A 72,089-nucleotide genomic window follows, 5' to 3' on the forward strand; every position below is an offset into this window, starting at 1 on the left:
ACGGTACAGAATAAATGGATTTTTATTCCAATTAGTGTTATCTTGATTTTGCAATGTCTATTTTTTATGAAGTACAGCACATTTCATAAAAACCCACAGATTTATATAATAAAACGATTATTCCGCAATTGAGCGAATCTCATCTAATTTATGAGTGTGACACATACTTAATTAATAGATATAAAACATATAACGTTATTTGTCAATAAAAATACAAAAACTATTTACGTTATACACAAAAGTTTATTTCGAATATGTTTTATTTAATCTAAATGTAAATATAAATAGTATAAATATAAAATCATTTTTAAAAAAATAAATAAAATAGCAAAATCATCAATATTATTTAAATAGATTTCTCAATATAAACATGTTACGTTATATTTAGCAATTTTACTAATAATTGCGTTAATTAAAAATATATATTGTACCTAATATACATATATATTGTTTATTTATTACGAAAACAGTGTTTCTTCTCAGAATAATATCTCAGTTAAGAAACAATATCTTAAAGTTGATATAAAACGCTTCGTTTCTATGATACTAATTTCGCGAGAAAGAACAAAAAGTCCGAAGATCGAAGGGCGCAAATGGCAATTTAATTAGCCGTGGCACTACAGGAGACGGGTCGGCGCGAAGGAAATTCCTTTTTTATGAGCTTAAGGAGGGGCTGTCGCGCATCTGCCGCCTTCGAAGCCCATGCATCAACAGAGCGAAATCATGATTTCTTCATTAGAACGTCGTTGCTCGCGTTGGAGCAGGTCGTGATAGATATTTCATGAAGAACGGGGTAAACAGATGCGGCACGAATATGAAGGAGAGGGTTGCGGATGAAGAGAAAAGAAAAAAGGACGAGCGGACATCCAGCGCACCTGACGATATCTTTTTATCCTTCGCGTAAGGAACATTATACAATTCTTCGTATAAAATGAATGTATAATTTACAAACCGAAAAAAAAAATTATTTCAACCGTAACGCGAAATGCTGAGCGAACATCGATAAATCAGCGCGGGCTTCTTTTGCTACTCGAAGGAAAACAAGCGTAATTTATTATTTTATTATTTCTCTCGCGATATTTCTTTCCCGCTACGGCATACCCTTTTATTGAGATGTATTTCTGATTTTAGCAATTTCGCGGAACTTTGTTCTTGAATGTAATTGTTGCTGGAAAAGAGGTAGCGGTAATTGTTTCAAGAAATAATTGCCGCTGACTCTTTAAAATCCTTTCTTCCGAGCATTCTGTATACCATTTCATATACAAACTCAGATATCTTATATACGATTCGAATGTCGAGACTAAATACAGATTTGGATTGCAAAACAAAATTTTGGGAAGCAGAAAATAAATAGTAACTAAAAAAAAACGTTTAAATTTGAAGTTAATAAATTGTATCAACATATATTTATAAGATGAAAAAGCTTCAAAGGAATAAATCTAAAGTTTCAGAATAAGCCAATGTATACAAGCGTTTAACATCTTGTACCACACATACTATCGCTACTTGAACTACTAGTCTTTATCTCGACTTATTTGTAAGTTTTTAATTAACTTGTATTATAGATTAAGATGATTATGTTGTTCTGTTTTGTAACGGTTTAATTTTTGAACCACGAATTCTACTAAAGTATTCTACTTAATACTGAAGACGTTTACCGATATAACATACACCACTTACATTTTACAATATTCTATTAAATGTAAATATAAAGTTATTATACCTATATACAATATGTGTGTGTATAATATTCGATTTGTTAAATCATCGTGCTTCATACTGAAGATGACCCAAAAGTAAGAATCAAAACGTCTATTCACGTTTATTCATAATAAAAAACTTTTTACATATCGATATCTTTGTGTCGACTTACATCTCAGCTTATTCTGGAACTTTATAAATAAAATGTAAAGATATTAAGGTATTCTGCTCATTACAACACTGTGATATGTATATCAATTTTTTAACGTTTAAATCCAATCGATTATTGAGGAAACTTTGTATGTGCAATATTTACCCCGCGATTATTTTTCCAGCGCGTCGATTACTTAACGAAAATTTAATCGGAACCCATGTGGGGGTTATATATTCATTAAACGGCCACCAGTAGACGTTCCCTGCGCTAATAATAATCGCAAAGCCACGGAAAGCTCTATGCCGCGAGGGTGCGAACGGGGTCTCCACGGTAACCGCGGGCAGGTCGACCGACGCAAATTTAATATCTGGTAGTTCATAATGACACCCCTGGAAAATGAGCCCCCAGACCAACACGAACTCGGCGGGCGCGCGCGGTTTATTTCGCACGCGCGTACGCACACGAGCGTGAAACGCGAACGCAAATTCCGTCGGGCGTATGTTACGAGGGAGAAGCGATGGTTTATTGGGGTCTACCAAAGTGAAGCCGTAGAAGGGTGGCGCCGAAAAGGCCGTTTCAGAGGAGCGGGGTATGAAGCGCCTGGCAAAGAAATCATCGCGTTGGGATTTCGCGCAATTAAAATCTAAATCGGAAGAAACCCATTTGGGGGTGCCTTAATCGCGTCGGCATTCACGTCGATTTCTCTCCGCGGCAAAATAACAAGCCGAGTTCCGAGTATTAGTATTTTGTCGCGCGGAGTGTGCCTCTTGAAATCCCGAATGAGTGCGTTCGAGGTCGAGAAACGCTGCGAGAAACGAGAGACGCGAAGTTTCACGGTTTACTGCGAGCTAAAATTGCAGAAGCACCGGGGAAAGGAGACCGGGCGACATAGGGAGGGATTGTACGTCGTCGTTTGTTACGACGAAGACGCGACGCGAGACTTCAAAGAGGACTTCTCTCGCACAATCGCTGCCGTAATGATTTCGAGCGCGATCGCGAAGATACCCGAAACCGCCCGCTGTGAATGAACACCCCTCAGAATTCGCCTCGGCGTAATTTGTGCGCGGAACTTCTCTGCCTCTTTCCCAGCGTCGTTTCAGTAATTATTATCATCCAATAATTATTATCGTTACCATTAGTTTTACTTCTCTTCCTTTCTGCATGGAATATTCTCAACAGATGTAGCTTTTATACGAATCGTTAGGCGGAATAATGATAGAAGTTGAGAAAAATATCTGCGTGTACTAGTCCCGTGTAATTATTTTGTGAGTAAAGTTTATACCCTTTTTGTAAACTTACAAAGTATTATAATAACATCGCCGGATTCTACATCAAGTAATTTCACAAAGTGTTTAGTTTCGCACAAAAAAGGGAGAAACATAATATTACTCCACTAAGTAATTGAAATAAAAGTTGAAATAAAAGATGTATCATGCAAGAGATTTACATCTTGTTTACAGCTTTTGTATGTTTTTCATGTTGCATAGTTTTTAAAATACACAATTAAAATATAAAATTTCTAAAAAATATAAAATTTATTCTCTCTTTAAAAGAAAATTAATTATTTTTATATTAGAATAAAATTAAATGTTTCAACGAATTTTTGTTTGCTCGTAAACCCTTTCTCTCTTTATTATTAATTATTTTTAATACATATTAGTGAGTTTTTCTTATAAAATTACTATAATAAGTATGTGTTTTAAGATTATTATTAGATAACCCTTAACTTACAAGAAAGAAAGTAAATTAAGTAATCACTTTTCTTAACAACAGAACGATATTTTTCTGCGTGCATAAGCATCGGTATAATCAATTTTACTGCACTGTAAAATGATACTGGCGCAATTAATCCCTCTGCGAAAGATAATACGAACAGAAGGTAAATATTTGCTGTTTCAAAGCATCTGTCTGCGATCACGATCAATAAATAACGCGCGTATGCATACGAAATATCAACATCGGCGGGCGATTCGAAATACTCGCGTTATATAACGTCGATTAAACGACGGCATAGATGGCCCGTTTTTCGGGCCGGCCGAATGCGTAATTACTAAACGGCCGCGTGCGCTTCCGAAACGCGCGCGTATTCGCATATTTGCATCGCCCAGGCAACCGGTCGTTCGCCTATTGCCACGAGAGAGTGCATCAGGCCGGACATAACGTTCGATTAGATTAGCTTTGTGTATACGAGGAACGGTATTCGCGGCTCGCATATTAGCGTAGGCACGCAGTCACAAGCGCAGACGATAATACGATGAGGCCTCGCCAAGGTATTTCCTTTCGAGTGCGGCCCGTCAGCGACCCTTGCGAGTTAATCAACGAGATGCATTTAGAGGGAGAGAAGGAGAGAGAGAGAGAGAGAGAGAGAGATCACAAACGAGTCGAAATATTCGCGTGATGGATGTACAGGGTGAAACGGTACAATATGCACGCGCGCATAAACGTACGTACGACCGCTGAAGTTCGAACCGAACGATGACAGGGCTTCCTGCAACTAGTTGCGTGAAACATAGTCAGAACCAATGTTTACGCGCATTGACGCGAAACCGACATCGCATCTCGAATCTCTCGAGAAGTTCTCTCTTTCTCTGGAAAGCATAATATAGCTTTGCACGTGCAATTTCAAAAGTTTTCAAATGTTGAATGAAACGACTATCGCACGATTCTGCGGCGCAAAGTTTCCACGCAGGATATCGTATTAAGTGGGAAGAAAGAAGTAATTTTTCGAAATTTTAAATTTAAAATTACTAAACTCATCTTTATGATATTCGATACAACGAAATAAATACGTGAAAAGTTATTCGGAGCATCGTTTATTGATGAGCGTATTTTTTAGAAATTATGTACGCTGTTTCTCCTTCGTGTGTTAAGAAATTTTCTTTTTATAATAAATCGCCGCGTATTGACGAGATTATTTTTTATTGGAAATTATTTATTTATTCGAAATTAAAATAATTATCTCTATATTAAAATTTATAGAATATTATTTTTTCTTGTTAAATGTTAAAATTAATATTGAAACAAATTTTTCTGAGAGCATTAGTATTTCGTTAAAGCGAGAAAACTTCCAAATTATTCTATATCGTAAAGTTATCTCATCTATTTCCACTTTGAAAAGCGAAACTAAATCTGAATATCGCGTTGAACGATCTCAAGCAAACTTCGAATGTTCGATGTATCGAGAATTGCATTAAATGCATCGGAATCCACGCTGAGTCGTGCGATTCGTTCGCCATCGATGTTTGCCGCTTTTATATACGAAAGCGTTCGATTTTAATTGAGCGACGAGACGAGAGAACGCGCGCGCAGAATTTCAGATTTCAGAAAAAATCAAGTTTCCGCGAATTGCGGAAGCCGCGCCGGTGACGTACCGGGGTATATCCCGATGGAGTTTCGGGGACAGCGCGGGGGTTTGAAATCGAGTGAATGTACATACCTATATAGGAATCCTGCATTCGCAAGAACGACAAATAGCAACACGCGTTCTATAGGTATATAACGCCGCTTAGTTTTATTTCATTTTCAGTCCCCGTCGACACGCAGTAATCCCATCTCACACACATATCGACCGATCGACCTGTCTCGTCTTAATAAGACTGTTTTGTGCGTTTCAATTAATTCCGCTAAGAGAAAGACAAGCGGGAAGGAGTGGGATGGCACGACAGACTGATACGATACGTAGCCTCGGGGTATGGCAAGCAAGAGGGATCATTTCGCTGGGTTATTTTCCTCGTGAATCACAGAATTAATTAATACCCGTTATACCGATACCCGCAACTGTTCGGCGACTTCCGCCGGGATTGCTGATACGACCCGAATTGTATATAATACGATACCGTACCGTATCGAGGATTCTATAACGCAAAGGACTACGTACGCACGAATCAGATATCATCGGGTATTGACCCAATAAAAACAAAATAATTGGAGGAAATCTCAATATCACATAAGCAAAATACCTTGCCATGTACAAGACACGCGGAACTTTTTTAACAATGCAAATATTTTGTTTATTAAACCAGATTGAGATATTAAAAACTTTGAGTAATAACGAAAAATGCAGGAAAAAATCAAGTTTAAATAAATAGTAACTGAATGTGTGATCACACTAATTTTATTTTAAAAATCGTATGCAAACACATTGAATGTTAGTACAAGTTTATATGTAAAAAGATATATTAATGTCGTTCAAAGCATCAGCATGACACGATTTTACGCGCCTGTCTTATAATGACCGGGAGATTTACAGTGTGCGAATCGAATTCTATTTCATATCCCATAGATTGAAATGAAACGATGCGCGATATGAATTACGCCGACAATCGTAGCATTAAATCACGTGATGGCATAAAAACCTTTTACCTGTTCCGCCCGATGATATTTGAATTGAGCGGCCGGATATTAATTATAACTACATGAAAGCGAGTATTGCGATGAAAGCGCGCCCGCTTTTCCAACAAGGGCTTCAGATTAATTTCAGTTTACTGCGCTTAATTCCTCCGTAGCCACAAATCGACAATTATGAAGGAAGTATCGATCACTCACATTCACTCTACAAAATTTCACTTGCACATTATCATTCTAACTCACACTTATTTAATTCATAGTCACATTACAATTATCATTGAATTTATTAAATAGAAAAATTTAACGCGTATCAAGCATTTGATTTTTATCGACTTTTTCAAAATTATACAATCTATAAAAATGCTGTAAATAACTGACAAATGTTTTATCAGTTATTATTTAAAAAGGCAAAAAATTAGATAGTTCCTAATGACGAAATAAATCTGTGAAGTTCACACAAGGTGATGTTAAATTATTCAAAATAATTTTAACGCATGTGATATTAGAAGCGACTTTTCTTCATCAAGGATTAGGACTCGCGAAATAATATTAAACCACAAATATGACCACATCCTATATTGACTATGATACTAAAACAGGTGAAGAATTTCGGCAATGGTCTCGGTGTGAAAACACCGACATACCTTTCACGTATAACGAAGAGGGGCTCACTCACCTACCAGTCGTCAGACAAGATTCGCTAATTGGGATTAATTCGCGCTAATTAATTAAATCACGGTATACCCGTCTGCCATACACGCTCGTTGCGCTCGCTTCGTGCAATTTCGGGCGATATATTCGTCTCTGGACATTCTGCGTATGCATATACCTAACGCAATGAAACCTGACTTATACGAAACAGGAATAATAAATTCATTAAGCCATCGCTACCGAAATATTCATGACACTTGGTTGTTAAGGATTAAAATTGTTACCATTTTAGGGAATTAGATTTTCAGTATTATAAATTTCAGTAGATACGTATATGTCACGTTAATTATCATATTTCTATCGTCACAGCAATTAGGCACAATTCTCGCTTATTTTATAATGCGAAAGAATCGATTGATAGTCTCTCCCTCTCATTAAATTTAATTTAATTTCGAAAGAACGCTAATGCACCGAAAAAAATAAAATACGTCGATCAGTCCTGAAAAAAAAGATTCACGAAAAATTATTGTTCGCAATTTAGAAAAAGTTGTCAAAAAATATACGTATTTCTCTCGCGCCCGTATTTGCTATCAACCCGGTTTCAAAGGCACGCCCGATGAATCGCAATTGAAACGATACTGCCCCGTTTTAGAGGACGGCATACTATACAATGTCGCACCGAATATTGCGCTGGACGAAAACGTATCCCGATATTATTGAAGCCTTCCGCGCTTTTGATCGTATACCCTCGCTGCCTCTCGCCAAATGGTCCATTTCGGTAATGTAAGTACGCAATAACTGTGAGATATATTTCCTTCTCTCTCTCTCTTCCCCTTCCCCTCTTTCGATCTCTACTAGTATTTCCAATTCTCGTTATTATCATCATCATACTATTACGTTTCCCTGTAATTCTGCAACGACAACAGGATTTACAGCAATATGAATGATGAGATCCATTCCGCATAGATTCTCTATTATCTCTCACCGTGCACTACTCCAATTTTGTAATCATTAACGGTGCGCAGTGATCACATTATCGCACAGTTTTTTTTACAATAGACATACAATACCTGCACAACGACAATATTAACAATCTCGACACTATTATTAATCGACGTTAATCTTTAAGTAATTATAAGTAGTTAAAAGATGTACAAGTTGATAGATAGAGTACTCAGAACACCGCAAAAAATTTAATTTTATAATTATATTTTTATTAATATATATTAAGGGCCGATTGTTCCATAATCAGTCCTCCATCATCTAATTAATAATTTTTTAGTATCATTGAGTCTAACATGATAGACTTTTGCGCGACTTTTATTAATATAAAAATTTTCAGTTGTAGCCACCTCGACTATTCAAACGTTAAAAGTTAAGAATTGTAAATTCAAGAAATACAGCATACATTATCTACGTAATTCTGAGTATAAGATCCAATAAAAACACCGATTACACTGTTACTTCGGATATCATTCTAGGAACGTGGTGATCTCGTTCGTTTCAGTTTGTAGATAACGCAATATCACGTACCATTGATTGCAAGGAGTATAACTGGAGAGAAAAAGCGTGTGCACGACCGCGGACAGGAGATAGGCGCGATAATTAAATCTGTCGCTTTGGAAGCACTCTCGTGTGGACAAAGCACGAGCAAAAGGAGCGCGAAGCGCATTCGACGAAACCCGGTGGAAATAACGCGGCGAAATGACTCGCAGATGTTAACCCCGCGATGCTCGAAAAGCAAAGGTATTTTCCGTCCGCCGCCGTCGACTTTGCGCGCGCTGAAACTGTCCGCTTGAATGTGCACTTTGCCGCAATCTCGGAATGTACACGGTGTGCAATATTAGATTAGAATGCAAACGTAAACGAGATTCATAGTCGGCTTTGCATTTGCATTAGTTAATCTTCGCGTAGCGTAGATGGTTAACGTGTGTGTGTGCTTTCTCTGCTTGGTTACTTCAGTATGCATTTAAATACAATCGCTACTCCCACTCTCTTGAATAAGCAACTCCTTCGAATGCCTTCGGAAAAAGATACTGAATTAAAGACGGATATGTTAATAATACGTTCTACACATAAAAGGAAAAAGAATTTACTTTAAAACTTTAAAACATTTTGATTGCAAAATATAAGGTTCCTTTATAAGATTCCTTTATAAAGGAAATAGCACTTATATTTTAAAATTTATATGAATATAATTTGTTCGAAAACATAGAAGAATCGACAGTCAAATTACAATGCTTAAATAACGTCGGAGTTATTAAGTAGCATGCTCTACTAATAATTCGAAACACAACAATTTACTATATCCAAAAAATATTAAAAATCCAATTTTTTCTAATCATTTATTCGCAGAGAACTTCATTACGATGGCAGCACCGGCCGATTCTCCGACTACCATGTAGAAACACGAGGCGACGTTTTCGCGCGGCGATCTAAATTTAAGCCGCAGATTTATACGCCCTCACTCGCCGGGCATTGACTTTAGCTCCGACGAACCCGACTTTCAACCCCCTTCTCTCCCATCTACCCTTTCTCTCTTTTTTTTTTTTTTTCTTCTCTCATCTCCTCCTTGCGTCGTCTCCTTACTCGTGACTGTCCAACTTGCGGCTATTCCCTCTTACCCGCTTATTCCCGTTGCTGTTTATTACCGTCACGCGATACTCGCGACGCTGGTATCCTCGCAAATATAGAACGTACAGACTGGCCTTCGCTAAGGACGTCTCGAAAGCGTTACCAAACCGCCAGACTCATCAGGCCCACGGTAGGGTTAAAGGGCTCTCTCCGGTAAGAGCCAAGGAACCATCTACGTTGGAACTTTGGAGGAGAAACGTATAGTAGGGACGAAATCCCTTGCGAGAGTCCACTCCGACGGAATAGCCAGAGCAATTTGTTCTGGATGCAACAGTATAATCTAACGTTTCGACCATGATAAAATCTAAAGGAACTCGAATCCCAGGTCTCTTCATCTTACCCCCCTTCTCTTGCACAATTCTCTTTTATTCAAGCCCTGGTGCACATTGAATTTTCGAGTGCATCTCTAAAGGTTTTATCTCCATAATAGGATTTTCTGATGGACAGTATTGTAAAAGTCTTCCTATGGTTATATTCTTTAATCTTCATTAGCTAGATTACGCAGATGCTAATGAGAATAAATCTTTCAATCATTACTACTATAATAACATTCATTTCAATTACGTAGATTCCTAAACAGAAATATTTATTCTACCATAAGAAACAGTTCATGTAGACATTTATGATAGTAATCATAGAACTTGATCGTCTATTTGTATAAATTATATAGATTGTATCAATTTTCCATCCTATTTTCTTAAATATATTGTTGAAATAATTTATAACAAAGTGTGTTATAAAGAGCAATAAGCATTTAAAATATATCGAAAAATTTGTATATTAAGAATGAAAATTAATTTACAATATATATTAAATATATGATTAAGTATTAAACTTCGTATTAAAGTTTTCTTAAGAGGAGTAAAATCTAAAATTAGCAAGAAAGTTTTTAATTTCCCAGACTTTAATTCGTCGTAATATAACTAATATGTATTCGAACTTCTAATTAACAAAATATTATTAGGCGTGACATTATAACACACTCGATTGTTTTTCCAAAAGTGCATTGCAATCACGATTCGTTTATAACTCTGTTGTCAGAAGCAAAGGAAAAATATTATTTTTAGACCTAAATAAAAAAATTATCAGTTTAAAGCTATTACAGCATAAATCAATTGAAATATTATGCGTTGCGTCCTAACTTCATGTTAAAATTACAAATTATTACCAATGTATCAATCATAATGGCCATTAAATGCATCGAATAGATTAACACGTTTAATTGAACAGTTGAAATAAATTGCATAAATTATTATCTTCGCGAGACACAAAACTGGACGGCCTATATCTATATTTATTGTATTAATTAATACAAAAAAGAACAGATAATAATCTAAAACTGTTAATCAAAACATTTTAATCAATACGTGTACCTATATATTGTACTCCTAAAGAAAAGCAAAGTTGGCAATACCTACGATACTGGTACAACTACTGCCAAACTTCTTTCCTTCTAGATCCGTTTTTCTTAAAAATTTCTAAATCCAGCAACATACAAATGTTTTTCTTGATACTTGAATGAAACCAACGTCGATAAAAAGAGACATTGAGAGAAGTCTTAACTTCATTAGAGCAATAAGTTCTACAAGAACAATAGTTCTACGAAATGTACCTACCATCATGCAATACAATTTCCTTCGAGTTAGTGATAAAGTACACCGATATTTTAGTGACGATATTTCGAATTTATTTCATCCCTATGTAGGCTACGGTTCTTTGTGCGATCGCTTCTATTGTGTGCGATATGGACAGCATGAGAGGAAGAATTGTGAAAGAAACTCTTTCTGGAGATTTTCGCCAAATTTATGACTCGGTATAATGACTCAGACTTAATTTTAGTCTCTCCAAAGACTCAACCATTCTGTGATAATTGAACTTAAATGTCGACCTAATGTATTTATACAGTGTACATTTATGTCGCACTTATAAAAATGCATTGTTTTTTCACGTTAACCTCTAAAACAATTATTACTAGAAACTGCATGTTATTAAGTACATAAACAAGAGATCTCTACATTTCATTATAATTAGAAAAAAAGCAATTCTATAATTTTAAAATTTTTATAACAATTTTATAATTTTAGCAAAAAAATAATATTTTATTATAAAAATTAAAGATGATATAAATACTCGTTCTGTTTAAAAGGATATTTTTTTGTTAATTTATCTTTCTAATTAGAAAATGATAAACAGATGCTCTTCAATATGCTTGTAATTTAAAAAAAATGCAATACACGTCTATTTAAATCTATGAATTATTTACGATTAACAATTGTGTAGCGTCCAACATTAGACGATGTTCTTTGTCTATGATTATTAGCGTGAAATGATAATCTATTAAAAATACATGCGGGTAGGGATGCAAGAGAATTCGTAATCTCCGAGGGAACCTTTGCGCGGGATCAACGCGATAATTCGAATTTTCATCCCGTGGCTAACGGTCCATACATATTTATAGTTTAATTAAAATCGATACGAGCTTACGGGGGTGGCTTAAACGGCGTGACGCACCGCTCGTTTTCTTTTGTGCGTGAATTTCAACACCGCCACGATGAAATGCGTATCAATGAATATGTAGTGCTAAAAGACTCGTGAAGGCAAGCAGGGAGAAAACAGAATCGCTCGATTTCGCTCAATATTGTCTACGTGAATATATGTAAATATACATTTATATGTCTCTAAAAACATGTTTATAATAAAAAACACAAGAAACAATTATGACAATAAAAAATGATATTCAAGTATTCTTCACCACAAAATATTTTCAATATATATTCAATACTTTAATTTTCAATATTTAATATTTCTTTACTTTTGTTTATTTCTGTCGTAATACAAATCTTTTTTAACAAATAAAATCTTAATAAATTTCACTCGTTTTTTGCAATGCAAATTAATTAAGTAAACGGTCTAAATCGAGCTAAATGGAATTGTTATAAGACAACATTTTACCAATCCAAAACGACACAAACTTTACGACGGTTCGAAAAAAGTTGCAGAGGTAAGAATAGAAGAAACAAATAATAGCACGATTCGCGATTTATTGGACGATAAGTCATACTTGCGAATATAAGCGATGTATGTACGATCAACCGAGCTTATCGATCATTAAGCGCATCAATGCCGTGAACCGACGCGCGTTTAATATACGATGAAAAACAGTCGCATAAATTACTCATCCTCGCACCCCATAGAAGCGAACACACTCCTATACATATACTAGTCCTCCCGTGTAAACGCTTCTCCACAATGCTCGATACAACGCGATTTACCTCACGGATGTCGCTTGGCTACTATTTACGACCGCAAAAAGTATAAAGAGCTATACGAATCGTTACACGCTCCTTTCGCGAACTTGTTCCTTATTCTCGCTTTTGCCTGTCGACATTTCTAACACGTACATCACTGCTCTGTACTCACGCCAGTCAAAATCGAGGAATAAATCGTTAGTAAAAAGTTAGTTTTTCTTTATCATATTTATTTAAATATATATCAGAATATAAAATAATAATTCATTAATTAATAATATGCAATAATATATCGAAATATTAAAGAAACGCAGCGTTCTCTTATTTTTGCCTCAATCTTTTTTTAGTATAAGAGACTTGATAAAAGTTGTAATATATTCAGCAGCGTATTGTGTGAAGAAATGAAATTCGTTACAATATGCTATTATATGTATATGATTATTTTTAGATCATACATTGCACGTACAAGCATTTACGCCACATTTCAATGTTATTATTTATATCATATACTGTTTCGTATCCTAAAATAAACTTGTCAATAATAAAAGGGATAAAAAAGAATAAAAAAGAGTTTCAATGCTTGCTCGAAATTAGGTCGAATGCTCAGATACATTCCTATTCATTTTTTTTACATTCATATTTTTCATTCACTTTTTATCTATATATTTAATGTACCTGTATTTCAAAGAAATTTAATTTCTTTTTATTATATATATACTTTTAAAAATTATTAAAAATTGAAGGTGCCTCTTATAGAAAAATATTTTACTAAATTTAGAATCAATTTCTCTTTTCCTTTCTTAAAAATTTATATTAGTTCAACTATGTATTATTTTATTTTGCATAATAATCAGTGACATTTACAAGTTAAAATAAATTAGCACATTTGTTCGCATTGAGAAAAAGTGAAATACATTGCGGGTAAAAATAATGAGACGACTCGGCTGCTAATTACTGACAGAAAAGTATTAGCATAGAACTCCCGTAACTTCGCGAACAGTGACAATAGCTCTGAGGGAAACTTACGAGTTTCTTCACCCTTCTCCAACACGTTTGTTTGGCATCATCAATGTGATATTTCGTTGTGCCGTCACGTCTCGCGCTGTTCCCTTTGAGCTCTAAATAACGTCCGATGGAGTCCTTTAAACGCGGGGATGCGTCGCCGCGCATAATATCCGTTATTTACAAGCCAATATAAAGTCGCGCCTCTCGAAACTTGAACGCATAAATAAGTGGTAAAAGAAAAAAAATAAATAAGAACTCTTTCGCCATGATTTTAATGATCATGGTAATAATTTACATATTTAGTGCGCATTGTAATGTTAAAAGAATTTTTATGAACAACCTTCTATTATATATAAATTAATTCGATTATAATTATAAGAAATTGTCTAACTGAGAGTCCAATTTAAGAACGTATCATAGAACTGTTCGGAATGGATTCCGATTGGAATTCTTTAATTATATTCCTTATATGGAATGAATCCCGGCTTTGTTGAAGGATCTAAAAATTTAATTAGATATATATAGATCTAAAAATAATTTTGTTGAATCATCAAAATTATCTAGAATTCTTAAGCTAATTGATAGAATGTCAAAACTTTTTTTATTATTATTTACTTATCGTACGTAAGTATTTTATAATTATTTTGATGGCGAACAAAATTATTTTTTATTTTCAAATATGTATCTAAATAAACTTTTAGATATTTTAACAAAATTTTTTTCTGTGTAAATTATTTCTATTGTAAAGAAAATGAAATAATTCCAATCGGAATTCATTCCAAACTATTCCATCGTACCCTGGATATTAAAATCCACTAGTTTATCGTATAATATATTAAAACGGTTCTTTAAAATTTAATAGCTGTGTATAAACACAGTTATAATATTATGCAGAAATTCAGTCATCCGTAGCGCTAATTTCATTAAACGCTATCGCATTATTGAATCGATAGGGTGTATACGGTACGGAAAAAAATTTAATGTGTGCATGAGCAGGTCTATATATCGTTTCCTTTGCTATTTTTAACATTTAATGAATATTCACGAGATTGTAGCGTTTTTCATGAATACGTTACTACATGTTTTCTCTTTTAAGTTCATGAACCAAATGTATTATATATATATATATATATATATGTGCTTGAAGAGTTTTTAAATTATATGTTCCATGCATTTAAAATGAAGATAAATAATATCATACGACAATCTTTTAAAAAATGGACAATGACAATTATTCATTGGCGATGTCAATTAGTATAATATCGACGAAAAAACTTTTGAAAACATCAATAGATTGTAATTTTTTACATTGTGCTTTATGAAACACACTATAAAAAAGCAATCTTGACTTTTATACGGAAAAAAATGGAATTGCAAAATAGAAAGAAAAAGACGCGTTTACCAGCCCTCGATTAATTTAAGCGCACAAATATTCTGGGAAACGCGTCGAGTAAATCTATTAGCCTTGGGGGTAGAAAATAAGGCAGGAAAAATTGGTCCAGAGTCTTGTCGCAGAAATTCACCTCTCACGAGCGGCAACCATCGATAAACGAAAAGCGTTGCCTGTTACGCGACCAGAGTGGGTGTCAAGGGAGACGGTAAGAGTACATTAGACGGTAATTAAAAGCGAGCCTATTACCGTGGCTAACGGAGCATGAAATGCTTTAAATCGTTTACAAATTACAACGTCTGCGAGCGATGAAACGTTTGCTGTTACGTACACACGAAAATCATGCAATTCAAGTAACAATAACTCAATACTTTATTGCAAAATACTGATGTCTTAACAAAATAAATAATCCAAGTGCCTTTTCCACTCGAGAAACTTTTAATTCTTTAGTCAATAATTGATCGTGCTCGTTTATTTATGAATGTTAGTAGAAAAACCGAACACTGCGATTATTGGAATCTGTCGATTAATATATAATACAAATCTAGTAATTTGCACGTAAAATGGAATTTATCAGTCAAAAAGGTAGAAATATTAAAAAATATGAAATTGTGGTTTATGATGTTGATTAGTACGTTAAGGATCGATGCAAATTAAAATTTCAACAAACTATTGCATATACAATTAGTTGACTTGCTATAATAAATGTTACATTAAAATTGATGATATCTGCCAATTAATAATTAATTTCATGTTGTAAAATAATTTACATACCGTTGCATTTCACATCTATGTACATATTTAATTCATAAAAGGTCTACGTGAAACGCGTAAACACCGCACGCGTAACAAGGAACATTTTGATCATTGTAGTATTATACCCGATATTTTACGACAGGAAAAGTCCTCGCGGAGTTCGAGCGATTTGAAAAGCTCTCGTGAACTTAACTCGCACGAACCAGTGGACCTGTCGCCACTTGTTGAATGTTTATGAAGAAGAACAGAAGTTGAAAGTACTCTCAAATCGTTTCGACCAATCGCAAATTTCGAGTGGAGATTAAACATTTGCTTTATCGCATGCTTCAAGAACTCTTTCGATTAAACTCATGATAAAGCGGATGATAAAAGATTTGGAGACAAAATAACAGCGTTAATATTACTTAATATGTATATCGTTAATGTATCGTTAGTGAAAAGTTTCAGTTATTATCATACTGAAGTGTATGCGAATAAAAATGGTATATTTTTCACTTTCGTTTGGAACGATCGTTTGGGAAACCGTTATACTGTATAAGATATTTCGAGATTACCACGTTGCTCCGATCCGTTTTTATACTCAAGGCAAATCGGTCGGATAAATAATATTGTCAATCGCGTCGAACGAATACTTGGCGCGAGAGATTGTTGATCAATGAAGATGAGAAATTAAGAATAACAGAGCGCGACTTTTAGACGACTTGAAAGGAATTTCAGCTAACTGAACGCCGTGGATTGGAGACGAGATTTCGGCACTCTCGCGTTAGTCGTTTTGTTCAGTCAGTTAAATCTCGCTATTCCCTCGCGGATTCGGTAACGAGGTAATGTTACACCTCGGTTATCTATCTTTGATATCGTCAGTGATCTACGTTTTTGAATTTTGACTGTAATAATCTGTATGAACAGAAGTGAAGTGAGTGAAATAAATATTCTCGTTTATTGTACTTGAACTTTCATTCCGAAGCCGGCTCCATCCATCCCGACAACCAACACCACCGCACGCTTTTAAATAGTAAGATCTCACCTTTATCTTACAACTGATATACATTTTCTTATATATTTTTTTTTTCATAGAAATCGAAAATTGTTATAATCATTTAATTTAGAGTTATTGATCTAACTCTCTGTCTTAATTTTTAAATGATTGAATAACCCCGACAGTAATTTCGTAACGATGTAAATAAGGATTTTATTAATTTTATCTCATATATACACAATGCACTATTTTTTATTAATTTTTTTTTTAAGTGTTATTATTATAACTTTCTCTTTTCACAAACAAACAAAAAATACGTAAGAAAAATGCAGAAATAAAACAATCCTTGAACGATCGCGGCAAAATTTGTACTCTCTTTTGTGACGGTATTCGGAAAACATTAAGATTATTCGAAACAGTCTAAATAATAATACACGATTGCAAAATATATGTATTAAAAAGTCGATTAAATGAAAAAAATTCAAATTTAAATAGCTGGTATAAAATTGAGCATAATTACACAAGCGATTATACGTTAAGAAAAATTAATCTCGATCGAGAAACATTTTTAGAATTCCGTTATCATTGCATTAACAGATAAGACACGAGCTAAAATACACTCTATTAGCTCCGTCGGATAATGGGAATTTGAACCCGCGAACATCACAAGAGACTCACCTTTCAAGATGCCCGCGAAGAGGAGCAGGAAGAGCAGCATGAATAACTGGCGATGACCTCGGCGTGACATGTTGTCCCACGGCGAAGCGCACAAGACAATGGCACACAAAGAGTCAATTGTAGACGCGCGCGGAAACGAGGAAGCACATGAATCCCGCCGTGGTATACATACTCGGAGGAACAGTCCCGAATGTACACGTAACCGCGTGAACGTAGCTCCGAGCGCAAATTCGTTCACTCGCAAAATTTCAAATTCTCAAAATGGAGCATGCGCGAGCGCGCGCGCGCGCGCCGCCGCCGTACGGCGAATCAAACCGCGACGTTCCGTCGGCGTCCACGCGCGCGAATTTCCGCGAATCGGAGTTTTCGGGAAAAGCACTTAACACCGACGATTCCGATTTCTGTCCCCCCCCCCCGACGCGGTTAATAAGCGAGCAAAAAGTGCACGATGCGTATCGGCGACGAACGATGATACGCGAAAAAATGCGATGGCCGCACTAATCACCGCGATTCTTTCCGCGAAAGAATTCGATCGTTCCTTCTTCGAATCGAAGAACCTACAACGTCACTCTATACGATCCGTTACGGATAGAAACGTCGCGCGAGGCTCGCGAAAGAGGATATTGTTCGCACGAGGCATCCAACTATCACGCGTCGCACTTAACAGTTCTATTGTCATCGGTTGCGAAACAGCGAACAGCACGCGCGGTTTTGTCAAAACGAAGTGTTCACGTCCGTTTTACGACGCCCTCGCCGACCGTTCGAATTGTACCCGTCCGTTCGAAAACAGCTCGATTTGTCTAATTTCGTTGAGCCGGTCTCGCGACGCGTGTCACTCCCGCACGTCTCTTCACGTACTACACAGGACGCAACGAGTCAGTCGAGATGTCGCACGAGACTGCCGGCCGGCTGCTAACTTCGCGCGGTCTCGGCGTCGCTCGAAAGACGCGCATGCGCGTACAAGATGGCGCGCGTTGGGGGGGACGTTGATAAAACCGCCGCGCTGCTCCATTTTCCTTACTTCCACGCCGCCCGGCGTTCGCGTCGCTCGTACTCGGTTTTGTTCGCAACAAGTGTTGAATTTTACTCGCGTATTTCATTGTAACTAACCCCTTTTTGGTCGGAAATCCATCCAATCCGATTTTGTGACTCATAGACGCGGTTCCATAAATTAATCTCAATTTAATTTACTCTTTTTAATTTATCTTTTTCCAAGAATTATGTCCGTTTCTGTGTTATCGTAATTTTAATCTTGTTTTCAATCAACTTTTCATCTTTTTTTAGTTCTAAGAATTAAAAGAAAGGATGAAAAGTCAGTTAAACCGAGATCAGAGTTAATTTCTGGGTAGAAGCAGGAATTAGAAAAAGGGGTGTAAAGAGAGAAAGTTCCCGCGCATACTGATAGATGGCTGTATGTATGCGTCGAAGGAAGAGTTGGTTACACACATTGTACCATTCATTTTGTTTTAAGAAAGAAAAATTGTTTTAAAAAAATTCGCGAAAACTTTCTCTCTACATAATAAAGTCGAACCGAAATTAAAGTTCATTTTACTATTTATGAAACCGAGCCTTGACGACAGCTCGGTATCGTTAATCATTAACGACGAGTTAATGATATTATTATTATTATTTTTAAGTTTTTTTTCCAACTGTGCAATAACAATGGCTGTTTTCCAGCTAGGACACAGAAACGTTACACTGTGCTCCACTGTGTAAAGACTTGTTGGAACGATAGAGCTCTAATTGGTAACACTGGCATACTCTACACGTTCGTACTTAGCTTTTTACAGTGTCGAGCAGTGTAACACTGTGTCACAGTTGGAACACTTTGTGTAAGACACAGTGTTACACTGTGTCATCTGTGTACGTTGTTGGAAAACACCCAATATAATGATATACCGATGCTGTCGTTAAGAGTCGTAAAATTAGGATACGGAGAATAAGAAAAAGTTACTGAACGCGCACGCGATCGCGGGAAAGAGAAGCTGGGAGCGACGGAACATCAGGGGTGTGTTTTCGGCGCGGTCGACTGTAATGCAATTAGATTAATGGCCCGACAGGGCGTGAAGCAAAACAATCTTCGCGTTTCTTCTCATGACTACCGCACGTACCGTGCAACCATGCGAGATTAGAAAGTTTCGCGTGTCTATTGAGGTGTAATTTTTATTAAATAATAGAAATATTCTAAAGTTAAATGGTACATCTTAAAGAAGTAATACAATCCTTTTATATCTTCGTATCCAAACGTTCAAAATCGTTATTTATTTTCTAATTGTTACCTTAGCTTGGCTGGACTATCGGAATAGGTGGTTGATCCTTCGGAACTATAGCAAACGCTGTGCTGTGGATAAAATTCGTAATTATATGCAAATTTCGTAATTATATAAAACGCATAAATATTGCACAAAATAGATAGATATTTATACAGAGAAAAAACAGTTCTGCTGAAGTACCTAAAAACTTAGGTACATACAAATTTAGAAAATAATTTTGTTTAGACCATCGAAATAATTATGTATGTTTTAACATTCAAACTGGAATGTTGAAATCTTTTTGCAGCATTATCATAAATTATTTTAATGATCTAAAAACTTATATTTTCTAATTGATATCTATATTCTATATCCCAGACAATACAGTAATGTTTGAAAAATGTATTTAAAAAATACATGTTGGACGTTTGGACATTTAAAAATATCCAGATTAGATCCATGGATATTTTAAAAACGTTCCAAAAACATCCAGTGTTACCATTTTGGACTCCAATGGACTAAAACTGAACTAAATTAATATATTAAACAAATTTTAGACCACAAATTTCCAGACAAATTTGCACGCTGGAAGCAAAAGATTCCTAACTCTTATCACTGTGAGCAGCAAGCTATTGTTGCTTGATGTTTGCGTGCTGTCTGAACTAAGCTTTAATTTACAGAGATAACAAAAATAAAACTTCTCGTGCGATCTTAAAAAAATTTTCACTTGGCTAGTCAGCGAAAGCAACACGTCGCGAGCAGACTTAGAAAAATTTTTGCATGAGATAAACATTTTTTAAACGTTCAAATGTAAACATACTTTGTACGTTGAATGACTTACGTTTTTAAAACATTCGTACTAAATCTACGGACGTTTGGGCCAGATTGAAACCAAGTCTAGATGTCCAATGGATGTTCTGTGTTGTCTGGGATATAATACAAAAATTCTTTATCAAAACCATATTCTTTCCGTATAAAATGATATTAATTTTAATTTCTTGCTATCTATTCCGGTATGAAAGAAACACTTTGAACCATTTCAGCATCATTACTGCATCTTAAAGTGCTCCTTGCTTACTAAGCTAATAACTAATAATAACACAATTAAAAAGTTTAAAAACACACACATTTGCTTATGCACTACTTACTACTATATTAGCTATAAATAAACTAAAAATTATAATCATTTACTTTGAAAACCGTGCGACTTCTGGATATTCCTAATTGTGGAGCTGATGTAGATTTAGTGTATTTCTTTCTCCTGTAAATATATATCAAAGTATTTCAATGTAAAATTGAAACTTAAATATTATAATATACAATGCGATATAATTGATTCGAAGATCAATACAATTACAAACTTTCTGTTCTAATATTACTGATAAAAAATATTCTTTTAATGCAAATAATGCAGAGTAATGTGGTAAAATAAAAATAAGCTTACGAATAAATTTTGTTGCTATCGCTGACAATATCTTTGCTGCCGTAACTGATTTCAGCCAAGCAACGTTCCTCGTCCGCGTGCTCCTGGCATCCTCCTGGGCATCGTCCAAACCTATCTCTCCACCATTCCTTCAATTTTTCAACCACGCCCTTACGCAACTTCGAGGGGCACGTATCCGGCTGGCAATAGTCTGAGTTTTCATAGAGAACTGCGAATCTAAAAAGAAAAGAACGAATTGAATATCACTGCAGGGTTTTTCAAGCAGTCGTTCTCTCGCAGAAGAAACGTCACAAGAAGATTCAAAATTTAAATAATGAATTTGAATATTGTGTAATAAATTTATAATATTAAATGAAAGAATAATACATATGTTTATAGTGTGTAAAATTAAAACATATAATAAGAATGGATAATTATTTAAATCATAAAAAATAATTTTAACGACTTAAGATAAATCAGTATAGACAATTCCAAGGAAGCCGCAGGTATAATAAGCGATGCAGAAAAAAAGTGAGTAGAAGAAAGCGATGCTTGAACGTACGGTGTAGTTTTTGATTCGCAAGGTGAGCAACCTTCGGGAGGTTTAGTGAGAAATCTGTAGCACACTAAGCTCAAACCCACCAATAACCATATCACCAGGACGGATACTATCGCTATGATCACGAGCTCCGTAGGTCCAAGCGTCATTGTACTCTCTGAATTGAAAATTGGCATAAATTTCATTATTTTACAATTTAATTATGCTTCGAGTAATTAGAAAGTAATGTTATTAAGGTGATACAGATGCCAAGGCAAAAAAAATTGTGTTGTCTCACGAAGGAGTAACCTACTTTCTCCCTTTCCTTTGTAAAGCAACGACGCACTCTCGTCCGTTTGACTCGCACGTTCCATACCTACTTTGGGCATAACTTGATAAGTACCACTTGTTCTACTCTTCATAATACCGCCTCCGATATCTAATTATAAGACATTAAGTTACAAAAAAATGTGCTGTAAAATCATTTGTAAGAAAAAACACAAAATAACCGTATTTATATATGCTTTTTAAAAAAAAAACTGGTGTATCATGTTATTGGCGTATAAATATATTAAGAATTACAGCTTTTAAATCGATCATTTCATTAATTAATTAACTTTCTCTCCATTTTAATATTTTAAATATAGGACCTAGAGGAGACTGTTAATGTTCTCACATTTCATGACTATGAAATAAAGCGAAACATTTCGGGAATCTATATGCGTGATAAGAAAATTATGCGAAGCAAAATACACAGAGGGTCATTTTGATCTTCGAAATGCATCAAAGGGTTAATGGACATGCGTTTATATTTTAATCCCCTTGAAAGCGCACGATGAAATCGCGCGTAAATTTGCGCGAACACGGTCAGAGAAATGTTGCAGAGGGCCCTGCAGTTTCTTAGCTATACAAACGCTTAAACGGAATAACATATTGGTCTCGTTAATTTTCAAACGCGGCGAATCGCAGGCAAACGGAAGACCATCATAAAATATTACCCGTTTCTCGTAAAGTAACCAGTACTCGAAGGACACCACCGAATGCTGGATACCATTTCTCGTCATCTAAGTGTCGACGTACCTGGAATGCAAAAATATCTGTTTTTTTAGTTGTTTCTTATTCAAAATTAATCTCAAGCAACAGCGTCAACAGTTTTAAAATAGAAAAGAGAAATAAAACGTGGTGTTCTTTTAACGTAATGATCTACAGATTGAACTTTAGAATTTTTTCTACATAAATATTGTATTTTATATAATGTATACTATTATATCATATATTATATATATATATATATATATTTCGTCATATCAATCTTTTGCTCACAGATTGTTGCAACCAGGCATAAAAGTCCTTGTTGAACGTTCGCAATCGCGTTTTCGTGCTCGATCGCGAAGTGATGCACTTCACGCTGGCAATGTAGTACTTGACGAGGGCGAAAGCTGATTTTTCCGAGTATAATGATTGTAGGCTGTCAGTTTTGAAGGGCAATGCGATGCTAGATAGAAAATAATGTGTTGAAGCTGTTTGAATGCCGTCAAGGCATTCTTCAAGATTACCAGTCAATAACTACCTATTAGGCTCTGCTTCATTATCGAGAAATGGGAGGGGTATCATAACTTCGCTTGTCGTACCCTCGTTATCGTAACCTTGATAAAATAAAAAATTGTGTAACGATTAACATTAATCTGTGGTGTTTTAAAAATAAATTATGATATAGAACAGCTTAGCTGTCGTAAAGAATGTTTAGCAAATTTTGTATAAACAGTAATAGTTTCAATTTCATCTTTACTCTTTTTACAGAATAGGCAATTATATTAATTTATTGTGTGTAATATATTATATTTTTTGTAGCGTGGAATGTATTATTTTTTGTAATTTTTTATATTTAAATTTAATACATTTATATTGATTTAATTACGGAAATTTTTTATTGTTTTTAGGTTCTTATAAGCCTTGTATATCATACTATTGCATTTTTAATATTAAGAGTTCTGTAATTTTTTATCTGTTTTTAATTTTTTTATATTAATTTTATTTTATTTATGTAAATTACAAATTTTTATATACAAAAATAATTTCTAATTTTTTTTTAAATATTCTTTGGATGGTAATGGCACTACTTTTAGCTTTCATTTGTATGTCAGCCACATGAAATACTGAAATGATATACAAATGTCGTTTAAAGTTAAGCGCGTTTTTTTGTTCTTACCATCGACTGCACGCCTCGAATGTCCCTGCTTCATTGTAGACCTTTTCTTTTTTCTGAACGTGAAGCTTCGATAATTACCATCGTCATATCCTAAAGCTATTCTCATTTATTCAAGAAAGTAACAAATTATTAGACTGATATTTTTACAATTTCTCAATTAAGTTGATTTTCAATTTGCAATTAGATTTGCAAGCAGATATTTTCTCAATTAACAAAAAACCATGACTATGTTTACCGCTTTCATAAAATATTATACTTATTGCTTAAAAAATTAAGTATTGAAATAATATATATTTAATATGCATCTTGTTTTTATTTCTTTGAACTGCGAAAGATTAACGTAAAGTCTACCGAGGAGGTAACCACCAGCCGAAATATTGTCTCACAGGCTATAACATAGATTTCATTCGATTTCATACGGTTTCATTTGATAAACAACAATCCTTTTCACTATATATGAGGTTATTTGGTTTAATAAACGATTTTACTTCTTATGACAAATTATATAAATTTTATTAGATTGAATTTACTGTATTGGATTAACTTTTACATGATGGACTACAATTTCAAGATGCGAATAATTTCCTGACATTATCTATTGATTAGCGACACCGAAATTTTTATAATTTATTTATGTTTGTTACACTGAAGATGACCCGATCGGAGTCGAAACGTCTGTATTAAAGTTTAAATTTTATATTATACTTAATTTGAAAAATTTTTCTTGCGTTTAGTATTTGGCTCATTGCCCTTATTATTACTCATAATGATTTTACTTAATATTATACGATTATTCCTCGTAGTTGCACATGCAATTATTGGATTATACATAAGGATTTGGTATGGATTTTATAATAATTTCGAGGACTCTGCCCCATGATTACATTAGATAGTTATCTCTTCGGAGTCTACAATAGAAGTTATAGCGATCGTAAAGTCTTAAGTTGTAAAAAATTAATCAATCACAGTCGAATATGAGAAGAATAATTAACAACTATAAATAATCAATTTATTACAACCGTCACGACTTCTATTGTAGATCCCGTATAGCAATCACACTTACACGACGAATACGTGATAAACCCATTACAGGCAACCGACGTTTTCGGTGGTGTAATTACAATAGGAGGAATCCTGACATTTGGAATATCTTTGCTGGGATTTGACCAACCGGCGCCGTTGGACCGAAGAAATACCTTCAGCTCGTCAAAAAGCTCGAACAGCATCTTCGCGTTACGATACTTAATGTTACCCGCGTAATATGAGTGCCTCGTGACGGGGAGGATGTAGACTCGCAAATAACCGCCCAAAGTATCCGCCAAAGCTTTCAGCATCAAATGCTTCGTTTTGCCAACGGACAGCCTCCGTACGCTTTCCAAGCATATGTGAAAATAGTCCATAAGGTGCGCTATGTACTGGTCATTCTGAGGATCGATGACATTCACCTGGCGGAAAGGAAACTCTTAGAGTGCATTCCGTTTCACGCATGATACGCATGATGTGTCATCTTACTTTTGTTGTTCAGTGAACATTAAATGAGAATAAAATAATACGTCGTGCATATTGCACTTAAAATAGAACGCACCCTTAAAAATTTATATGTATGCTTATATCTTTAAGCGGGACACTCATTCTTCATTATATAGAAGATTAAAATTCCTTAAACATTCTTATTAGAATTCTACCAAAATATATCGATCTTTTATTACAAATCAATTTATAAATAAATTACAAAAAATTAAGAAATGCATTCTCTTTGAATCGAATTCTTAAATTTTTTTATTACTTTCAAAAATGATAAAATACTGTTTCAATTTTTATAATACAGTTTGAATGGATATATAGAAAATTCTTAGAAAATTTGAATCTTACATTAGGTAAAATATCTTGAAACATTCTCCGGCTACTAAGAATAATAAATTCCTCGCTTGTCCAACATTGCTTTCCATAATCGTTTCTTTCAAATAAAACGGTACCAGTTTTTTGACCATGTTTAAAAGATTTAACCTCGATTACCCTGTCACAAATTGTATAAAATAAATAATAAAAATGCATTAAAAACGTCAATTCGTAAATACGCGTAATAACGCGATTGCGTTTGATATAAATTTATCAAAACGTCACTTAAGTATTGGTAAAAAATATCCATATTCCACAAAGTTAAATAAATTTAGACATTTCAGTTAATTAAATGACTCTTGTACATCTTTATTAAATACGACAAACCTTTCACAGATGCAGCCTACAAGTGCCAAGAAAAACCATAAAGAACATTTGTTCATACTCCAAAACAAAAATTCCAATGTTCAACCTCGTGATTTATTTTCACGGGTTTTTTTGGATATTCCTGACAAGCCTATAACGGCTTGCGCCCATTATTCTATCACAACTATCAATCTTCTTTCTAAACGCGTATTACTTCATGGTGGGATTACGTAATTTCACCCATGGTAATTTCTACCATGATTTCACCCATGATGTAAATCTTTTTACATCATTTCACCATGTATTAACTTCGTGTTAATAAAGCAGTAACTTCAGACATGATCCTTTACTTCATAAAAATAAGTATATATAATAAAATAGATACACACATGCATATATAAATATATACATTAAAAAGATATATATTACAAAAAATTCAAGAAAAATCTAAGGATATGATAAATGAAATATGGCAAAATATGGGAGAGAATAAAAAAATGTTACACAAAATAATATATACACATAATTGTTTATATTCACTGAATTGAATCGTACATAAATAAATTTTGCAACAATACATGATACATAGCATTAATTCGAATCTATTATACATAACATCAATTCATATGTATTACAAAATATTAGTTATAATTTAATTGTCAATTTAATAAAAATAGTCGCAATCATGTCAGTATTCAGTAATAATCAAATATCAAAGAGAACAACGCTTTCCATTTTCGACTGTAGTCAATTCTCTATAAATTATAATATTATAATAAGAGAGAGAATAACCGTATAAAGTATATGTATGTAATATACAATCGTCATTTATTATTACTATATTAAATATCTAAGCGCGTTAGAAAAGCATGCTATCAACGCTATTGCGGTCATTCTATCCTTGTTTTGTGTCTTTCATTTTACACAAAAATCGCAATTGTAAGAATTTTATCTCATCCGTATTAAGTTTTACCACTCCCTCTTGATTGTCAATTGAAAGTAAAGTACCGACGGCTTCTCGGTCTTCACCTAGAATCACTTTGACCCGATCGCCACGTGATGGTACCACAGGCTCTAATTGTTCACACACTAAGTTCACTACTCGATCCTCGGTAGGTAGATAAACAGTGCACATACCACCCTGCCACAAATAAACGTGTTACTCTTGCAAAATCAGTACAGTCATAAAAAAAAATACAATATAAATTATTGATATCATGACAATATCTTACTTTATTTAAATATTAAATCTTATATGACCGTACATGTGAGAAACACAACCAATAAGAAATTCAAGCTGGATCTTAGATGCTATTATAATTCTCCGTATGAATTTATATACTACATATATAATCTTTTCAATTGCGCGCTAAACAATTACCTCGACAGTCTAACTGGTAAGACTCTCACACGGAATGTAAGAGATCCGGATTCAACTCCCGGCCGAGGTAATATTTTTCGCAATTCGCAACATAAATTAATTGTTTACAGATTTTTAATATGTCATTCATAGATTTTAATATATCATTCAACATTATTAAGATCCAAGATGCTATAAGCATCAAAATTGTTAAATAGATAATTTATAATAGATAATGATAGATAATTTAACTCGTGATATTATTGCGGTATAGTTTCGTAGAGTGGCGTTTCAAGATCAAAAAATTATTAACACAGTTTAAAAGACTACATACATAGTATGTAAATTCACACGGAATTATAATAGCATCTAAAATCTAGTTTCTTATTAGTTGTGTATCTTACTCTATATTCTGAATTAACAGAATTTTATTACTTACTGAAATTCCTCGGATGACTGCTTGCTGTCCAGCAAGCGCAGGATCATCATGAGAATCGCGAATGCGAACTTCAATATCTGTCGTATGCCATTCTGAACTACCTATTATACCAGAACCGACACCTGCATCTATTCCTGAACCAGGTGTTTGTGGATTGTATGGACTACCTGGTATACCTGTAAGAATTACAAATTACGCTACATGTGTATTGAGCAAGTACTGAATCTTCATATAGTCCATAATTTTGTTACAACTAAAAATTTTTCTCTAATTATTAAGCTAATTCTGAATCTTATCTCACGTATATTTTGATTTAATAAAAGATTGGTTTAAAAAGTTAAAGATTGCGAGTAAAATGCAAATAAAGTTTCAAGAACTCACATTTCACTTATTCACAAAATTTGTTTCTGCATTTCAAAACAATTATACAAAAAAACTAATTGAATAGATTAAGATAAATATAAAAGTAATATAATCACACATAGATCTTTATCTAAAATTAATATTTTTTAACGCGAGAAAAAAATAAAAATCAATCATATTACAGCATTAAATTATTGCGATATCGAGATTCTATAATAAAGATTATAAACTTAGATCTATCTTTACACACTGAGATTTTAATATATTACTTAATAAAATAATTAATAAAATGTATTACTTACCAGGTGTCATAGGACTATAACCCATTGGAGAAGGCGTTGCAAACGCACCATGTGGGCTAGTGGTATATCCTGTACCACTTGGTGATGGAGTAGCAACGTAGCCTGCAGGACTCGGGCTTGCGGTAGCACTGCCTGCAGGACTAGGACTTGGCTGATATGAACTGAAGCTTTGTTCCGAACCATACATAGTGCCCGGAGTTTGTGGAGTAAATGGTCCTCCAGTAGGAGGATATCCAGGTCCATAACCAGGCGAGCCACCTTCTTCAATGCTGTATCCATCAAAATCGTTCGTCCTAGCGGGTGTGTTAGTAACTGTTGGATCCCAAGCCCCAGACTGACCTGGTGTCCGTGAGCCATCGTGAGATGGTGTCATTGAACCATAATGCGGAGTACGAGAACCATCTATAACGTTAGAATTTAAAAAAATTATGCTTTCCACATAAAAAATTCGTCCTATATAAAAATATTTATAAAAAGATGTTGTCGATTGTGGCAGAGCGTAGCGCGACTGCTCCCTGTAACAAAGGTCCAGCGTTCAAATCCATCTAGAACATCAAATGTTATTTGATCGCCACCTCTCGGAAGGCAATGGCAAACCTCCGAAAGTATATTTGCCACAGCCGTTCGGATTCGACATTACATGTAGGTCCCATATATCAGTGGATATATGCACACTCGCCAACACGCAATGATAAGCATGGCGTTTTAATGCCAAATTCCTTTCTTCTAAAGACCACGTAAAATGGAAAAAAGCTTGGAAGAAGCTGATATCCAGGAATGGATAAAGAAATAAGACTAATATAAATATGAAAAGATATACTCACTTTCGTACATCGGAGTTTGAGAACCGTGCATAGGTGTTTTTGATCCATCTCGTGCATACATTGGCGTCTGTCCACCGGCTCCATAAGCTGGAGTTCTGTTGTAGCTACTAAAGCCACCATCCTTTGACGGGACGCCGACATTCGCTATGTGAGAACGATCGACAGAGATCGTCTGGCAAGTTGAATGCAATTCCACGCGTGCTGTTGTTTCCGTCGCATCTTTTACGATACCCACATTTCCTTTGTATGGTCCGCCTGTTATTTTAATAGTGGTTCCTATTAATTCTCGGTCGCGTCTTGCACCACTACCACCGCCACGACCTCTTCCTCGTCCACCTCCGCCGCCACGTCCAAAACTACCTCTGCAATATTGAAAACATATAAGTAAACTTCGAATTATGAACTATGTCAACAAGTATAAAACGAGAATTAAAAATACCCGCTGGGATGCATCGGGGATGCAATTCTAGGTGACATAAATCCTGCCACTGGTGACATAGAGTTAATAGAAGTCGTTTTATTTCCACCGGACAACTGTAAATGTCTAGTCTTGCACACGAATATTCCACCGTTGTCGACAAACATTCTCGAGTGCAAAAAGGCAAAACTTCTGTAAAGATGCTTAATTTCACCGCCTCGACCCGCATGCGGTCCGTCAACTACTTTAACAATGTCTTTTTTCTGTATCGTATTCTGTTGAGAGTCTAAAGCAACAGCATTTCTATTTTCGCGGCGTTTTGTAAGACCTTGTGGTCTTGCTTCGACTACTTTTCCATGCATAGACAAGACATGGAAATTCTCACGTTCCAACCGAACGATAACACCAACTGTCTGTGCATCTAGCTGCACCAAGTCACCCCATTGGAATTGGCCCAAACTGTCGACACCAGTTGCCATATCGGAACACAATTGTAGATCCCTTGGAAGAACCTCGAGTTCGTGCATTGACAAATCAGAGAATAAAACTACTCTATTTTGTTCTACTCTAACAATTAAACCTGTATCACCTTCATATCTTCCTGCTACGACCTACAGATTGATTAAAACAATATATTATAGTATTGTACGAAAAATATAATTTTTCTGGAATATAAAATATAATTTCCTAACGCGCTAAATTTACCTTTACGTGATCGCCTTGCGTAAAATATTTTCGTAATTCTGAAGCTTGGAATTCCAAAGCTTCTTTAAGTTCTTCATGTTTCGGCATAACCATAATCATGTTGCCATCAATGGAAACAATTTTTCCCTGTAGATTTATAAGTTCACCTTCACACACCTCTACGTTGTCTCCATTGCTAAAGGAGTGAGCTACAGATTGATCTTCTTTCCCAGAAGTTCCAGTTCCCGGCGTACCACTTAAATCTATTTCAACACCTTCTGGCGCTTCTTCAAATCTTTCCAATTCGGAAAGTGTAGGTTTAATACCCTCCGCGATAATAGCACTTGTGGTGAAATTTTTATAAAGAAAACTGCATAAATATGAAATAATTTTGAAATTATGTATATGTAAATATTGTAATAATATACAATAACAATATATAACAAAACAAACCCTTTACGACTATATCTATTTCCTTCAAAAATGAGGAAATCTCCGTCGCTAGTAACCTCTCCACCAATAGCACGAATTGCTTCAGGATCAAATGGTTTCGCTGGTGGCCGTCTTTTCTTCTTACGTTTCAATGCTTCGGATTCGCTCTGCGCTGTTCTCAAGGCACCGCGAGGTCTAGTGTAATCGATTCTTGGAAGTAATTTCAAGTGAACTTGATTTTGTGCCAAGTCCACATAATCAACCTGAGCTATATCATCTTTATAAATGCCTCGTTTTAAACGGACCCATTGTTTAGCTTTCAAACCCGTCTGTTCTTTAACTACTCGCAATACATCAGTCATCTCTTTAATAGGTACCATTTGTTGCTTCCATACACCCATTCTGAGGTTTCCAACATTTTCAATAGCAGCTTTTACATGTGGCTGCTTGTAAGCTTCTATATATATGTATCCCTTAACTCCTTCCGGGGCCACAACGGATTTTATTTGAAGAGGTTCATCTGAAATTTTTAAAAGACAAAGGGGGATATTTGAAAATATACAATAAAATATAATCGAAATGATACAATCTTTCAAATTTATATTTCTTACTCGAAAATTGATAAGTAATAAACTTTCGCATCAATAATAGTACTGTAGCTTTTTCTTCTCCTATACGACATTTTACCATCCATAAATTTGGATCTTTCACGCCTGGCAATAAAGTTTGCTGAGTGATTTCATCACTCATTTCTTCGCCACCGTCGCCAAAACGACGAGCAGCAATTGATTCGTCGGCATATTTTTTTCGGAGGTATTCCTCAATTTCGTCTTCTTTTTGTGAACTAGAAAATATATTTATTAAGGAATTATTTTCGTTAAAACAAACATAAAGTACGTGAAATTATTTTTAAATTTTGAGTACTTACTCCCAAAGATTTGTACCTCTACGTCGTCCTTCAATCTCACGCGCAGTCGGTCCTAATTCGTCTACCTCGTTTCCCACAATACCAATTTCTTGGGCGCCTTCCTCCCATTCATCGTCGTCTTCTACTTCATCATCTACTTCAGCTTCATCTATGATAAAGCCGCCAAATCTATCTTTCTTTTTTTTCTTTCTCGGCCTATCATCATCTTCTTCTTCCTCTTCCTCATCATATTCACTGCTATCATCCAAGTCTTCTCCTGCAACCATAAAAAACAAATAAAATTTAAGTGTTTTTTAAACAATTTTTACAAATTGTTTTATAATTTTTATACATATATGTGTACACATTATGTTTTTAGAAATTGTCTGATTTATTATACCTTCAGGTTCCTCTTCCATTTCCACAATTTCTTCATCTCCTGATCTGACTTCTTCTGCCTCATCTATCTTCGCATCTCCATCTTCCGAGCTGTGAGTAAAATAAACTTTATTATAATAAAGTAAAATAATATCTAAATAAAATAAAATACGCACACGCACACATATATATTTAAATCTTGTTCAAAGTCAAAGTAACATTGATGCAATTAGACCTTACAGACTTTAAGAATTAGCAAAATATTAAAGCTCAATAATAAATTTGAATTAATTTAATGTTTCATATATTTAACATTTAAACAAATACTTACACTGAAGATAGTTCAAAATCAAAACATTTATGTTCAAACATATGTTGATTTCAAATTTATTATTGCAATATATAATATAAAATAGCTCAAGTAATATAAATTAATTAAAATAAAATAAGGATTGCAAGCCAAAAAACAATCAATTTAATGTTTGTTAATTTAAAAATTACAAATAAAAATAAAAAATATGAATGTTTCTATTGAGTCATTCTCAATGTTAATGTTTGTGATATTAAAACAAACGAGAAAGTGAATTGTGGATATTTCATATATAGACATTAAAGTCCAAAACACATGAAATGCATAACAGTGCATAAACGTAACATAAGACCGCTGGACCAATGAGCATCTTATGTTAATCAATATGGCAACTTTAAAGCGGGGAGCACAGGCTTTTGCATAACGCATAATCCATATACATAAAGAATTTGATTGGTCCATTGACTCATGCATAAGAAAATGGGCCAATGAAATTCCTTATGCACATGCTTTATGCGTTATGCAAAAGTCTGTGCTCCCCGCTTTATGCTGGATGCTTATTGGTCCAACAGTTTTATGTTATGCTCATGCTCTATTATGCATTTCATGTGCAATAGGCTCAACACTTTATCCTGCCCACGTGAATTAAAATACATGATATAGATTGTTTGTGACATGTTAACATAAAAATTATAATAAAAAAATACAGATGTTTCGACTACTATTGAGTCATTCTCAATAATAGTCAAAACATCTGTATTTTTTTCTTTTAATTTTTATTTGTAGTTGTTAAATTAATGAACATTAAATTGATTGTTTCTTGGCTAATAACTATTTTAATTAATTTATTATTACATTCTGTTGTATAGCAGTTTTATTCATTAATTTAATTATAAGAAATCTTATTAGTTTAATTGATATTACTTAACGAATTTGATTTCTCATCGTTTGTCCACTACTATTCTTGCTAAACTAAAAACAATTAACATTTTCTTGGATTTGTAATAAAGATAAATGTATGCTGGCCACAAAGATTTTGAGTGCATGTGTCAAGAGATTCGATAAGTTCTACATCTGTTGTACACGAAATTACGTACACAATTCGAGATGCATTAGGTACTTTAGACTTACCCAGATGGTGAGCGAGAACGTGATCGAGATATAGACGGACTCCTGGATCCCGAGCTTCGCGAAAGACTCCTGCTGCGAGAAATGCTCCGAGATCTTCCTCCGATGCTTCCTGCATCGCTGACGCCTACAATAAGTCTCGTAATGTACATTCTATATTACATTTGGTCGATCCTAGCCTCTATTAACACGGAATTACCTTCTGAATCCGACATGTCGGAATTATTTGCCTGTGTTGAGTATGGAGTTTAATGAAAACTGGAAACGCCGAGAAAAGTATAAGAGTATCACGGATTAATAAGAATAGCAGCGAGCACTCACGGATCCGCTCCGCAACAGTTGAGTCTGCTGAACATGATCATTAACACAACACGAAATATGGCTACTGATTCATCATGGCTTGCCATCACTTGCCATGATGGCGTCGAAGAGGTACAGATTGCGACTATCGATAACTTCGATAGCCTATAACCTTAATTTGATATATCGAGATAAGTTTCTATTTGCTATCGAGAGGCATACGACAGTCGCGACTATCGATACACTATCGATACACGTGTGACGTAATTTCCACAATTTTGAACTGTACTTACACGTCCTTCGTGCACTTTTATGCACAAAACTTCTACAACAAATAAATCCGTATTAAACTAAAGAACACATCAATTATAAGCATTCCTACATATTCTTTTGATCATAAATAAACTAATTACAATTCAACAACATTGATTTTTAAATACTCGACGGCTTTATTTTCAGAAATAAAGTACGTATATATACAAATATGTGTATATACGTATCTATATGTGCAGCAATAATCAAAACGATACATTCTCTGTTTCCTATTATTTCGAACTTCCTACATTTATAATGTAGGAAATTCGAAATATATAATGTAGAACAAGTATAATGTACAACAGAAGAAAAAATAAACGTCTAATGTGTTATAATATACATATGTTATTTATTACTATTACTGTGTTATAGATATCATATTATAAACAGAGTTGGGCATGTATTTAAAATACTTTGATTTAAAACACAGTTTTCGGAATAAAAGTAGATTTTATATTTTATATTTCAGCGATGTACATGAAAGTATTACATATTTTGTATTTAAAATTGAAAGATTGAAAGCTCTATGTACTTCGTAATTTAAATAATAACAATCTTCAATATCTTAGTATTTAAAATACAAAATACAAAATACTTTCAATCTCATTAATAATACTGAAATACAAAATATAAAATACTTTTATATACTTCCATAAAATATAAAATGCAAAATATTTTTATGTACGCCGTTCAAATACAAAATACACGATACAATATTGTCTTACAATTATCATTTTCAAATAAAAGTATTTTAAATACATGCCCAACCCTGAATTTATAAATAAATATGAGGTACATAAATATGAGGTTGAAGGAACGGACTGTTAAAGTTTTTGTATCATTCTATGCTATTTGTCTTTCATTTTACCTAACAATCGAAATTGGAAGAATTTTATCTCGTCCGTATTAATAAGCTTTACCACTCCCTCTTGATTGTCAATCGAAAGTAAAGTGCCGACGACTTCACGGTCTTCACCTTGAATCACTTTGACTCGATCGCCACTTGACGGTTTTACAGGTTCTAATTGTTTACATACTATGCTCACTACTCGATCTTCCGTAGGTAGATAAACACTGCACATATTACCCTGTCACAAAAATAAAATATATTATTTTTTTAAATTAAAACAATCACAAAAACACGCATATGTATAATAAATTATCGATATCCAATAATATCTTAATATTCAATAATGTCTGTATACATTCAAAATTAATTAATATTCAGAATCACTTACTGAAATTTGTTGGATAACTCCTTGTTGTCCAACGAGAGCAGAATCATTGTGGGTGTCACGAATGCGAACTTCAATATCTGTTGTATGCCAATCAGAATCGTTATCTGCGTCCATTTCTGAATGAGGTGTTAGTGGATTGTATGGACTATCTGCAAGAATGATCAATTATGTTACATAAACATTGAAATACTGAACTTTTTATCGAGTCTAACTTATCACAATGTGAAGAATATATTCTGTTACATATTGTGTGTATATATATATGTATATATATATATATCTCATATATATGTATCATTTATATGCAGTGTGAATAAAAAATTCTAAATCGGTGAAGATAATATCTTGAAAACTAATAAGCATTTCCGAAAGAAATGTTTCCTACAAAAGTTGTAGGGTTTTTAATAATCCATTCACTACTCTGGTCAATCTGCCTTAAGTATTTCAAGGTGAAGTCAAGATCACATCGATTTTTTAAAATGGCATATCCTATTTTTTATTCCAACATCTAAGAGCTGGCGTCAAGAGCTTTATAAAACACTATACACAAAGAATATACAAAAGTGTGCGTGCGTGCGTGCGTGCGAACACGCGCAATAAATCTTCATCTTTACTTTAGGATTCCTGCACATATATTATACTTACTAGGTGTATAATTGTTTAGCATCGTCAACGTGTTGTTGACATATCCAGTATTCGTTGTAGACGGAGTAGCAACGTAATTTTCAGGATTTGAGTATACAGTAGATGAATTTTCCATAGTACTCGATGAACATGAATCGAAGCTTTGTTCCGAGCCATATATAATGTTCGGAGTCTGTGGAATAAATGGTTCTTCAGTAGAAGGATATTTAAGAGGATAATTAAGTAAGCTATTCTCCTCTATGTTATATTCATCGAATTCGTTCATCCTAGCGGGTGTGTTACCAATTGTCGGATCCCAGATTCCAGATTGACCTGGTGTTCGTGAGCCATCTTGAGATGGTGTCAATGAACCGTAATGCGGAGTACGAGAACCATCTGTAAGATTGGAATTAAAAAGTATTATGCGCTTTCCATATATCATATATATGTATAATATAATAATAAAAGAATAATCCCACAACACGACAGAAGTACACAGATGTATAAATATATACTCACTTTCGTACGTCGGCGTTTGTCCACCGATTTCATTTGGAGTTCTGTTGTAGCTGCTGAAGCTACCATCCCTTGTTAAAACTCCGACGCTTGCTATATGAGAACGATCAACCGAGATGGTATGACACGTTGAATGCAATTCCACTCGTGCTGTCGTCTGCGTCGCATCTTTCACGAAACCCACATTTCCTTTATAAGGTCCACTTGTTATTTTAACGATGACACCTATTAATTCTCGGTCACGTCTTACACCCCCGACGCCGCTACCTTTGCCTCTTCTATCTTCACTGCTTCGTTCAAAACTACCTCTGTAAGATTGAGCAATAATTCTTACATATAAGATAAACTTTGAAAGGCTATATAATAAAATGATTTTATAGAATGAGAAAATAAAAGATACTACCCGCTGGGATGCATCGGGGAGGTCATTTTAGGTGACATAAAGCCTACCAGTAGTGGTGACATAGAATTAGTAGAAATTGTCTTATTTCCACCGGACAACTGTAAATGTCTGGTCTTACATACAAATATTCCACCGTTGTCAATGAATATTCTCGAGTGCAAAAAAGCAAAACTTCTGTAAAGATGTTTAATTTCACCTCCTCGACCGGCATGCATTCCGTCAATTACTTTAACAATATCCTTGTTTTGTATAATGTTTTGTTGAGAGTCCAGTGCGATCGCATTTCTGCTTTCGCGAAGCTTCGTAAGACCTTGCGGTCTTGCTTCGACTACTTTCCCATGTATAGACAAAACATGGAAATTCTCACGTTCCAATCGAACGATAACACCAACTGTCTGTGCATCTAACTGCACCAAGTCACCCCATTGGAATTTGCCTAAGCTGTCGACACCAGTTGCCACATCGGAACACAATTGTAGATCCCTCGGAAAAACCTCGAGTTCGTGCATTGACAAATCGGAGAATAAAACTATTCTGTTTTGTTCTGCTCTAACAATTATACCTGTGTCGCCTTCGTATCGTCCTGCTATAATCTGCAGATTAATTAAAACCAGATTTTTTTATAATGTCATAAGGAAAAATATAGTTTTCTGACGCGCTATATTTACTTTTACGTGATCGCCTTGCACAAAATATTTTCGTAATTCTGAAGCTTGGAATTCCAAAACTTCTTTAAGTTCTTCATGTTTCGGCATAACCATAATCGTGTTTCCATCCAAGGAAATGATTTTTCCCCGTAAATTTATAAGTTCACCCTTGCATACTTCTACTTTATCTCCAGTACTAAAGGAATAAAATTGATCTTTTTTTCCAGATGTTCCAAATTCTGGTGTTTCATTGGAATCTATTTCAATATCTTGCAGCGCTTCTTCAAATTTTTCCAATTCGGAAAGTGTAGGTTTAATACCCTCCGCGCAAATGTTATTTATGGAAAAATCTTTATAAAGAAATCTACACAAAAGAAATTATTTTAATTGATCAAAATTATGTTTACATAAATATACGTATATAAGTGACATCATATATAATATCAAATCTTATTGGATCGTGAAGGTTTAAATACCGATGAGTTGCCGTAACAGTCGAGCTAGATCTCGGGTGCATCTATATAATGCGTGTGAATTTATATACTACACGTATGGAGATTTTTAAATGCGCGCCGAAATATTTTTAGACTTACAACGCAAACTCTAATAAACTTCGGCAGTATACTATCATATAATAACATTATAAAATAAAACAAACCCTTTATGATTATATTTATTTCCTTCGAAAATATGGAAATCTCCGTTTTTCGCAACTTCTCCTCCAACAGCACGAATTGCTTCAGGATTGAATGGTTTCGCTGGTTGCCTGCTCTTCTTGCATTTCGATACGTTGGATTCGTTCTGCACTGTTCTCAACGCGCCACGAAATTTATTGTAATCGATTCTCGGAAGCAATTTCAAATGAACATGATTTTGTGCTAAGTCGATATAATCAATCTGAGCTAAATCATCTTTATAAATGCCTCGTTTTAAACGGACCCATTGTTTAGGTTTTAAATAAGTGTGCTCTTTAACTATCCGCAGCACGTCTGTCATCTCTTTAATAGGTACCATTTGTTGCTTCCATGTACCGAATCTGAGGCTTCCAATATTTTTAATAGCAGCTTTTACATGCGACTGCTTGTAAGCTTCTATGTATATATATCCTTTCACTCCTTCCGATGCAACAACAGATTTTATTTGAAGAGGTTCATCTAAAATTTTTAAAAAGCAAAAGAATATTTAGAGACATGCAAAAAGACCAATAAGATATACTTCGGTATGATAATCTGTCAAATATATTTCTCACTTGAATTCTGATATGTGATGAACTTGCGCATCAGTAACAGTGCTGTAGCTTTTTCTTCTCCTATTCGACATTTTACCATCCATAAATTTGGATCTTTCACGCCCGGCAATAAAGTTTGTTGAATTATTTCCTCACTCATTTTTTTGTCACCGTCGCCAAAACGATAACCGGCTGTCGATTTACTATATTTTTCCCGAAGGTACTCCTCTATTTCATCTTCATCCGAACTAAAAAATATGTTCATTAAAGGATCAAAGATTTTTTATTGAAGTATGTGAAATTATCTTCAAATTCTGAATACTAACTCCCAAAGATTTATATTTCTACGTCGTCTCTCAATTTCACGCGCAGTCGGTCCTAATTCGTCCACTTCATTTTCGATTATACCGAATTCTTGCGCACCTTCTTCCCATTCGTCATCATCCTCCACATCGTCGTCTACCTCAGCTTCATCTATGATGAAGCTAGCAATTCTACTTTTCTTTTTCTTCTTTCTCCGCTTATCATCATCTTCTTCTTCGTCTTCATCATCATCTTCTTCTTCTTGTTCAACTTCTCGCTCTTCTTTATTTTCACTGATATTGTCTGAGTCTTCCGCTGGAATCATAAAATGTCAAACGTAACATACAAACATAAATAAAAAATTATAAAAGTCACCGAATTTTATTCACTTGTATAATTAAAAATTTTCAATTTTTCATACTTTCAGGTTCTTCTTCTGATTCCACAAATTCTGATATGTAGAGTGGTTCTTCTTCTTCTGAGCTGACATCTTCTGATTTTCTTTTTGTGTATTTAATTTTCATGCTATAAATAAAATAAGTATTATGTTTTAATATCCTATTCCATCGGTAAAAAATATTACCTCGGCCGGGAGTCGAACCCGGATCGCTTGCTTTACGCGCGAATCCGAAAATCATGATTAAAATAATTTTATTGAATAATAAGAAAAATATAATTCTGGAATACATTTTGGAACAGAAAAAAAGCAACGGTTAATTCTATTATGTTGATGAACCATGTTTATGAGAATTTTTCCGTTTTTACAAAAATAATTTTTTTTTAAACTCATTATTATTAAAATCGTGACTCTTGTTTGCACTGTATTAATCCAATATAAAAGCTATTCTGTTTAACTAAATTTTTTTACAGTTTATATTGTTTACGGTTTATCTCTCTTTTTCTTTTTTTTTCTCTCTCTCTCTCTCTCTATATTAAAGAAAAGAAGACAAAAGGTGAACCGTGGACATATAAGAAATTCATCTAAAAAGAACAAACCCCTAGTATCAGGCTACTCCTTGTCCTAATGAATAAACTGCAACGTTCACAAAACGTTAGCGTTCTAAGAATGGATCTGACACAGAGATAACCCGCGAACATATACAATAGCTTTTATACAGGTCTCTATGTATTTGACTTCATACAGAGAGATATGTATACACTCTCTCTATACAATAATCACCTTCACTATACAAAATCTGCTTACTTATTCTATATAGTGCAAGTAACAGTCACGACTTTAATAATAATTAATTTTAATGAAAAAAAAAGATTTTTATAAAAACAAAGAAATTATTGTAAACATAGCTCGATAAAAACAATAAACTCAATTGTTGCTTTTTTTTCTGTTAAAATATGTACTAAACTTATATTTTTCGCTATTTCCCGGATAGGAAAAATTAGGGAAATTATTTTAATTTAGGAATCAGTTTTTTATTTCTACACTCTCTGAACTGGTGCACACAACGCAATAAGGGTGATCTAAAATATCCGATATATGTGAAATTACACAATTCGAAGTGTATTGGATACTTTAAAATCATCTAACGATGATGCAGAACGTACCAAGATCTGGATAAATTCTTGAATTTCAAGTTTCGTGAAAAACTCCTGTTTCGAGATCTTCTTGCAGCAGCAAATGTATCTGCAAATCAGTCTCGTCGTATATCTTCTACTTTCCTCTTATTATTTGGTTGGAGAAAAAGTTCTGTGGTATTTTATTAGCTCAAAATTGTATATTATAGGGGAGAATGTCCTAAATCGGACCGTGTTCCAAATCGGACTATGTTCCAAATCGGATTGATTCTATATGAAGAGATATACGCGTATCAAAGCATTTACGAGAATTTGCGAATATCGATAGACGCGTATATCTCTTCATATAGAATTTTGATTGAATAACTCTCTCAGGCGTATAAGGTAGACTTCCACTACAATGCCTTACTGATGAGTCCAGTAGTGGAAGCTGGGACGAAACGCCATAATTACGTGATACTCTTCGCAATATATTAGATTAATTAAAAAAAGGATTTTAACGAATTTATTGGCTCATTGCCCTTGTCTCTTTATATTAGTTTTTAAAAACTTATTACAAACAATTTTAAAATTATTACCTTCTTCTGAATTCGGCATATCGGGATTATTAGCACGCGGCGAACTATTATGAAAACAAAAATAGGAAACGTCGAGAATGCGTAAAACTCGCGCAGAATAATAGGAGCGATAGTTGTGGTAAATTGGCAAATTATAAAGTGTCACGACACAAAGTAAAATTAAATAAAACCATCAACCTATCAAAGCAACGAACGTGAATTGAACTAAACATTTGAACTGAATGCAAACCAAACAACGACTGAACGGACAGAAGACACAGCAACGTATTTCATACAGACTTGGCGTTCCCAACGTTCTTGGAATCATTTTGTCCTTGTTCATATTACACAAGGGCAAGTTATGTGAATGTGTAAGCGCCAAATGGAAAACACTCACATTATAATAAAAGAATTCTATAGAATGTGTTCCAAAATTTACTGCCAGTACTGAATCTATAATGCACGTAACGTAAACAGACTTAGTACTTTTAGGCAGTTGAGACACAGCCATAAAGTATATTGGAGCGAGCCTTTCCTATAATAAATTGAAGTATCGGAGACTTATAGACATAAGACAGCCACTTTCTGATCATTCGCGTTAGTCAGAGTGAGATATATAATACATGCCGTTTCTTATTCTTATTCATACGATGTTACTAAGAAAATATACGGCACTCTCTTATGATCAATCTCTGATTAAAAGGTCTCTACACTAAACTATAAAAAACTGCGATCAAAAAAAGGAAGATATACATGGGCGTTCATAAGATTTTTTCTAAAAGGGGATATGATTCAAAATATAATAATAATAGTAATATTAATATTAATATTATTATATACGTATACTGCAATTACTAGACTGCGGATATTTATGCAAAAAGATTTAACCGAATATTTTATATAAAATGCATATTTTTCATAAACTTTACATATTTCATGTATTCTTTAAGTAGGTACATAGTAGGTAGATCATATATCATAATTATATGATGGAATACACAGCTAATTCGAGTTTCCGCAAAGACAGTAGGCATTTAAAGCGAAATCTATTTTCGGATCCGTATTGATGTTTTGCGAGTATATCTGAGACCAGACAGACAGTTGAGAAAAAAAGGTAAACTATACAATCTTACATATCCGAAGTGCTGTCTCCGCGAAATTGAGTATCTATTATTTATGTAACAGCTCCGTTTAAAATTGGAAAAATATAATATCGACGATTATGAATCGTCAATTTTGATTACGTGATCTATTTTAATGCTAAAAATGAGCATCAAGTGTTAGCACTATTATAAATGTATATATAAAGAAATTTTATTCTTTATTATTATATGTTCTTTTTAAACTTAAACTTATTTTAAAATAAAAATATATATAATATGATAACAAACATTTTATTAATTTTCTCCCACAAGAACGAGTAAAAATAAATAAATTTGTTTCCGTATATAAAGTATTTTTGATACTATTATTCAAGTTCCAGAAATTGAATTCTTATTTTAAATACACACACACACACACACACACACACACACACACACACACACACACACACACCCATGTACTGTACACTATACTATAGTATGTGCAAAGATGGCAAGTCACCTAGGTAACAGATAAACAAGAAAGTTATAATCACTGCCGAATAGGTTGTTTATCTTTAATATTTTGTTTGACATGTCTGAGGACATCGCTGCAAATCTGCTCGCGCAATATTACGCAATTTCTGAAGAATCAAAAACTAAAAAATTTCCCTCGATCCTAGAATGTATGGGCAGCATAGAGAATAACTCGGATAAATTGATCGGTGAACAATCAACTGTGGACACAAACGGTGATGACACATCCAAAGAAACGGAAGTACAGGTACAAATTTTATTACAACTCTGTCATTATTCGTAAACTGGATTTATTTTTTATAAATAATATAATGACACTGTGTTATTATTATTAATCTGGATTTATTTCTATTAAATATGAGTGACAATGCAGTTATCCGTTTAAACAGGATAACAATAGTAGATACTTTATTCGAAGAGCTAGAAGAGCATAAAAAATTTCAGTTGTCCTTTCGATTTTAATAATCGAAATATCATATATATTACCATTGCTGTCACATATTTGAATAAATTAAGAAATATCTTTTACTTAAATATAATACGACTGAAATATCTTATAAATATGATTCAAATAACTGAATTAGATTTTTTAAAAATCTGGATGTCCTTTACTGTTCAAATTAATTCAATTAAAACCTTTTTATACTTACTTTTGTTAGAAGTTGAGAATATTCATAACAAAAATAAGATGTAAAGAAATTCATGTTATTTATTGAAATAATTACTGCGGTATAAAACATGAAAATTAGAGAGACATACATTTGACATATGAATTTCTATTATAAAATATATATACATGTAAACAATACTTTAACATCATGCACGCAGGAAAATGATATTGAAAATAAAGAAGAGAATTCTGAAATTGATACGCCAACGAGATCCTCGCGAGCGTTGAGATGGGAAGCATTAAAAGACAACGAAGAAACATCATCCGAGTTCGATATTATTTTCGAGGCAAATGCAACGGGTAATTTATTCGAAAATATGTATACCTTCTCTGGCAAAGAGACGCACGATCATGCCGCATACAGCAAAACTGCCTCTACTACTTTAGGTAAATACAAATAAATGATTGTAGATGAAAATGAATTTCTGTTTTAATATATAATATCTTTACTGTACGAGAAGGTTTGGAAGACAATGAAGGGAACGATTCGTATCTCTCGCTTAGTGAAGATATATTACCGGACAGTGCTTCAGATATTTCTTCAATAGCAGGGAAGAAGAGAACGAAAAAATCTACGATTACCTTCGTTCCACCTTCGACACCGCCGTTAAACAGAAGTCCGATATATAACGAGACTTTTGTAGATTTAACAAGCACTGGCCTTACGTCACTTCCTATCGAAATGATTGAGAAATATCCTGCGATACAAGTACGAACTTAATATTTACGAAGTCAGAAACGTTTGCAAGATTTAGATTCAGATTTCTTCTTTTTTTCAGTACGTCACTTTTATATCACATTGTTTCATTTTGTGTTGAACGGTTCATTGAATTTTAGATGCTGTATCTAGAGAATAATAATCTCCCCGAGCTTCCTGAAAGACTTTTCATTTCCCTGCAAAATTTACAATGGCTGGACGTTCGAAATAATCTATTAACAAGTTTACCTACAAGCATTAAGTCGCATCCTTCGCTAGAGACCATCCTGTTGCAAGGAAATAAAATCGAAAAATTGCCATTAGAACTTTGTAAGGAACTTGCAATGCAAGTAATCAGATGTATAACAATTACTTCGTTAATTATCATTAGTTGCCTTCCTTTTTTTTTATATACTTATATATAGTTTTTATTGTAGGTCTCGTGCCGAAACTTAAAATTCTCAACGTAGCATATAATCCTATCATTGCCCCTTCAAAGGATATTATAGCTCTTGGATGTTCAAGTATTCTGAACTATCTCCGATCTGAATGGAATAAATTATATCCGAATGAGCCCGTGACATTTGTGAAACGTAAGAATTTCACATATCCTAGTGCAATTTAGTTGCACTATAATAAAGCATGTATACATAGAAACAAAATAGTTTCACTGAAGTCTCTAAAAATGTAATTTTAGAAATGTAGATCTGAAAATAATTATGTTGAGCTATGAAAATAATTATAGAACACTCAAATAGAATGTCAAAACTTTTTGTAGCATTAGACATTATTTTTCAATTTCCAACTTAATTATTGTTATTATTAATTATTTAATTTAATTATTTAATTATTTAATTTAATTATTTTTAGTTTTAGATGTCCATCTATCTAAATTTTTTAATACTTTAGTAAAATCTTCCTCTCCGTGTATTAGCGATATATTTAACTTTATCAATTAAACAAATAAATTGCAACAATTATTACTAATTAAAATTATATTAAATTTATATTTTAGAAAAGATTGAGCCGAAAGCATCAACGATCCTATGTTATCGTTCTCCGCGTGAAAAACAATGGAAATTGTCAAAAATTCCGCGACGAGTATCGAAAAGTACGAACGACATTAGCGGTTCATTCAAAGGCTCTGCGGTTAGAAAGAAAAGCAAAGTTTACAAGCCCAGTAACAGGTATAGCAATCTACATAATGATACCTTTTTAACGAATTTGGTAAACAGTATCAACAATACGCGTAACAATAGTGTGGCGGATTCTCTTTGTGCATCGTGCAAAAGAAACTTTGCTGTTACCCAATGTAAGAACGAAAGTAATGAAAAGGAGAAAGATAATGATGAGGTAAACTATAATCAGAACGAAAAATGCAAGCAGCACAAATTTTTAAAAATTATAACTTCGTGTCACGACATTAAGAGAACTTGCATTAGGGGAGAGATCGCCGAAGTGGATGCAAAAATCTTGCATTTAATCGGGCCGTCGCCCAGATCATGTTACATTAGACAGAATATTACAGAACTGATAACGTATAAGCATTATCGCGAAAAAGAATGTAGAATTAAAACAATCAGTAATGAGACGAAACACATTACACTCCCGAAATCGTATTATTCTACAGTGTTCAACGAAGAAAAAATGAAATGTAGAAATATTGAACATTCAGAGCTGATTTTCGATATTGTGACAAAAGACATGCAGCGAATACAATTGCGACCAATGCAGTTGAAAGACTCACGCAGCATGTTATCGTGCTTGGAGAATTATCTCGAAATCAAAAAAGCTAATTAGGTTTTAATTACATGCTGTTAAATCTTATTATTACATATATTTTTATTAACAATACAAAATATTGATATATGAGTTAATGTAATTTAAATATATATACATATATATATATACTATATATGTAAAATGCAGAAATTTAAAAAATTAAAAAGAATAAAAATTTCGTGTAAAAAATATGATGAATATTTTGTATTTAGATGTGAAGGTACAGGTACTAATATTGTCATGGAACAACAGCAACAATGGATTTCTAAAGCAAGAGATTTGCTGAGCGCACAATCAGCAACAATTCAAAAAATTAAGTAAGGCATCTACTTGAATCATTCTTATTAATTGTAAACTGTTGTTTACAATTAAATTGTTAACTATAAACAGATGCAACTGTATTGTATAATATGCAGGGATTTAGATACTGTAAAAGAATGGAGACGTAACAAACAAAGTTTCAATAAAAGCATGGAAAAGATATCGAGAAGAAATGAAGGTATAATCCAATAAATGTCTATAAAAAGTAAGATTTATATAATCGAACTTTCATATTTTTAATTTATCAAGATCTAAACGTAAAATATGAACACATTTGAATATATATTATAATAAAATACTTCGTATCATATCACACATAAAATATTTATTTATTAGATGATATTCCATTCGCAATCAACATTGAAGATTATCCAACAATACAGAAACGTTCACAAAAAGCGGTATGATAATTTAATATTTATATTTTGTTCGAGAATATTATAAATCTGAAAAAAAGTAAACATTTTTTTATTACTGTCCAATTTAGGGAGAATATGAAGATAATCAGAAACAGAAAAAGTTAAAATTAGTGTAAGTTTAAATGAATAATGTACTTTTTATATCATGATAAAATATCATGCCTAGAGTGTGTGTGTCAATCTTCAAAATTTAATTTCAGAAATATAAATCGGAAGATTCAAGAATTGTCGGGATTCTTGCAAAAGTTTGAAATTACAAAATCTTCAGAAATGTTGACGCCTAAATCTAAACAAAAATATCTGCAAACTGAAATTGAAAAGGTATATTCTAAAATTATTTCATTTTGGTCAAAGTTTATTAATACAATTAAAATTACTGTGGATTTATTTCATAGCTTTCACATTTTCAAAAAGAAGTGCATAATTTAAGAAGATACAACGAAATTATGTCAGCTCCAACAAATTCTCCAAATAATTTATCTTAACACTTATTTCTTTTATTTTTAATGAAAATTTATTTAATGAGGCATTTATTTAAATGAAACAATATTATACGACATACGTTATAATATTAATTTCAAGACTAATCATGGTGACATATGTCAAGGTAATTGGCAAGAAATAAGTGAATATGTGTGTATGGTCTCATGCATAATTAATAATGAAAACAAGGTTATTAAAAGATACATATAATATATATATTTTTCAAAGCATCCGCAAGAATTCTTAAAATAATTTTGAGAGAAAACGTCTTCTAATTTCCTTGCTAATGCATTCAATCATGCGGTATAAAAGTTCTAAAAGCAACATACATATATTACCACCAAAATACAAATAAAATTTAGCTCGTGATAATACAACATTTATGCGATAGTCACGAATGTTCTTTTTTACCTTTGTACATGGCACTCAATTAAGCTTTGTAATAAAGTTTATAGAGGTACAATACAAAATTGGGAAACTATTTTATAAATAGTATAGTTATACTAAGTTATTATATTATAGTCAATACCAATAATAGATATAAGGCAAATAATCTGTATAAAATCTTGTGTATAATTAATTTTTTATAAACTTACAATTACTTTTTATTACAATTAATTTGTATTAATCTTATACACTTCATACATTTATATATTTAACTTATATAATTTTTCAAAAATTAATAGTTAATTTATTAACACTTTCATAAACATATATAATAAGAAACATAAATCATCACTTATATAAATATGTATATCTTACATGCATATATAATGTACGTTATTGTTCTCGTTATGACATTGCGCTATTTTGTTTGTATTCTCTTATACTTGTATTAATAAAGTATAAGTTAATAAAATTTGTTTCTAAAATTAATGCATCTATTATTTAAAAGTGCGTTTTAAAGTATTTAATTAAAGTAATATGGAATAATTAGTATAGAAGGAAACATCTAATATATATTTTGCTTCAATAATAATGGATGATAAATATCTTTTATGTAGGTGACTTACATATCACATTTCGTAATTTTATTCATTATATAAAACATACATACATGCGTATTGTAGTTATAGGGTTGACTGAAGTAGCCCATAATAAAAACTATGTGAGACAACATATATAGGAGAGAAACCTAAAAAACTTTGTTATTGAAGCTTTAATGTATATTACAAGTTTATTGAGCAGTAAGCACTATGGAATCTATATGTATATATTCATATATAATATACATCTGACATCAGATATACATTATACTACATATTTAAAATCTGAACCGTGTCATAATTTTCACATTTATTCAAAGAAAGTCTAAAGCGTATTTAAAAAAAAGTGCACTTATTTAAATTGTATTCAGTCATTCTTATGTATCATCTTGATAAGAAAATACGTTTTAATAAATTTGTTTCAACAATTTATTAATGAACACACTGGCATTTCATTATGCACGTATTGAGAATTTGATATATACATACCACGATTCAGATAAGCATTCTAATTGGATTTATATCAATCAACTATTATAAAGTGTTACATAGTATAGTAATATATAATATGTAGACGTGATTGTTAATAAAGTAAAGAATGTAATTCATGTTATATTAAAAACAAATCTGATTATGCTTATTATATCTCTTTTATGACATAACAGAAGTTTCAGTATAATATTAAAATTTAGCATTACGTTATATATACATATTTATGTACACTTGTATCAAATATGATACGATTAAAGATCGTGATATACTATGAGAAAGATTATTGTATTATATCAAATATATTAGAAATAATGTTACAGATATTTCCAATTGCTGATATTCTCAAAAAAGTACTTTTAACCTTTCACATTAGCATAATTACATTTTAAAAAGGTCTTGAATAAAGGCGTTTAATTTTATTACTATTATTTCTGTATTTTAGCAGCAATCCTAAGAAACCATCGTTTTCCTAGGAGATGGTTCAAGCAAATATACTTTGTTGATGAAAATCATGGGAGCATTGATTCTCTGTTAGAAACTTCTACACATAGTTTTGATTCCAGGATATTCTTCATGCGCCGGATTTAAATCAACGAAGCCCAATTTGCCATAGAATTCATGAGATTCTTTATCCGTTGACAACATCGTTGTGTGTACTCCAAAAGAACCTGCTTCACAAAACATTTCCCACAAATACATTTATATTTGAAAATGAAAATGTAAAATTATATTCAAACATTAAACATATTATATTACAAATATTATGTATAATAATGAAAAAGTATGTACATCAATTTTCAATAAAGATTGAATTGATTATTTCAGTGTTTTAATAAAAAAAAAAACGTACCGTTTGCTCTTAAAGCTGCAAGAACACAGGTTACTAAACGTTTACAAATAGACTGATCTGACACACTGGGTAGTATACCGCATATAAGTTTCGACGGATGCTGTCTGCACAATTGTTCCGACACATCCGGAATAAATGAATGGAAGTACTGTATAGCATCCTGCAATTTTCATTTGAAAATTGTTAGTATATTATCATATAAAAAAATGTAAGTAAAATCATTAAAATGTTCCCCTACTTGAACGTTTTGTGGCAATTCGTTAATGCTATTGTCTAAAGAATATTTCATTCGCAATTCAGGAATCCATGAAACAGCCATTTTTTGATTGTAAGATTTTACATTTAACGTAGCCACTGCATAACCTGCTACACCATTTTCATCCTCAACAACCATACATAACTCTGGAGTCAACGTTAAAAATCCCCCGATAAGTCTAAATAAATAGATATGTATATTAAAAATTTGTTCAAAACAGAAATAAATATATTAATATAAATATTTAAAAAATATACATACCTGTCTGCTACAGCTGATGAAGTCGTACAATTATTAATTTGGTTGCACACCGCATAAACTGCCTCTTCATCACTTGGTAAGTACGGCCGAATTGTATATATCTTACTACTGGGCACTTCCGGTGCTTTATAGACAAATAAGTCATTACCACTATCAACTGGGATTAATCTCTAAACATATGAATAAAATATTCTTTAATGTTTCTCATCTTTTTTATAGCAAATTTTTTATAAGCAAACATAAATAAATGCCAGATTAAGTGTACCTGTAAATCAGCCGTAAGTCCACCACGAAAAACCCAGGGTTCCTGTTCTCCACTCATAAATGTTTCTTTCCAACCATTTGAAAACCCTATCCCAAGATACAGAATCATTTTTAATAAATCACGAAATGCTAGAGTTAAATTCGCGCGTTATGCGTGTAGTTTAATTTCGATTGGCCTCCACTGCTCTGGGCATCAATTTTGCTTAAATCTTTAACATGCAAAAGTACAATTCGATTGAAAATATCTTTCTTTCTCTCGTTTATTCCGGAATACTTTTCCGCTCTACATTAAATAGAGTATGAGAGAAAGAATGATTGATCCAATCGGATAACTAAGGTGCATCAATTTTTATTGAGTTAAAATAAAGATTAGATAGAGAGGTAAATTATATATATATATATTTTAATGTATAATATAAAGCCAAAAAATATGTATTTTTAAAGATTTTAATAGTATTTTCATTGTATTGAATATTATGTTCTATTCCCGAAGAGATTGTAATTATAGTAAATAGATAAAAAGAATGAAATTTTGCACCAAAGCTCGCGCAATGCTAAACTCTTGAAGCACTGGATTTAGGATTTGGGGAAAAGATCTGGTATAATAGTCCAGTTTGCCAATATGCGCCTGAAATAAAACTCTTATCACGCCTGAAAAGAATATAGTTTCTGAAACTAAGTAAAACAAATTAGTGTGTGCAGGCAAGTTGGCAAAAGGAGCGTGGGAGCGTTGATCATTTAAGATAAAAAAAGAACATTTTTGCATATAATTGGTAATTCACAAGACATCGATACAAATAAAAAATTCAGAAATATCTTATTACATTATATAAAAGTATTTTATCATAAATGATCAAAGATCACAATTTGCAGGCGGGAAACGTTCAAGAGTTTATAACTTCTTTGCTAAATTGTGCCAATTCTATATAATTCTTTGATGGACTTACTTCAAAAACGCAAAAATATGTATATATTAAAATAAATATACGTATTAAACATTTCAATCATATTTTTTTAAATATATACCTAAAAAAATCTAATTAAAAAATAGCATTAAAAATAATTATGCATAAACATGAATTATACAAGTAAAAAATTAATTTATCAAAAAACAAAATTATTAATAGTAAAATTATCGTAAAAATGTAATATGTGCAACAGATTATAAAACAAGATTCATGTGTATTATACGCAATTTTACTATTGATGTAAAATAATGAAATTAAATATGCAAATATATAGCCTATAATCTTTGCGATATATAGGAAGTATGTCCATCATATAGCGAATCGTGAAAATAAATGTGCTTTGTACACATTGATTTTTCAAGCTATTGCAACGCTGCTTCTAAGCATACATTTTTCGCTCGTGTTAAACGAGATGATATCTTTTGTAAAGTCCCAAACAAAAATTTAGAAATGCAACTATCACTGCAATGTTTGAAACTTTGTTATTTCGCGCGCTTTCTGCCGTGTTACTCAAAGACTGTTAAACCGCATACATGTGTAGCTGCCCTGGGTAAACGTCGTCATCGCCGATGGGAATCTGCCAAACGCTATCAACAAGACAAAAAAACACAGAAATGAAAGTTAGTAAATGAACCAAAGCTGTACTGATCCTGATACATTATATTCCACAGGAGCATATCATTACAAATCTTAAATCACTGCATATAATTTTAATTGGAATATATACATTAAGAGCATATATAATTATACGTACATTTTTCGATTCAAATGATTTTAATATTAAACATAATTACACAATAATTTATATATAGAATAAACTCCTGTGTCATGTTATCTGTAAAGAAAGTCGATTGATATGTTAATAGCTGGTTTAAGATTTACTTTTAAATTCAATTTTTGTTCACTCCATAATGATGCTGTTGAATGTCATCTCATAAAATCATCGTTTTCATCATTGCTACAAATAATTATTTCATTATTGCATGAAAAAGCCACATCAATTTATTTCACGTTTTCAATCAGACGTGTATTATTTATGAGTTAGATTTTAATTAAACAATTTTAAACATAGATGCAACATTTTTTAAAATATATTGTGTATAATAATATAAATTTCATTAAACAAAAAAATAGATGTGACTTGTTTATATAAAAATGTCAAAATAAATCACCGGCCATTAGTCAGAATTATTTTTAAATAGATATAAAAATGTTGAAATAGCATAAAATTGTCAAATAAATATCAATTTTATATATATATATATTTTTTTTTTTCGCAATATCTGTATTTAATTTTTACATGTTCGTGTCTTTTCTATCTTTAAAAGTATTTAACAAGTAAAAATATATTATGTCTTATATAATTCTGACTTATGGTGAAGTTTTTACTACGCGCATATTGCGATACATTTATCTCTAATGCGCAGAAACAAATGCATACAGAGTTCAATATGTAGATTATGCTATATGCATTTCCGAATATTACTGATAATCTTTATTACTTACTTTATATTATCCATAAATTTTGCAAATTATTATATCATTTAGTATATTTTAAATATAATAAGTATTATATTTCAGTGGCTATCATTCTTTTAAACAAACTCTAAATGAAAAAATGTTTTAAAATTAATATTTCTAAAATAATTAAACAATGTTTAAGTAAAAACCAACTATGTTTTTTTACTTATCTGATATACATACACAGTGTCAAAAATATCATGAAAAAATTATATGGAATAATTTATCAATCAGTAATTTACGGATTTTAGAGAGCACAGATATTTAAAAAAATGATTTCGCAACACCAGTTTACATCAGTCTACAAGGAAATGTAACAATATTGTTATAAATTATTAAATTTCCTGGAATATTATATTAGTATTATATAATCTCCAGTATTCAATTTATTAAATATTTATAATAAATAATTAATATATTAACATCTAATTGTAAGTTTCGATAAACTTCACGTAAAGCTAATACTGAACAATCCACTCGTATTTTGTTAGGATAATATAATATAATAATTTTGACAATAACCATATCTTGATAAAGCTTAAGTAAGTACGTTATTATACTATTTTTAGGATTAAATCGATAAAACAGATTTTCCTTGCAAAAAGATAAAATTATTAATAAAAAAATAAAGTAACATTCACTTACCGATACACAAGACACTTTTGTTCTGAAATATAAGTATAGGTAATAAATATTATAATAAGAGAATTCAACAACAGCACTTGTCTGTAGTACAATAGATATAATTTTAAATTTGATTAAATTCGAAATCAAAAAGACTAATTTTTATGATAAGTGAATATCATTGTGTTACTAGAACATACACAATAAATTCATATATCTCGAATTTAAAAAATTAATATTATTCACTTGCATATGTAGATTTTTACCAGCGTACTACCATTTCATAGACTTTCTTTATATGTAATATATATAATAGCAAAAGTATGTATATTTATTAAAATTCTTATCTTGATTCATACATATTTCTGATATTTGACAAAAATTTATTTATAATATGCACATGCGTAATTTAAAAAATAATAAATTAAATTAAAGAATTTTATAAAATTAAAGATTACTTTGATTATATTCATTTAAATTTATAAATACAAATATACATGAATTTTTAATAGAAATCATCAATTATTTTTCACTGCAAATTATTATTATTTTAATTTTACTAACTGTTAAAATAAACTCTTTGAAGGTATATTTAACATATTTTTAGTATTGTCAATATATCAGATAATATCATATATGAATCAAAAGCAACTTACCTAGCCATTTTACGTAACTATTTAGGAGAGACACAACTCCTCTCATATCCCATACGTACGCGTACAAATCGTACAGTAACTCACGATTATTACAATACGTGAGTCTTTGGAATAATCTATTTACCGCATTACACATGTCGTTCAATTTAGCTGCACGGAGATGCCATTCTTCAATCTAAAGCCATTTATTATATACATATAGTATGACATCAAGTTCGTTGAAATAAATTAATTTTGCAACTCACATCTGATTCAGATGTGTGTTCTTCTTCCTTAGATTTTTTCATAACAACATAAGCGTTGCTTTTCAACCAATTAAATTCTTGCAGCAATTGAATTCCTTGACCTCCATGCTCAAATGGCAAGTAAAACAGATCACACAAGAGTGACAGATCCTCATGCGTAAGTTGTTTTTCAATATCTATAGGTTCCTGTGATACTGTATCCGCGTTGTCGGAACTTTCGTGATTTTCGCTATCATTTTCTATAATCATTTGTGTACCATTGACTGTGGGAGAAACGCCGTCCACTTCTACTTGCATACTTCCAGAAGCTTCGCTACATGTCTAGCAAACAAAAATCACACGGTATACATGGATAATTAAATTCCCGAAAATTTTTAATAACTTACAGAAGAGTTATCTACCATAGCGTCATCCTCCGCTGGAATTTTTGCTACATGCGCCGGAGAATTGTTTGGAGTGGTATTACAGTCCATAGGTTCTATAGAAGACAATCCTGTTGAGGGTGGTTCATTGCTCATATTGCTGGTTAACGTAGTCAGAACAGGCTCGCTGATTACTTTTATATCTGACACTAAAGAATTCATCACAGGTCCAGATGGAGGTACAAAGCTATCGCTGCCTGTCACACTTGAGCAAACTTCGGCCAATGCTTGAAGATGATTAGAATTCGTCCCAGGCGTAGGCGTGGCAGGAACTGTGGTTGTTGTCGTTGATGTAAGACTCATACACGTGTTCACGGAGGGAATAATTGGAATAGGTATCGTAGGCGCAACACATGGTTGCGGTTTGGCTATTACTCCCCAAGCTGCTTTTTTCTTGTCAAACTCTAATAACCATTCACTTATTGCATTTTTCAAAGCATGTCGAGGGTGATACATGTTTGGTGATAATGTTGACGGAACATCTTCACCAAGAACGCCATCCTCTGTCTCGGTTTCTAATTTAATATCCGCTGATACAGTATCATCTGCAATACAGAACAATCAATTCATTCTTATATCTGTGCATACACTTATCATATAATACGCATATGGAAAATTAAAATTAAACGAATGTAGGAAGACTGAAAGTTAAATTTACTTTTTTAATGTATCACACTTATAGTAGGTGTTTTTCAATTGATGACACAAATTGACACAAACATCATTCTATCTTTCTTGACATTTTAGTGAGTAACAAAAATAGAATGACACTTGTATCATAAAGTGTAAAACACTTATTATCTTGTGACAGTTTTAGTTCAAAAGCTTATCTTAAAAAATTGATAAAATAGAATACAGCAAAAATCTCACTTAGACTTAGGTCTCTCTTTCCATCCACGTTGCATCTGCTCCATTGAGCCAATGTATGAATTGCTATAAAATTTGCTCCATATTCGCAGTTAGGATTAGTTAAAACTCCTCTAAGCTTAGGTATAAGATCAGGAGAACGACCAGAATATGGTCCAAGAAATACTCTTTTCTGGTCGTAATCGTTGGCATGTAAATTATCCCAAATAACAGGCGGTCTCCTGAGCACTTCTGTGATTTCTTCAATGGACTCCACTGTTAAAAGTCTCGATATAACTTTAGATCCGGTCCACATTATATCAATTTCCTGAGCTAATTTACTTCCCAGAGTGTTGAGATATTCTGAAGATGCGACATTTGGCATCGCACGTGTTGCGCAATATTGCGTAGGGCACAGAAGAAAACGAGGTTGGCCAAGATGTTGGAAAATATCGTTTGTGACAGAAACCTGTAAGAAAAATAATAATATAAAAGCAATGCATTATGTAAGATAATGCTTTATATGTCTCTATATAAGAGAGTTCATAACTGACAAGATATAAATTTTATTCTCATTTTACATATGTTTCAATTTGTAAAAGATTGATTGGAAGACTATAATAAAGAAATCATAACACGTTTTGAAAACATTAAATTAACATACATTCAGAAATACTAAGAAATATGTCAAATTAAACATTAAAATTGCTGTTAGAACTTGTATATCATATAAACATTGTACTGCATACATACTTGAGCATGTGCGAATGACTGAAATATTTCTTTATCGGCTTCACTCATTTCTGGCTCAATGTCATCAAATAACAACGCAAATGCTGTACAACCAAATTGACTGACTTGTTCCAATTTTCTTTTCAAAGCGGTGACTTCCTTCGAACTGGAATATGTGATATCTAATCCAGGAGATAATGCATAATAAAAAGTTATTCCATATTCCCTAGCAGCTGTAATTAGACCAGTCAAATGTTCAGCTTCCTCCACTGTATACAGATCTCTCCAATAAGCACGATGTTTATAATCATCTTTTGGCGCATACAAGTAAGAGTCCATTCCCCATTTTTTCAATCTAAGTAACATGTATAATTTACAATTAATGATCAATTAATATAATCAGAAAAGAGAAGAAACATGATGTTCCATGAAACAGAATTCATTAAAAAATGACTGACAAATGTTTGACCCTCATAAATTCTCCTTTGATGGAAATGCATTCAGGATGAGAGCTTACTTTTGAAAAAGATCTTTTCGCTGCTCGGTGGTCCATGGTCGTCCATAGAAACCTTCAAACAAAGAAATGTGTCAAACGCCTGGGGGCAAAAGACGCAGTGTCATACCATATAAGAGGTTTGAGCTACATTCCCCAATAAGTACAAGATTCGGTATACATATATATATATATATACGCGATCTGTCCACATACCTTCCACAACACCGCAGATAAAATTGCCGTTCTTCGTGTTAAGATTTGCGGCACCGTTCGTTTCTGTCATCGCGGATCGCGCAGGACGAGCACGTCCGCCCTCGAGAATCCAGACGACAGCTGGAGGCAACGGGACAGCCCGCCGCGATGTCTTACGAATTCCCCGCGGAAGGGGGAGGGGCCGGGAAGAGAAAGAGGAACCTGCGGGATGATAGCGATGGGCCCGATGCGACACACGACGTGGGCCACTCGACGTAATTACACGACGATTGTGGGGTAACGCACGTCGCTACATGTACGTCGCGCGACGCGATGGCATAACTCGTGTCGCCGTCGTGATTCCCGCGAATCCCGCGGGAAGATATTCAGGAGCGAGGATCAGCGAATCGGACGAACTGCGGCCAATACGCGCCGATCGATACCGCCGAACGATCTGTCGATCCATCGAGGCCACGAACGCGAGGCGCGAATACGACGCGGGACACGGAAGAAACAGGCGATGCTCCTTGCACGCCGCGACGGCGGTATCTGACACTTCTGACAATCGTAAAGTGGATCTCCACCAGGATCTCACCGCCCCAGAGATGATAAAGTTTCACCCATCGCCCTATTCGGGGTGCGTTCCGTTTTAATCGCGCGATGCGCATGGTGTATCATTTTATCCCTCTTTAATATTTGATCAACAAACATACACTGCGAGGAAAGAAATTATGCCTTTGACTAAATTTTTTTTATTTATCTACTTTTTATTCAAGATTGTATGCATTTATGTCAAATATAATACGTTCGATTTGATACATACATTCTTCATAGAAAAAAAAATTTTAATCAATTTACAATCAAATAAACAAGTATTGTGTAAGAAACGGAACACTTGATCTTCCTTTATGCCGCGAAGACGATTTTGACCAACTTAAAACTCCGATTAACTCAATCGGCGATTAATGCCTGTTTCCACTAATGCAGATTAACTTTAATCTCGATTTAACTTACTGTTCATCTTTTTCTAATTTTTAGAATTAGAAAAAGATGAAGAGCAAATTAAACTTTACTCTAAATTGATTATACAATATTAAAATTAACAAACAAAATGTTACAAAAGTATTGAGGACACTTCTGTCATACTCCGATTAACTTAATTAGCATTATTTTATTAAATAATATATAAAATGAAATTAATCGAATTAATTATTATGTTTAACGTATCGAAAAAAGATTATAAATATTAAACTACATGAGCAACTCCTGTATGATGAAAAAAGAAGCGACAATCGGGTCGATGCGATCACGTAATTTGATCTTTTAAAAATTTAATTATGTCTGCAATAACTATTGATTATCCGAAAAGAAAGAGAGAGATGATCTATCACAATAAAAGACCGAAACATGTAATAATTGTTTTGTATTCTGCGTCGCTAATATATTTTAGTTCTTGACTCTTTTTATTTCAAATTATTATTTGACTTTTATTTGCACCTTTTTAATCTATTATTGTTTTTTTAAATATTAAAAGTCCTTTATTATTTATTATTTAATTAAAATGCGTATTAAAGATTTCTTAAACGATTCTGCGATCGAGTTATAATTGTGACTAATTGTAAGTTAATCATAATGTGATCGAAGTCCTTAACATGTTAATTGTCGATTAATAAGTTAATCGGAGTTTGCGCGATTGAAGTCCTCAAATTGAACGAGATACTTCTCGATAAAAAATGCATCAAATTTACATATATTCATATATATGTAAATAATTTTGAAGCAATTAAAAGTATATATATAACATTTCGAAGTTTTTAACATACATAATTTTAAAGAAATAATACAATTTAAATTAATAGTATATATTCATATGATAGAAATAATAACACAATAATAATAACGAAGTCGCAATATGTATGCAAATATTTAGATAGATAAATGTATTTCTCTTCGTAAATTCACACAACGTGCAATGTGACATTCATAATTCCATGGCGCATCTAGAATATATACCATTCATAGATTTTCTGACGCGATATCAGGCAGCGCCACGAGATGTCGCCATAAGTATCGTCTTCCACTTTCAAAATTTCGCGAGTAATCAGCGGGTTCGCGCCACAATACAGCATACGATTGTTATTGCGTTTGCATTCGGGTAACGTGGTGCTTGCAAAAACAATTATCGTCTATACGTTCACGCAGCGTCGGTCTTAGGAGCAACTGAACATGCCAGAAATAAACTCAAGTAAGCTGCTTAAACGCAATAAACGCTATCGCGATATGAATAAAAGTGTCATTTTTACATACTTATGATATTTCCGTTCTCGGTGAACTTTGGGTTTTGCAAACACGCGACGATATTACCTTACAATTTATCCCGTCATTTGAATTTCACGAAAAGTTCGCGCTTGTCAGTGGATACAATGGAAATCTTAATTAAGACATCATCGCGTGTCAATTGGCACAAAAACAAATTTATTAAAAATAATTACACTTATACAATTGAATTTTTTAATTATCGCGGCATTTTACATTAACGGCGAACTTTTGTAATTCGCCGAGTAATCCATGCGAATCTTGTGTTTGCGCGTTTTTTGAAACTTAATAATTTTATACATCATTTTTCAGTCTTATAGGAAAGTATTAAAAAAAAGTTAAAGAATTATTAGGACTCTCAAGTTTTAACAAACACTGCAGAAAGAATTCACCTTGTTCTTGATATTTGAAAGACGTAAAAGCGAACGTCTCGCGTTCTCCGAAGAGAATGGAATGTGAGCGCAAATTTACGGTCACCCTATATCTTGTGTAAGTAGTCACGGTATCGCATTCGTCAGACAATGAATCGACGTCGCTCGATTGAGGACATCGCATCCGTTTCTCTCTCTCTCTCTCTCTCTCTCTCTCTCTCTCTCTCTCTCTCTCTCTCTCTCTCTATCGCTCTCGCTCTCTTCCCGTTATCGGCAGGTTTCCAGACATAAGACGTTACACATTCGCGCTCGAGTCAGAGAAGCGTAAACGTTCTAGATTAAATTAAATTTTGTTGTCCATTTCTACCAATAGTAGATTAACCTTAATCACAGTTTAACTAACTCTTTATCTTTTTATTTGCGAAAGTATATATGTGTACGAATTACATTTGTGTAATGAACAAGAGTTTTCTAATCCTAAAAATAGATACAAAGCAAGATACAAAGCACCAAAATTAAAGCTAATCTGTATTGAAGTGGACATTTAGAAAACAATCGTGGAATGCAATGCAATTTGTTTCTTGTTTATTACACAAATGTGATTTCCCGTACATACTTTTGCAAATAAAAAATCTAGGATTGAAAAAGTCAATAGATAAATGCTTTACAATTTAATCAATTATAAGTGTATTTTTATTCAACATTTTGAAAATTTACATGTTTTAAAAGTATTAAAAATCGTTGAGCTCTTGAAATTTTTTTGAAAAAAGTGCAAGAATAATGTTGAAATCATTTATCTTTCATTTTTTACAAAGATTTATTATACATTTATCGTAATATACAATATTTCACCATTGATTTTATGATCTGACTTTATTTACGCCTTGTAAAGAACAATAACTGCAAATAGGTCCGATTTAAACCACTCTCTCCTATATATTCAAGGTGATTTATAAAATAACATAAAGTTTTATTACGATGCAGAGATTAGTTGTTTTGTAAATAAACAAAATTATTTTATTTATTTATATAACTAAACAGACAATCACACTGAAACTTCGTATAAATCATTTTGAACATTTAAAGTACTTACTGAAAGATTGGAAATTTTTTAATTGTTAATAACAAATAAACCAAATAAACTATGTGAAAATGTGTTATTAAATAAAAATATAATCTTATTCATACACACAACTTTCATATGTAATTTTTTGAAGTGTAAATATTAAATACGTTTCCCTAAATTTAATTTATTATATAATAAACTTTGCAAGGACTATATAATAATCGATACATTCTTAAATCATGTGCCAATAATCATTCTTTGATCGCATATCTATATATTGTACAGTTTGATATAGTTAAAGCAGCAGGTATAAAGGAAGCAAGCAAGGTTATGTTAGCGATTTCAAGTAGGTAGCTGAGTGCATGATAACTGATTGCATTTCCAAACTGATCAGTTAAATGGAGTGTGATACATGACGTGTTCGCGGCCTTCTTCGAAGTAGAAGGAGGCAAACGATCCTTAAAATAGATGCTACAATCGTATCGCATTCCATCGATAAAAACGTATCACTAAAAACGATCTTCTATACTCCATAGTACTCCCAATTCTAACATAAGATCGATTTGCAACGCTGTTAAGTTACAGATTAAGTTAAACGATTAATGCCCGTTTCCACCAACGTAATTTAATTTTAATCTTGGTTCAACTAACTCTTCATATTTTTCTAGTTCTAAGTATTAGAAAAACATGAAGAATAAGTTGAACGGGAGATTAAAGTTACTTTGCATTGATAGAAACGGGTATAGATTACAATTTAAGTTAAACATCACCCTTGTTACACTATCTTCTTACAGATTATTGATATACGCACACATCTCCGAAATAATCTTTCTATAAAAATTACAGTATATTATCCTATATAAAGTATTTTACGCAAACCGCGTGTCACCCTCTCTTCTCAGATAAAGGAGAGCTGTAGGAAACGTCGAGGACCACAAAAGTAGAAGACTCCCGGGGAAAGGGATAAGTCCCTGTATCAAGGATCGCGTTTCAGTCGCTTCCAGGTAGCATCGTGGCGCGGCGCCCGGGTCGTTGTGACGAGAGGGTGGTGATTTTTCGTCCTGGGGTGGCGCGAGGAGGACGCACGGCTGGGCCGTTACTGTTGTCACGACGCGTAGCCATATCGGGAGAGCAGTGCGAGGCCGGCTATCAGCCGCCCAACATCGACGTGTCGGGATTATACCCTTGCATATGTAACGCACGTTCTGCTGCACAGGCAGTACGTGCACGCATAGATATACACGCTGCCGCGTCTAGACCGACAGACAGACAGACAAACGGACGAACAGATAGATAGGCAGACAGACAGGTAGACAGGATAGGCATATACAATATATACATATAACAGCGCACTCTCTTTGCCCCCCTCCGCCCTCCACCCCCCTCCTCCTCCGACAAGTAGAGCAAGCAGCAAGAGGGAACAGTGAAATTTCTTTCTCATCTCGGTGGAAATTGGAGGGGACGAGGCACTTCGCAAATCCGCGCGGCATGCGTTGTGATCGATAAGGGCGAGCGGAGGGCTGGTGCACACACCGTCATCGCCTTTCACAGTAGCAGCAGCAAAAAGGGTAGTTGCTTCGCGTCCCGCGTTGAGGTCGAGAGATGACTGGGAATTCCGATAGGCGGAGAGTACGACGGGGTAGCGCGCGATAGAGGACGACAGGAGAAAGAGAGTGCAAGAGGGCGAGGCGGATGAGAGAGAGAGAGAGAGAGAGAGAGAGAGCAAGGAAGGGTTGAAAAGAGGGAGAGAAGAAGAGAGGGGGCTGTGAAACGAGAAAAGAAAAGTGATGAATAAGTCGTAAGATAAGAAAAGTCGTGGAAAAGATTACTAGAAGAAAACATCAATCGAAATAGAAAAGAGAGAGAGAGAGAGAGAGAGAGAGAGAGAAACGTGGGTAGAGAGTGAGAGGAAAGGTGACGGAAAGTCTGGCAAAACTCGAGAGGGAAGAATCGAGTAAGCGAGAGAGAGGGGGCAGAGCGACAGAGACAGGAGAGCTTGCGCGAGAGGCGGAGGAACGTGGAGGAGGACCGACCGTGGTACCGAATGTGGCGTTCGGAGTATGGTATTCGCCAGCCGGGGCCAACCGACGTCGAGCAGCCAGTTTCCGCCCGCGCTCGATTCACGGAGTCGTCATCATCGCTGTCGGCGAGTCGCGCACTCGGCGGACGAGATCCCACGTTAAGAACCGCCACCCGGTAGAAACCTGTCTATCTACCCTGCTCATCGGTATTCGTTCAAACCGAGTCATCCCTAGACGACGACGACGACGACGGCGACGACGACGACGATGTCTCTCCACCAATAATCGACTAGTGATACAAGAGAGTCCTCCCGGCGACAACGACGACGACGACGACGACGAGGACGTTGACGACAACGACGGCGACCATCACCACAACCACAACCGCAACCACGAATACGACCACGACAAAACGACGACGGTGTCATCAGCACGCGAGCCGTGTGTCATCCAACGGATTCAGCGGGGTGACCACCATCAGGATCCCTTTCCATTCGCGGTGAGAGTGCAACGTCGGGACAGTGCGCGATGACGCGATCGCATCCACTACGACGACGACGACGACGACGAGCGGTTACGATCGAGTGAGAGTGCAACGGAAGAAGAGAGTGGCACGTCGCGATTGAACTTTACCATCATCGTCAATACCACAAAGGTAAACGTGTCATCGCGTATAAGGACTTCGTGATGATGACGCTCTCTGAGAATTCAAGATATATGATTCTTAGAGAGGAACGTTAACGAGAGTACTTCGCTCTGACACGAAAATAGATCCCTTCTTCCTCCTGTATTTTACTTCAATCTTCTCTCAAATACCTTGCACACACCTTGTACGAAGATTTACTACTCCAGCTTATATTAGAGTGGCTCCTGTCAATGCTCCACGATTGTCGTGGTGTGACTTCGAGAGGAAGAAAACTATGGCAAACCTCGGACGTATCGTCGGCGCGAGGAGGAGATGGACAATGGTCAACCGATACGATCCAGCGTTAGGATCCGGGCGGAAAATCGCCTGTCGCGTCACTACGTCGCGACACTGAGCGACTACTGAGAGAGAAAGAGAGAGAGAGAGCACGCGCCCCGCGGCGGACCTCGTCTTCGTGAGACGGGGCGGTCGTGTGTGCCGGCACACAGTCGGCGGTCCGCACAGGCACAGGGAGGACGATGGCATCGCGCGCCGCGCGCTCCCCCAGGAAGCCGACACCGCGGAAGAGCTCGCGCGCGGATACGCGCCACGACGCGGACAGTAGTACGAGCCGTCGTCGACCGGAGTCAACATCGGCAGTACCAGCAACGATCAAATATAACAGAGAGCTGCGACAACGGACAAACCCCGGCGACGCAGCAACGGGATCGGTAGCTGTCGTCGTACGATTTGACAGTCGCATCGTTCGACGGCCGGACGACGTCGAGTGGTAGTCCTTTCCCTTATCCCTCGAGCGACAAGTCAAGGACGAGAGTGGAAAGTGTGTGTGTGTGTGTGTATGTGTGTGTGTGTGTGTGTGTGCGTGTGTGCGTGCGTGCGTGCGTGTGCGTGTATGTATGTATGTATGTGGAGAGAGAGTAAGAGGAATCCCCGGCGCGCATCGCACTACTTGGGGTAGAGAGAAGAGTCCCTGTGTGTGTCGGACGAGGAAAATACCCATAGGGAGAGGGTGGGGGGGGGGGGAAGGTCGGAATCGGCAATCGGGTCCGTTAGAGGACAGGAAGCAATCCGGTAGCAATCCGTCCGCAGCGATCCACAATATACAGGAGAGGGATAAACAACCGGGGTGAGCTCGTATACTCCAGCTCCGCGTGTCATCATCGTCATCGCGGTCGTCGACGCGGAAATCCCAGTCCAGAGAGAAAGGGGATAGAAGAAGAGAGGGCGGCTGGTTTTTTCTTCCTCGAGGTCGAGGCCGTCGCCGCCGAAAAGACGGAAGTATGCCCAGTGAACGACGTGGACGTGGCGAGGACGTCGCGAGGTATACCGCGCGAGGGGGCACGCATGAGGACCCATTATCAATTCGCGACTGTGATTTCTAAGTTTAAGGCTATTACCACGTATTGTAAACGCCAGGAGATAATTAACAAACAAAATCGTCCATTGTGATATTATGCTATATAACGAAGTGATGATCGCGGGAGGGGTGGGTAGGCACCCACGTGCGCTCTCACGGGGAACCACCGTCACGGGCCGAACATGAATGAATGAACGCCCGCGATGCGAGGCACGATGGCGAGGAGTGCGGCACGCGACGCGAGTGTGTTCGATCGGGATAATAATGGTTGATCGCGGTGCTCGCACGTCGGATCCGCGGACTGTGATATACTGATATAATCTGAGACCCCGTTATCCGATCTTCACCGTCGACAACGCCGAGAGGGCGCCGGCTTATAATTGCGCCTGCACAGGGGTGCGCAGGAACGAGGGAGATCGGGACGGGATGACGAATCACCGCCGATGCGGGATCTCATTCGCCACTGTATCCTGATAAATCGCCAGGTGCGTATTTATACAAAAGAAAGTATCAAGTGCTCACTAATTGATATCGAATAGTACAATAGATTCGAAGATGCTGTAGAAAGCTTATTTGAAAATGAGACAGCTAAGAGAAACAAACGTTAAAGATAATTAGCAAAAATACAGAAGTTAGATTAAATAATAATATTTAAATAAATTAATGTTAATTATATATATCACAAATTACATAACAAAAATATAATTTATTTTTTCTATCAAACTTTAAATAAATATTATTTTCGCGAGTTGACATTTCAATACTAAAATTTGATCAAAAATTGCATTTCTTACACAAGGTGTCTACACATGAAAAAAATTAAAATATATTGCATTGCTCACTACTATCCTACATTTATTAAATTGGACTATAGGTATGATTTATATGTGCTGACATTTCAGAAGTACTATATTAATTTTATCTACATGAAAATTTAGCATCAATTGGTTTATTGTTTTACATTTATTTTAAAAGAGAAATAAATTAATTTTTATAACAGCGTTATGTTATATTTTATATACATAAAAATATTTTGTTTACTAACTGAAAATTATATATCGACTTTTAATTGAGAGAATCTATATATTATAAACATATTGCACATCGTTGTGTGTGTGTGTCAAATTTATGCTTGTACCAATTTAAACCTGCAAATAGATAGCCACACATTTAGCTATTTTTTACTTTAATAATTATCATATAAAAATCGTATGTTATTTTATCTGAATTTATTAGAGAATATCGTTTTTTTTTGTTTTTTTTTTTAACATTATAAGACGAAATTATTCAATGATTTAAACGCAATATCGTACTTATCGTAATTGCTAGTAATTAATTTCGATAAATTTCTAAAGATAATTTTATTTTTGTTGTTGTTAAATAATTATATTTTAATTTGCTTTTTTTCATTCGATATCAATTAAACCAAATAACATCTCGACCAGTTCAACATCGGTTTTAGTCGAAATATTTATTTAAACATGCACGAGAATACCCGACATTGGAATCGCAAATATTTCGTAGGTACTTCTACCGTGACTACTGACACTGAATACTCGACTCCAAGCATTAAATGAATATTACATAAAAGCAACGTGACGAAAATAGGGCGGCTTGCCACTACCAGATTATGTAATACTTAAACTGGACGGAATTTTCGAGCTCTTCTCAAGTACATAACATAGAGGTATTTGTTGTATCATTCCAAATTTTCGAAAACGAGGAAAAAGTTTTAATTAAAAAATAGCGTTGCATAACATCAGCTATAATAATTTTCAACAGAATTTTCATCCACTTTGAATGGTATCAGCAGAATTCTAATATTCTATATACGAAGGATTCATTTTATTGCAAACAAAAATTTATTTCTGCTTTCTTACAACATAATTAGCTAGGCATACGAATTATTGTCATAATTGTTTATATCTGTCGTATTCCTTAATAAATAAAATTAACAATTTTATTAAATTTTTTTTTTTAAATTTTAAATAGCTAATAATAATGTTTTATATATAATATTTTTCTTGGAAGAGAGAGATAAGACTTCATAATATAATTAATTTTTACAATATATAAAGACACCAAAGAAAAAATAAATTACATTATTTATATTAAAAAATAAATAAAATATCGTACATTTTATAATGATTAAAGAAAAATTTAAGTTATGCAAACTCATACAAAAGATTGAGGACATTTTTGCTTCAAAGCCTCGACTTCGTTAAAATCTCGCTTTTGTGATGCAGTACGATTGTTACTTAAGAGCTGCAGTTGCAGTAATGTGGTCTCAACCGCATTTCACGATAGCTTAATACCTCACGCGTGATTATTATAGCCGATCAGATATTCAATGGGTGAAATCCAATACACGTGGGCCGCAGTCCGGGTGCGGAATATTCGCAAATCTGATTTTTGTCTCGCGACGTAAAACACATCGCGGGGGGGAGGGGGGGGGGGACGAACACACGCGCGCGGAGAGAATTTTCCAATAACGCGATATACCCGACGGTATTTTTCAATTTAAAGTTTAACGAGGGCCACACAGCCCACCATCTTTAATACGAACAGTGAAATTTCTTTATCGGGAACGATAAAGAGGGCACCATCGTTTCCGGTACTCCTTTCCGTCCGTGCCAGCCAGAGGGATAACGATACCCCCGCGATCCCTCGATTTTACTTGCCGCATTAATCAAGGAAGTAGTCCGATAGTGAAATCTATACACAAAACACACGGCCGAGATGATATTCTTCCTTCGCCTTCCGATGCACTCGTTTTGATTACCACGTCAGGCGATGAATGTCGCAACATTTCCATATGAACCGATCCGATAACGATTTTCGTATCGATATAGGAGTAAACAGGCGACGTACCCCTCGACAAACTCCTTTGTCAAGTTTGTAGCGCATTAAAATTCAACGCGCACATATTTATTGCTTATTTCGCAAAGTGGCTTCGGTCGACTCTACGGCTCGATCGGTTTTCAAACACGGTGTCACGTTAAATCGACAAAGTATCGTAAACATTTGTTAACTCAGTGAATTTTGTAACATTATTCGACGCTATATGTACGGGCTCTAATATCTTTCCAATTCGCGGCTATTTTATTGCTGCATTCATCTTTGATATTGTTCCGTAACATGCAACATACTCTGGTATCGATGATTCTTAAATTTGCATAATCACTACTCTAAATTTCATACTAGAGATATTAAAAGTAGATAACGTGCAATATTGCTTTTCAAATGCAAATAAAATGGATTTTGACATTATAACGTTAATAGTGACCAAAAATTCACAAAAAAATGTAGATTCAGGTAAAAAGATAGTGAAATTTTTGTATCTTAATATCGAATGTATTATGTCTACATATATTTTGTCATTTTAATGATCGTTACTCTATTTAAGATAAAACAGGTTAGAACTATGCAGTTTTTAATTATTCGTACTACCCTGTCTAATTCGCTCGCGGTATGATTAATCACGTGCTTCCTTTTCATCCCTCATTTTCACGCTGTCTATTATTATACACCTTTTCCATTCGAAATGTTTCAGCGGCACGCACGTACGCACGCACGATTCAACGTTAAAGGAAGAAGAATTCATCTGACAATCCCGAGCGATCGAGAGCGAACATTGATGAAATCGTAACCGAGACGTACAGGCTCGGGGGTGGCCGGTGAATAACGATCATTAACGAAACAAAAAAAAAAGATACAAACGAAAACGCCGAGGAGACGAAGCCACGTGCGAGGAAGTGCGAGAGGAACGGTAGTGGTCAGGTGCGGTAACCGAGCCCAGTGTGTGTACCATCCCCTGGACACGGGGGGTGGCACAGAAACGCCGTCAGCGTGGGTGCCGGTGCCGCAGGGGCGCGCCTGGCCCGTCGGCTCGCCCGCAGATTAGCACGCCGATTAGCGGCTACCTCGGGCCCCTTCCGGCGTACCGGCCTGGCGACCTCGGCGGGCCTCACGTCGGCGGCGGTGGCCGTGGCGGCCCAGGGGGAGCCCCACGCTCCCCCGGCAGCTGCGCCACGCCGCGCCACGCCGAACGGAAGTGCCAGCCCGTTCCCGGGCTTGGCCACGATGATCACGGGCAGCACCACGATCGCGACGCCGACGACGACGACGACAACAACGACGACGACGACGACGACGACGGTCACCACGACCACCACGACCGCCACCACCATCAGCACCGCGACCACCACCACCACCACTATCACCAGTCGCAGCAAAAACAGAGCCATGTCCATGAGGAGTCTGCACCGGCGCGTCTCTCATCCGTAAGTTATGATCCAAACATTTATCGTTATGAAGCGAGAGGGACCTGGGGGGGGGGGGGGACGTCTCTCCTTTCTCCCGGGTTATCGCTGGCCGTTTCTATATTATCTACCAACTTACTCATCTGCTGCGTGACAAACACATTTTACACCATCCGTCATTGGGTTGAGGAGAGTGGGCGAGATTGGTAGTAGTTGGTATTCAGCAAGCGGTGACATTAATTCTTTCGGTGTGAATGACATTCACGCGATTCCAGTAATATTACATTATACATATTGTATAGGAAGTATACTATATGATATAGTATTAGATAAAAAGTTTGTTTTAAATTTTTGAAACTTTTTTTTTATATAAACAGATATCTGTGTACTGAAGTATTAGAAAAATTTAATAAGTATATAACAATTAAAAATTATTAAAAAATATCTTCCATAAGATGCAATATAAGCAATAATCAGAATATTTTCTTATATACTACTTTTTTTAACTATGTTATTTATTGTATTTGTTAGTACATTGTTTTATTCCTCTATCTAAATATTTTCTTAAAACATCCTTACTTCTGTTGCAGCTTTTAATCTTTGTATACTCTGATGTCCGTTAAATTTCAGATAAATTCTTTCTCACTATTATTTCTTAAGTGTGTCCTCTTTCTCCTCTCTTCCTTCATCCTTTCTATCTTCTTAAAATTTTGTTCGAACTTTACTTTCTTTTAATAGAGAACATCGCATTTTGTTTAGTTTTACTATGTTTGTCGATCAACATGATTTTTAACTTCAAATATCATTTGTTAAAAATTTTTCAAATACTTTTTCCTTTTTTATTACCTCCTTTATTATAAAGATGATATATTTATTTATTATAAAGCTGAAAGAAGATAAATAATTATACAATTGCATCGAAAGAGCTAAAATCGCCGAGATTTAGTTCATAATTGGAACGATGAACGAATGTAGATAACGGCCATAACTTCCAACAGGAATTTGCATGTTTTGCGTGACGTTGATTTTTTGCGGCTTCAATGACCCGACGAGAGAGGGAGAGAATTAAATTTAAAAGGATTTAGAAAGGATGATTTATATAACACGATAATAGATTTGTATGACAGTTATAATCATCATTGCCAATTTTCGAGCTTATAGTCTTTGAAGAGGCTTAAACTTATCAAAAATAAAATTATCAATCAATTTTCTTTATGTAGCATATACCTTTTATTTGATGACATATTACTGAGAGGGCTTTAGTACGGTTTTAGTCCAAGCTTCCAACATGATCCGCTTATAATGGATCAAGATAATACCAAAAGGACTCGTGATAAAACGAATACTTCGTGTAAGATCAGTTAGCGAGAGAAAGAGATCATTTAGAAAACAATAACATTTTGCCATACACGATAACTCTGTCATTAATGCTATTAAACGAATTGATTTCTCTCTGCAACAATCAACGAAACCGCATAAATCAACGTCAAGAATGTGTAGCGATTCATGTGTATAGGAACATCACATACAGGATTTATATTAGCATATAAATAACGTAATATGAAGTATTCACATGACTTCTAAGAAACAATACTCAAACTATATTATGCATTCCACACGATACTCTTCAAAAGCATCGCAACTCACTGTTAGATGTAGACGTAGAGCTATTTCAACTGTCGCGAAATATCAACATTGATGTGACAATATCGTCGAAAAGACAGGGCGAGCTAAGATTCTGAAGAACGTAGTAAAGTGCATCCTATCCCGCTGAGGCCTGCGAGCAAATGACGTCACCTCTGTTATCGAAAATCAAGTCGTTTCGAAAGCTTTGATGCGGTGCTCGAATCGCTAAACTTAGCTCCGTTCATGACCGGCAGTAAAACACAAGATTCCGATATCTGCGCGCAATTGAGAAACTTCGAACCTGCGAGCTGATCCCGTCGTACAGATACCTTATATATCGTAAAATAAGAACACCGGAAATACTTTGATACTTCGCGATGGATTCGCATCGTTGATGCTCGCCATAAAATCTTCCGTTCATATTTCTAAGTAACCATTGAAAATTTATTTCCAGCAAATAATATTACTTACACCACACTTGAGAAACTTGTCGCGTTCGTATGGCATTTTCATTCACTCATCGTCATTGCTATAATATTTTCCTACCAGTTGAGTCGTTACTTCTTTGATGCGCAAATATTAAACTTTTATTTATATATATTTTATTTTCTAATTATATCAAGTTTGCACATATGTTTTTTACGCTTACACAAATAAGAAGCATAATATTTTCCGCGACAACTTTAATGTTTTTAAACATATATTAAAAAATCGTAAATTTATTAAAATTATACATAGTTTGACAGATTTACGGTTTCACTGCTAGAATAAGAAATGTGACGAAAATATAATAATAATTAATTAATACGAATATAATTTCTTGATAGACAAAATTAGTTGTACAGTAAAACGTTTAAAAACTTTCTCGTCATCGATCATCTATACATCGATTCACATCAGCTTTAAATTTACCCAGTGTTTGCCTTAAACTCCGAGCCTGGAATTTCTTATATCGTTCGGTTAACTGCGCTCTTGTGTAGAATGCGGAGGTACGCTTGTCTATTTTCGAATGCATACCGGTCAACCCAGTCTCTTCCAAGTTCATCATGCTTCATTCCTGTGCACAGCGTACCGTCAGGGAATATCTCAGGCACGTTATTACGTGAACGTTAGCGAGAGCACACATAACAAGTAGTTTAATGAACAAAATTAAAACTCTAGCATGTGCAGACTCTCGTCAACACGAGAAAATGGAGCGCGTCAAGCGCGTTTAAACTACTCGTTGACGCTCGTTACCGGAGGGAAA

The 72,089-nt window shown here is 34.3% G+C and overlaps 6 protein-coding genes across 6 annotated transcripts in view; 2 read left to right on the forward strand and 4 right to left on the reverse strand.

Moving 5' to 3' along the window:
• Positions 1-20,637: 20,637 nt before the first annotated feature.
• Positions 20,638-25,854, reverse strand: LOC108777016 (uncharacterized). The gene is made up of 11 exons (XM_018543798.1): positions 25,835-25,854; positions 25,026-25,407; positions 23,963-24,058; positions 23,324-23,399; positions 23,077-23,248; positions 22,752-22,833; positions 22,067-22,192; positions 21,778-21,931; positions 21,237-21,452; positions 20,984-21,053; positions 20,638-20,718 (listed from the first exon to the last, which is right to left on the reverse strand). The coding sequence occupies exons 2-11, from the start codon at positions 25,360-25,362 to the stop codon at positions 20,638-20,640; spliced, it is 1,410 nt and encodes a 469-aa protein (XP_018399300.1). The 5' UTR covers positions 25,363-25,407; positions 25,835-25,854.
• Positions 25,855-27,062: 1,208 nt separating this feature from the next.
• LOC108777019 (transcription elongation factor SPT5-like) lies at positions 27,063-34,081 on the reverse strand. The gene is made up of 13 exons (XM_018543801.1): positions 34,034-34,081; positions 33,912-33,942; positions 33,716-33,839; positions 32,297-32,385; positions 31,918-32,173; positions 31,601-31,833; positions 31,011-31,509; positions 30,579-30,927; positions 29,895-30,484; positions 29,456-29,817; positions 28,632-29,033; positions 27,967-28,142; positions 27,063-27,308 (listed from the first exon to the last, which is right to left on the reverse strand). Exons 2-13 carry the CDS (start codon positions 33,925-33,927, stop codon positions 27,063-27,065), a joined length of 3,342 nt encoding a protein of 1,113 aa, XP_018399303.1. The 5' UTR covers positions 33,928-33,942; positions 34,034-34,081.
• A 1,073-nt stretch (positions 34,082-35,154) lies between these two features.
• LOC108777025 (transcription elongation factor SPT5-like) lies at positions 35,155-41,465 on the reverse strand. The gene is made up of 12 exons (XM_018543809.1): positions 41,398-41,465; positions 40,850-40,928; positions 39,708-39,811; positions 39,310-39,601; positions 39,005-39,231; positions 38,414-38,909; positions 37,777-38,119; positions 37,109-37,701; positions 36,709-37,013; positions 36,211-36,585; positions 35,566-35,714; positions 35,155-35,415 (listed from the first exon to the last, which is right to left on the reverse strand). The coding sequence occupies exons 1-12, from the start codon at positions 41,414-41,416 to the stop codon at positions 35,176-35,178; spliced, it is 3,222 nt and encodes a 1,073-aa protein (XP_018399311.1). The 5' UTR covers positions 41,417-41,465; the 3' UTR covers positions 35,155-35,175.
• A 1,588-nt stretch (positions 41,466-43,053) lies between these two features.
• Positions 43,054-47,369, forward strand: LOC108777033 (uncharacterized). The gene is made up of 12 exons (XM_018543818.1): positions 43,054-43,242; positions 43,824-44,052; positions 44,127-44,374; positions 44,503-44,692; positions 44,800-44,955; positions 45,378-45,549; positions 46,357-46,461; positions 46,561-46,643; positions 46,802-46,866; positions 46,953-46,996; positions 47,085-47,205; positions 47,280-47,369. Exons 1-12 carry the CDS (start codon positions 43,054-43,056, stop codon positions 47,367-47,369), a joined length of 1,692 nt encoding a protein of 563 aa, XP_018399320.1.
• Positions 47,370-49,244: 1,875 nt separating this feature from the next.
• Positions 49,245-57,338, reverse strand: Oga (O-GlcNAcase). Its single transcript, XM_018543807.1, has 13 exons — positions 57,200-57,338; positions 57,008-57,059; positions 56,512-56,845; positions 55,783-56,227; positions 54,877-55,457; positions 54,491-54,811; positions 54,246-54,420; positions 51,978-52,031; positions 50,478-50,563; positions 50,213-50,382; positions 49,934-50,129; positions 49,696-49,855; positions 49,245-49,513 (listed from the first exon to the last, which is right to left on the reverse strand). Exons 1-13 carry the CDS (start codon positions 57,267-57,269, stop codon positions 49,377-49,379), a joined length of 2,781 nt encoding a protein of 926 aa, XP_018399309.1. The 5' UTR covers positions 57,270-57,338; the 3' UTR covers positions 49,245-49,376.
• An 11,847-nt stretch (positions 57,339-69,185) lies between these two features.
• The window catches only part of Ih (hyperpolarization activated cyclic nucleotide gated potassium channel Ih), a gene marked incomplete at its 3' end in the record, with an annotated part of 121,911 nt that continues 119,007 nt past the window's right edge, over positions 69,186-72,089 (forward strand). The window contains exon 1 of the mRNA XM_018543799.1: positions 69,186-69,238. Within this exon, the coding sequence (XP_018399301.1) occupies positions 69,201-69,238 (38 nt within the window). The remainder of the gene's footprint in view (positions 69,239-72,089) is intronic.

This window comes from Cyphomyrmex costatus, unplaced genomic scaffold, assembly GCF_001594065.2.
Source record: "Cyphomyrmex costatus isolate MS0001 unplaced genomic scaffold, Ccosl1.0 scaffold4, whole genome shotgun sequence".
Classification (NCBI taxonomy): domain Eukaryota; kingdom Metazoa; phylum Arthropoda; class Insecta; order Hymenoptera; family Formicidae; genus Cyphomyrmex; species Cyphomyrmex costatus.

Excerpts from the sequence above, each read along its gene's own strand:
- LOC108777019 (XM_018543801.1), bottom strand. Across the intron at positions 30,485-30,578 it reads CGCAAGGCGATCACGTAAAG|GTCGTAGCAGGAAGATATGA; the intron begins GTAAATTTAGCG and ends ATCAATCTGTAG. Across the intron at positions 29,034-29,455 it reads TCAAACTCCGATGTACGAAA|ATGGTTCTCGTACTCCGCAT; the intron begins GTGAGTATATCT and ends CTAACGTTATAG.
- Oga (XM_018543807.1), bottom strand. The coding sequence starts at position 57,269 with ATGACAGAAACGAACGGTGCCGCAAATCTTAACACGAAGAACGGCAAT. Across the intron at positions 56,228-56,511 it reads AGTCATTCGCACATGCTCAA|GTTTCTGTCACAAACGATAT; the intron begins GTATGTATGCAG and ends TTTTTCTTACAG. Across the intron at positions 54,812-54,876 it reads CTATGGTAGATAACTCTTCT|ACATGTAGCGAAGCTTCTGG; the intron begins GTAAGTTATTAA and ends TTTGTTTGCTAG.
- LOC108777025 (XM_018543809.1), bottom strand. Across the intron at positions 39,812-40,849 it reads AAGAATTTATCCAGATCTTG|CATGAAAATTAAATACACAA; the intron begins GTACGTTCTGCA and ends TTTTATTTATAG. Across the intron at positions 37,702-37,776 it reads TGCAAGGCGATCACGTAAAA|ATTATAGCAGGACGATACGA; the intron begins GTAAATATAGCG and ends ATTAATCTGCAG.
- LOC108777033 (XM_018543818.1), top strand. The coding sequence starts at position 43,054 with ATGTCTGAGGACATCGCTGCAAATCTGCTCGCGCAATATTACGCAATT. Across the intron at positions 44,693-44,799 it reads AAAATTGCCATTAGAACTTT|GTCTCGTGCCGAAACTTAAA; the intron begins GTAAGGAACTTG and ends TTTTTATTGTAG. Across the intron at positions 46,997-47,084 it reads CAGAAAAAGTTAAAATTAGT|AAATATAAATCGGAAGATTC; the intron begins GTAAGTTTAAAT and ends ATTTAATTTCAG.
- LOC108777016 (XM_018543798.1), bottom strand. The coding sequence starts at position 25,362 with ATGGACTATTTTCACATATGCTTGGAAAGCGTACGGAGGCTGTCCGTT. Across the intron at positions 24,059-25,025 it reads GTTTATCACGTATTCGTCGT|CTTTAGGATATGACGATGGT; the intron begins GTAAGTGTGATT and ends AAATGAGAATAG. Across the intron at positions 21,054-21,236 it reads GATAGCAACAAAATTTATTC|GAGAAAGAAATACACTAAAT; the intron begins GTAAGCTTATTT and ends ATATATTTACAG.